At 32.9% G+C, this 70007-nt stretch overlaps 7 protein-coding genes across 13 annotated transcripts; 5 read left to right on the top strand and 2 right to left on the bottom strand.

Moving 5' to 3' along the window:
• Window positions 1-5788: 5788 nt before the first annotated feature.
• On the top strand, window positions 5789-10477 carry LOC11422671 (protein DETOXIFICATION 42). Of its 2 annotated transcripts, XM_039830866.1 has the most exons (14): window positions 5793-5956; window positions 6400-6494; window positions 6746-6867; window positions 7209-7418; window positions 7523-7689; window positions 7829-7964; window positions 8042-8138; window positions 8289-8389; window positions 8618-8781; window positions 8862-8933; window positions 9055-9171; window positions 9273-9368; window positions 9769-9890; window positions 10011-10477. In XM_039830866.1, exons 2-14 carry the CDS (start codon window positions 6418-6420, stop codon window positions 10051-10053), a joined length of 1524 nt encoding a protein of 507 aa, XP_039686800.1. In that variant the 5' UTR covers window positions 5793-5956; window positions 6400-6417; the 3' UTR covers window positions 10054-10477. The 2 variants fall into 2 exon arrangements, with proteins under 2 accessions (XP_024632552.1, XP_039686800.1); XM_024776784.2 differs by lacking the exons at window positions 9273-9368; window positions 9769-9890; window positions 10011-10477 and having other exon boundaries at window positions 5789-5956; window positions 9044-9171.
• A 616-nt stretch (window positions 10478-11093) lies between these two features.
• LOC11414999 (uncharacterized) lies at window positions 11094-14666 on the top strand. Its single transcript, XM_003597371.4, has 3 exons — window positions 11094-11437; window positions 11516-11558; window positions 14278-14666. Exons 1-3 carry the CDS (start codon window positions 11168-11170, stop codon window positions 14427-14429), a joined length of 465 nt encoding a protein of 154 aa, XP_003597419.1. The 5' UTR covers window positions 11094-11167; the 3' UTR covers window positions 14430-14666.
• Window positions 14667-16321: 1655 nt separating this feature from the next.
• On the top strand, window positions 16322-18515 carry LOC11418085 (mitochondrial import inner membrane translocase subunit TIM10). 2 transcript variants are annotated; one of them, XM_003597368.4, is made up of 5 exons: window positions 16322-16487; window positions 16657-16709; window positions 17479-17517; window positions 17610-17679; window positions 18201-18515. In XM_003597368.4, exons 1-5 carry the CDS (start codon window positions 16443-16445, stop codon window positions 18246-18248), a joined length of 255 nt encoding a protein of 84 aa, XP_003597416.1. In that variant the 5' UTR covers window positions 16322-16442; the 3' UTR covers window positions 18249-18515. The 2 variants fall into 2 exon arrangements, with proteins under 2 accessions (XP_003597416.1, XP_003597417.1); XM_003597369.4 differs by having other exon boundaries at window positions 16322-16491.
• A 4776-nt stretch (window positions 18516-23291) lies between these two features.
• On the bottom strand, window positions 23292-28744 carry LOC11427774 (uncharacterized). 4 transcript variants are annotated; one of them, XM_003597366.4, is made up of 3 exons: window positions 28508-28744; window positions 24837-27453; window positions 23292-24715 (listed from the first exon to the last, which is right to left on the bottom strand). In XM_003597366.4, the coding sequence occupies exons 2-3, from the start codon at window positions 27309-27311 to the stop codon at window positions 24443-24445; spliced, it is 2748 nt and encodes a 915-aa protein (XP_003597414.1). In that variant the 5' UTR covers window positions 27312-27453; window positions 28508-28744; the 3' UTR covers window positions 23292-24442. The 4 variants fall into 4 exon arrangements, with proteins under 4 accessions (XP_003597414.1, XP_024632550.1, XP_024632548.1 ...); XM_024776782.2 differs by having other exon boundaries at window positions 24837-27445; XM_024776780.2 differs by lacking the exon at window positions 28508-28744 and adding an exon at window positions 27945-28105.
• Window positions 28745-41016: 12272 nt separating this feature from the next.
• On the bottom strand, window positions 41017-45884 carry LOC11422670 (uncharacterized). Its single transcript, XM_003597362.4, has 4 exons — window positions 45242-45884; window positions 44550-45105; window positions 43179-43283; window positions 41017-41672 (listed from the first exon to the last, which is right to left on the bottom strand). The coding sequence occupies exons 1-4, from the start codon at window positions 45431-45433 to the stop codon at window positions 41560-41562; spliced, it is 966 nt and encodes a 321-aa protein (XP_003597410.1). The 5' UTR covers window positions 45434-45884; the 3' UTR covers window positions 41017-41559.
• A 458-nt stretch (window positions 45885-46342) lies between these two features.
• LOC11408921 (calcium-binding and coiled-coil domain-containing protein 2) lies at window positions 46343-55468 on the top strand. 2 transcript variants are annotated; one of them, XM_024776776.2, is made up of 16 exons: window positions 46343-46821; window positions 48916-49032; window positions 49126-49213; window positions 49305-49354; window positions 50542-50631; window positions 50723-50776; window positions 50951-51028; window positions 51109-51177; window positions 51263-51418; window positions 51506-51632; window positions 52110-52147; window positions 53278-53367; window positions 53456-53560; window positions 54267-54416; window positions 54802-54911; window positions 55023-55468. In XM_024776776.2, exons 2-16 carry the CDS (start codon window positions 48997-48999, stop codon window positions 55096-55098), a joined length of 1317 nt encoding a protein of 438 aa, XP_024632544.1. In that variant the 5' UTR covers window positions 46343-46821; window positions 48916-48996; the 3' UTR covers window positions 55099-55468. The 2 variants fall into 2 exon arrangements, with proteins under 2 accessions (XP_024632544.1, XP_003597408.1); XM_003597360.4 differs by lacking the exon at window positions 46343-46821 and having other exon boundaries at window positions 48870-49032.
• A 7433-nt stretch (window positions 55469-62901) lies between these two features.
• LOC11416101 (transcription initiation factor IIA large subunit) lies at window positions 62902-68381 on the top strand. Its single transcript, XM_003597356.4, has 11 exons — window positions 62902-63245; window positions 63437-63610; window positions 63705-63851; window positions 64159-64216; window positions 64294-64352; window positions 64646-64771; window positions 66556-66699; window positions 67441-67504; window positions 67600-67760; window positions 67862-67945; window positions 68045-68381. The coding sequence occupies exons 1-11, from the start codon at window positions 63120-63122 to the stop codon at window positions 68066-68068; spliced, it is 1167 nt and encodes a 388-aa protein (XP_003597404.1). The 5' UTR covers window positions 62902-63119; the 3' UTR covers window positions 68069-68381.
• The last annotated feature ends 1626 nt before the right edge of the window (window positions 68382-70007 follow it).

The following is a 70007-nucleotide window of genomic DNA, read 5'->3' as shown; positions in this document are numbered from 1 at the left end:
TTTATTCTCATGCATCTTTATTAGGTCAAGGGTCCTTGTGGTGGTCCAACGCCACCATAATGTACATACGTTTTTATTTCTGCTCCCTTAGATTAGTTTTAATTTTAAAATAAACATGCAAATAACAAAAATCACAAAAACATTATTTTTTAATAAACCTTGGTTCCAAAAATCAAGTGATCCTCTTTTATTTTATTTTCTTAATCAAACATAATCAATTTAATCTTACTTTGAGTAATTTTCTTTTAATATAAAAAACACTAATCAATCCTATTTTGCCACTTGACTTTTACTTTAAAACCTTTTTTAAAACTAATAAAAAACACAACATATCAAACGTCAATTTCTACCATGAACTATGTGATTTTGATCCCTCACGATAGGTAATCAATTTTCTTTTCTTTTTAACTCATCATTCAATCCTATTTTTCTTTTCTTAAAGTAAGCAAGTATATATTGAATCATACACACACACATATCTCAGTTTGATAGATTGAATCCTGCGATGCATAAACAAGTATATATGCACCTACTTTGAATCTTCTATATATAGTGGTTTCAAAGTCACTTGATTCAAATTTAGACATATTATTTGGATATGCGCATATTTAAAAAAAGGTGGAAAGAGAAAAAAATTAAATAATATATATTTATAAAATATTTAAATAGTATATATTTTTTTTTGCGTCCAAATGATGTGTCCAAATGATTATAACCACCCAAGCATTTTTAAAAATATTAAATGTATGAGTAGTTCGATATCATGGTTTAGATCCAACAACACAATTGTGAGCTGCTACGAATGATTGCATATAAAGACTCCTTTTAGATTACTTGATCACAAACACAAATATTTTGTATTTAGACACACATTAACAATCTAAGAGAAAGTCTTCGTTGGACACAAACCTAACACTTCAATCTAAGAGAAAGTCTTCGTTGGACACAAACCTAACACTTCAATTTTGGACACACACAAAAGCAAGAAAAAGTTAATAGAAAATAAAATTATAATATATCAATTGATTTGACTAAATACTTTTTATTTAATTTTGTTAATTTTATGTGAATATATACCCAAAATTGAGGTGTTGGGTATGTGCCCAAGTAAGACTTTCTCAACAATCAATTCATGGTTGTGTGGCTAATGAGTGTGTGCCTAAATATAAAAGATTTATGGTTGTGTCCAACCAGCTCCTTCTTTTGATAGAATCATTCGCTATAGTAACAAAAATACATTCCGTACGAAGGTCATAGAATAACAGTCACAAGAATTGATTCAGTCAAAATAAAGTTTGTTATGCTCTTTGGAAGCAAAGCATATTTACTTTCATGACTAATTTAATCTTCTATGTATACTTCTCTCAAAAAAATCTATCTATGTATACTTGGAAAGATGACGTCTAATTTAATCATTCATGTTAATTAGTCCACTCTGTACTCAACAGTCGGATTAGTTAGTGTTAATTTTGTGGAGGTTTCATCATATTATTGGAAAGTTATTTAAGTTAAATGGCTGAATTTCAAAGATTAATAATTATAACTTCAACTCTCATTCCAAGCCGTGAAAGAGAACTGGGTATTAAGACAAACGAAAAATATGCAATAATTAATGCAGGATAATTATCAAGAAGTGAATATAAAGCAACAAGTAATTGATTTGAAATGGACAAGTAATAAGTAACAATAAGTAAGTAACTAAATAATTTGATTCAAATGGTTAATGAACTTTAGCAAACAACAAAATTGTTAAGAAAATCTAAATTTGAATTCTGTGTGAAGTTTTTTTAAACCAAACTTTAATTACTTTTTCGGTTAAACTTTGAATTATCAAAGTCTATTTTTGAAGATAGTGCTTTCTTTGATAACATTTCCCTAGCGATAGTACTTTGCATCCACACCATAATATGTTTTCTTCTTCATTTCATAATTTAACTTTAGTCTTTATACATATTCTCGTATCATATGTTGTCTCACTTTTGAGGCCAACATATATATAATGGAATTCAGCTATCTAGTCTAGTGTAATGTGATAAAACACAATCATGACCAAAAAAAGTTCAAAACGAATCTCAAATTATTACTACTTGTTTCGTTGTACTTAAAATAGTGAGAAGTAAAGAGGCTACACAAAGAATGGCAAGGCTTCTTTTATTTATTACAATAAGCAAACATTTAGTAGTAAGTTAGACATGATAAAAGTTTAAAATTTTCAGCCATAGATCAATATTCAATAGATACAAGTTATAGCATATCAGTAACATGGAATAAGGAATTGTATACTTTTAAATTAGATTGATGAAGAATAACTATCAGAAGGATGAGAGGGATGACTACCCTCATTCCGTTTAGCACGAATGTTCAGAGTAGTTTAACCGTCTGATGGGATGACGTTTAAATAGCTAAACGGGCAGGGACCTCTCATTGGGCTTAGCTAAATGGTCCAACCCATCACGGTCCATTTAAAAAGAATAGCTCAATCAAACATATTCATCAACTAATTAGTGCTTAACACAATAGACCATAATTTATACTATAACATTAACTCCAACATATGAAGCATTGGGTGGAATTTTTTGTCACTGCACCATATGTATTGACATTTATCCAATTGACAAGAGGGGGTCCAGAGAAATTCTTTGATCAGGGCCGGCCCTAGGGCATAGGCCACGAGTACGACGGCCTAGGGCCCTTGCCGGTAGGGGCCCAATTTTTTTTTTAAGGTAGGGGTATATATAGAAATATTTGGATTTTAGGGGGTATATATAGTAAAATTCTCTGAAAAGGCCCAATCTTTGACATGTTATAGAAATGGGCTGAAATCTATTAATGTTTTTGCCCTTTTAGTGAGATTCGCTATATATATCCCATGCAGCACAAAAATTTCTATATACACCCTCCTATAAAAAAAATTGGTTGTTCTTAATAATATGCTTGAAAATTTATTATCGAAGAAATTAGTGATATTTTTTTGGGCCCTTTGTTCTTAATAATGTGCTTCACTAATATTAAAAATATCGACGATATTTATTATCCAAGAAATTGAGATAATTTTCATTACAAAACAAATTCTATTTTATTTGAAAATGGGGTGCTAAAATTTCGGTCTACTTCACATGTGCTATTTTTCTCTACTTGTAGGATATTTCATTTTGTTTTGGTGTATATAGAATATTTAATTTATTTTCAGATGTTGTCTAAAAAACATTTATTTGGTAGTGAAAAGTGAAATAAAAAAAAACAAAATGAAGAGCTAAAAAAACACAACAATGAGCTAAAAAAATTATAATGTATTATGTAAGGGGTCCTTTTTTCATATTATGCCTAAGGTCCGTAAAACGCTAGGAACGGCCCTGTCTTTGATCAAGGGGTTTCTAGGAGGATGAATGTTGATTTTTAAAGCTTTTGGGATTACAAATTCCCTCATATTGCTGGAAGCAATAAGTTTAATTTGTTACCTGATAAAGTGACTTTTGAAATGATCATACTAATGGTTGTCTTCCATAGAATTTGTTTGTCCTGAAACTTGGAATATTGGTTTCTTGCGCACCAAATCATGTTTTAAGATGTTGATGATACAAGCTTTAATCAGAAGCTTACATTGAGGAGTCCACTGCCTCTCACAAACTGACCAAATGTCTTCAACAGAGGTGAATTGAATGGTAACATGCACAACATTAGAAATGTGGCAGTAAGAATCAACAATGAAATCACAAACTATGGTGAGATGATAGACTACATAGGGAGGAAATTGAAGGACTGATGCAATAAAGATTAAAGGCCCAATTCCAACTTGAAATTGATTAACTTTTCATTGCCTATGTTCCATATAGTTTTCAAGAAGGACTGAAGCTTCAGCTTTGATAACGTTCCATAAAGGAGAAAAAAAAATTGAGATGATTTTGCTTTGCTATTATTGAAAGCTCTACTTTCAGGGTGTTTGTTTCAAGGAAAGAAATTACATTCCTTGAAATGACATTCTTAGGAATAATATTTCAAGGAATAACCTTCATACCTATGTGAGAGTTATTTTACAAAATTATTTTTCTTTAGTGATATGAAAAATTGAACAGAATTGTAAAAAAATAGAGTAATAATTAGTAGAAAAACTTATGATAAGAAAAAGAAACTATTGGTCATTTAAAACATGTAGGATGAAATTTTACCTCCTTCCCTTGGTAAGTGAAGCGATTAGTGGATTTAATATGTTTATTTTGTATGTTGATCTTGTAAAATTACTTTTTATATGTTAATATGTGTAACTTTATTTTTTTTATTAAATAGTCTAATAGTTAGAGAAATTCACCTTAAAGGTGAATAAATGAAGTGTTTGAAGTTTGAATTCAAACCCTGCTCACGGAGACACTTTAAGAAGAAACACTCTCAAATTTTAAGCTAATACCACTAGACCAATTTAAATAGGTTGTTTAGTATTGAAGTTATCGTGCTTTGACTTTTATTTCCAAATAACATGAGATCAGAAATTATTTTATTATGGTGATCTCATGAGTTACTTCAATGAATGAAGCATTCGTGGAGTTAGAGTTCCAATCATTTTATTTATTTTTTTAGTATAATTTTTTCTCAATATTTTATTTAAAATTTTATATTTATTTATCAATCAAATTATAATTGATTTTTTAAAAAGGATAACAAATTTTAACTCCCTCCGGTCACTACTATAAGTAAAAATTGACTTTTTAGGTTCATTCAATAAATGATGTATGTGGTCTATATATAAACTACATACATAATTTATTGAATGAATCTAAAAAATGAATTTTTGCTTATAATAGTGATTGGATGAAGTAATTCTAATAAGGGTCATGCTGACATAAGTCATGTTTGTTAAATACTCCTTTTGATCCTTTTTTAAGAGATAAATTGGTCAACTAAAATTGATGTATTTAGTTCATAATGATGATCAAATATATTAATTTTTGTTAACTCGTTCGTGTCTTATAAAAAGGACCGGAGAAAGTAATCAAGAAGAGAACCTTTTATATTGAAAAGTGAAAAAGGAACTATATTAAAAACCTTTAAAAGCACAATATGTTTCTAAAGGAATCAAAGTCAAATATATAGAAAAAGTGAAAGTTAAACCAAAGACTCTCACAACATATAACCAATATAAAAAGAGGGATTATAATGCATAATTTTCAATAAAATTCCAAGTATTCTTTGGTTTCTTTTTAAGTGTTACAAGCAAATATAATTTTTTAGGTTCATTTAATTAATGATGTATGTGGTCTATAATATAAATCAAATACATCATTAATTAAATGAATTTAAAAAGACAAATATACTTATAATTAAGAACGGTGGAAGTGTATGCAAGTAAAATCAAGTAATAATTGAAAGAGTAGCAGTTTCCTTCCAATAATAATACTAGGTGAAAAACGACCCTACATGGAACACTCTACCAAAGATTTTTTCTATTTTCTTTTTCTTCATCTGCTGATGAACCTTCCACGAAAGAATTGTCATACACGTGTCAATCTCTCATAACCATGCAATGACACTTCTAAACTTTTGACGTCAAAAAATATTCAAATATACCGTCACCACATACATTTTGAACTAGTAGCAATTCATGGCACAGAAGAAGTAAATGAAGATACGATAATATTAAATTAAAATATTAATATAATAACCATAATAATTACACTGTGATTGGGTGAAGGCCAAACATCTTCACGAAATTTTAGGTACTAGTCGTAGCAGTCTAAGACTATAGTGGAAATTAGGCCCCACATTAACATATTTGTGGACACCTTTTTCGTCTCAAACAAGTCCAATGTTGTTTTGTTTTGTTGCAACCTTAAAGACGTTTCTGATTATGTTCTAGACTAAACTGTTTTCTATTTATTCACTCTAGCATCACACCTTTCTCATGTTATTCCTTTCTTCTCTCAGATTATTGCAGATTTTACATGCTTTTCACCTGTTAATTTCAGTTGAGTCCTTCCATTGATTTCATAGCTAGAGTTTGGAGTTTCAAAACCTTGAGTTACTGTTATTTTTCACATGCTTTTCACCTTTCCTTTTCATTCTGATGGTTTATATCGTTTGTGTTTTTTGTTTGAGTGAGAGGGTCTATTCATTTTGATTCTGTTAAAGCATTTTATTATCTTTCCATCACTGTTATTAATTTGATGCTTATTCCTTGATACATATTCAATTATTTTGTTGGTCAGTATTTGACCACATAATTAATATGGAGAATATATATATGTGCTTTCTTGCCTTTAATTTATGATATACTATTAATATCACATTGCTAAACATTGGACCAACTTTTTGTTTCTTCTAATTTTTTTTTTTTTTATCACTAACTTTATAACTCTTCAACAACTTCTTGTTCTATTGTAACTCTCTTCTGTTTTTCACCTAAAACAGTGAATTGGCACTTCAGAGATGGCAGAGAAAGAGAGTTTGTTTTCTATAGGTGATTGGATGAGAATACCAATTTGCACTTTCTTCAAGGATGCTAGGTATACCATTTTTTGTCCTATTTCCTCTACATATTTTCAATTATTGTGTTTAATGATTTTGAAATTTAAGTTCTAATTCCTCTAGTTAGCAATTGTATTTTTAGGTGATGCAGAGTGATGAGCTGTTATGTATGATGAACTTTACCTCGTATTTTTAGTTCATTTTTTTTGTTCTTTCAGTAGTTGTTTGTGATGTTCTTTTCATAATTCCATGTACCTAGGTTTAACTCTTGATTTCCTTTTTACTGCAGACTAGTGTTTAAATTAGACGATCTTGGTCGCGAAATATTGTCAATTGCATTGCCTGCTGCAATGGCTTTGACAGCTGATCCTATAGCATCACTGGTCGATACGGCCTTCATTGGCCAATTAGGTATGTTATTAGTTTGTTTGCTTTGAGCTTGTTACATAAATCTTTCTGCAATTAAATTATCATCCAAAAAAGTCGATTGGACATAGCCGTTCAAATTAGTAGAACAAGAACTCTTTTGAAGCACCAACACATGCACAAGATTTGAGTGAGGCCTGTCTCACAAGTGAATTGACAAAAGAGAGTTTCACTAGAAAATATGAATAGAACTATAGGGAAACTAAATGTTGATACGACTCGAAAAATGGATAGAAGAAATCCAAATAATCAATGTAATTAAGCTATACTATGTAATTTGAATTTGTTATAATGTATCAAGTGTTGGATATTATTGGTCTTTACAGGTCCAGTGGAGCTTGCTGCAGTAGGAGTTTCCATAGCTCTATTCAATCAAGCATCAAGGATCTTTATATTCCCACTAGTCAGTGTCACAACTTCTTTTGTGGCTGAGGAAGATGCCCTAAGCGACGCAAGCTCACAGGTAGAGGAGAATGGATGCTTGGAAGCTGCGACACCTCCGGATGCTGAAACCAAAGAGTTCTTACCGCAGAAAAGTACGATTCTTCTACTTTCCTGATAGTCTGCCAAGCCTTGTTTCTCAACAGGAAAACCAAGAAAAAATCCTGATTACTAACATATGAATGTGTTGACAACTCAGATTCGGTTGTTGAAAGCTTTAATGTAGTTAAGGATGATCAACATAAGAGAAGGCAAATTCCTTCAGCTTCGTCAGCGTTATATTTTGGAGGTGTCCTTGGCCTCGTCCAGGCAACAATACTTATTTCTGCAGCAAAACCTTTATTGAACTTCATGGGAGTGACTTCTGTAAGTACTTTTGTATAAACATTACGAGACTTGCTTATAGGCTAATATCACTTCAGTCTTTATTTTAACCTATATCTTTAATGATTTGACCTCGTATCACCACACGATGATTTAAAAGTAATATGGATCATTTGTACAGGATTCTCCTATGCTACATCATGCACAGCAGTACTTGAAATTGAGATCTCTCGGTGCTCCTGCGGTTCTTCTTTCATTGGCGATGCAGGGAGTTTTTCGAGGATTTAAAGACACTAAAACTCCTTTATATGCCACTGGTATGTATGCCTTGACAAACTTCAATTGTTATTTGCTATAGTCTGATTCTTATTACTATATGTTTGTTGTAATCCAGTGGCAGGAGATTTGACGAACATAGCACTAGACCCGCTATTCATTTTCGTATTCCGCATGGGTGTCAATGGTGCAGCCATTGCACATGTTATATCTCAGTATGTTTTACTTGGTTGTGATTCAATTCTCTGATTATAGTTCAATAGAGATTTAAGGAATACTTTATGCAGAGCTATCTTGTCTCTTAATTTCCTTTTGCTTCTTTTTAATTTTGTCATCTCTCATTTTCAAACTAACTGTAAATGTAGGTATCTGCTTTCAGCTATACTCCTGTGGAGTTTGAACAAACAAGTTGATCTTATACCTCCAAGCATCAAACATATGCAATTCGACCGATTTGCCAAAAATGGTAAAGGTTTATTATGCTTGTATATACGAAATGGCTTTGTCATTCATTTTTTTAGCAGAGATATTTTCCCTAGGGATATTATAGAAACAAATTGTTCAATGTTATTTAAAGTTTATACACAAATATGGTGCGTCAAATTTGTCTTAGAAATTTCCTCCATGCTACTCCTTTTTCGTTCAAATCCGTAGTTCTATTGATTGTCCTTCCCGTTTCATTATTTTCATGCAGGTTTTCTATTATTCATGAGGGTCATTGCGGTAACATTCTGCGTGACACTGTCTGCATCATTAGCTGCACACCACGGATCAACATCCATGGCTGCATTTCAAGTCTGTCTGCAGGTTTGGTTGGCAGTGTCTCTTCTTGCTGATGGTCTGGCTGTTGCCGGGCAGGTGAGATATGATTCATTGCTCTCTTGGCTTCTATTAGTTCATAAATAATAACTTCCGAAAAAACATCATCTTGGTTTCAGGCGATTCTTGCAGGTGCATTTGCTAACAAGGACTATGAAAAGGCCTCAACAACTGCTACCCGAGTATTGCAGGTGTTCTACATTATTTTTAAAAAATCGCTGGTCCTTTTTAACAAGGACTATAAACGCCGCTCGCTAATTGCTTTTTGAATAATACATTGAGTTGTAAATGAGGTAGATAGTTATAATGCAGATGGGCATGGTTCTTGGATTGGCACTTGCATTCATTCTTGGAACAGGATTGCACTTTGGAGCTAAATTATTTACAAAAGATATTGATGTCCTCCACCTCATTAGAGTTGGGGTCCCGGTAATTTATTCGTGTTCAAATTTGGAAAGGTTATATTGATAATTTAAATTTTCAAACCCCTTAAAAAGTGGAACTTACATTCATATTAACTCTCTTTCCAGTTTGTAGCACTCACTCAACCCCTGAACTGTTTGGCCTTTGTATTTGATGGTGTCAACTTTGGGGCATCTGATTTTGCATATTCAGCCTTCTCCATGGTATGTAAATTCATCCATGTGTTTAATCTGCTATATTTTAATCTACATCAATCTTAAAGAATCATTGAAAATGATGCAGTTTCAATATACGCAGCACCGATACTTCACATCAAAAACATGTTTGGTGTCTGACATGTCTCCGTGTTCAACACCGACACATGGTCTGACATGTCTCCGTGTTCAACACTGACACATGGTTACGTTTAATTTTCTTCAATTTTTTACTGGTTCCAACATGTCAATGTCGTTTCCGGTGTCCATGTTTGTGTTGGTGTGTTATAGGCTTCAATATCCAAACTTTTGCTACAATGTTTTGTTTCCTTGAGTAACAAGTAATAAGTATGAAGTTAACAACATACAATTAGTTGCATTATTTAATTACGGCATTCTTAATCATCAGGTTATAGTGGCAATTATTAGCATAATTTGTCTACTTATTTTGTCATCTGCTGGTGGATTCATTGGAATTTGGGTTGCATTGACAATCTATATGAGTTTAAGAGCCTTTGCTGGCTTCTTGAGGTAATTATCCTCAAAAATATTTTTGTCCTAATGTTTTATTTCATGTTCTGCTACTTTACTTCCAAGACACTTGCAACATCTGGATGAATTTCATTCAATCAATCAACTACATTAATGCAGGATTGGAACTGGATCAGGACCATGGGAATTCCTTAGGAGCTAACTGCACTAGGCTGGCAACATCAATACATAATCATAGCTAATATTTGGCCACAATTTGAATGTGGTTCACATTATTAAAGGGATCAAATTTTTCCTTTGTTTTTTAGGTCTCTTGGATGATAAATCATTTGAGAAGAATAGGCACTGGCACATGCATGATTGTGCTATCTTGTTGAGGCATCGGTTCAAGATCTACTCAGCTTTAGAAGATGTACAGAATAAACCTCCACAACACAAGTGTATCTCATACTCATAAGAAAATGACATGAAATATGGGATCAAATTGGTGTTTGTAATCATGCAACAAATAAGGCAACACAAGTAACCTATACTGAAAACAATTTTACATGTACGGATTTCTTTTCTTTTTTTGGGTAACAAGAGAATCTTAGCCCAAAAGACAAAATTACATAAACATTAAACAACAACTGGTCATTTTCATGTACCAATTTATTTTTATAATATAAACTTTTGGATATTAACGGCAGAATTTTACTCTTTTAAAGCTGAGAGGACAATTTCCTCAATTTCTCTTCTCTATCGCGCAATATTGACTCCAAATTATTTAACCATATTCTCAAACGGTCAAGAGGGAGACACATGAGATTGAAAATTGTGCATTACACAAACCAATAAATTTGATAATGTGAGACTCCAATACAACTTTAATATCCACCTTCATGTCGAGAATAGATTTAGTCTAATCTCCACATGTCCTACAAAATCAAGCACATAAACTATGTTAAACAAGCTTGTATCCCACATTAAAATGCTAGTTGGTAAAACTAGAACACACAAATATACATTGTAGAACTAAGAAATTTTAACGATGTGAAACTCCAATATAATTTCAATACTTTTCACATCAATTAACATAACAAAAACATAATTAAACAACTTAAATTGATACTAGTAATTCATAAAATAATAGTATCTCAATGTTTACAAGTTATTTATACAAATTACTCGACAAAAAAATATTTGTTTTAAATCATTTCAATTGTATTTGATGTAATGTATAAAAATATAATAACGTGTAAAATTATTCATACATCACTTGGTTCTCTTTACTCATTTTGGGCAAAAGCCGCAACTGAGAAAGAAGGTCGAAATCAATGGCGAATGCAATGTGCAGCAAAATCAACACTCTTCAAAACTCTTCCATACTCAAATCCACCTTCACTTTCATCAGAACCCTTTCCACTTCTTCTCCTTCACCTTCTTCCGATGCCGCTTCCGAAACTACTAAGAAATCAAAGCGAAGAAAGAAGAAAAACTTTTTCGAAGTAGCTCAGTTTTTACCTAACTGGGGAATTGGTTATCACATGGCCAAAACTCATTGGAAGGAAGTTTCTTACGAAATCACCAAACTCAATCTCTACAAGGTTGCTTCTCTTCACATTTCATTTTTTTCTCTTTTAAATTTCACATTTTTACTTTTTTTTTAATTTTTTTTTTCGCAGGATGGAAAACATGGAAAAGCATGGGGTATTGCTCATAAAAATGGTTAGTTGTTTTAATTTTTTTTTTTTTTTTATGGGTTTAATTTTTCTGGTATTCTAGTTATGCTCATAAACTGTTTGATATATGTTCTAAGTCAATTTTTTTTATTTATTTATTTGGTTGATTAGTTATATTGTATGTTATATCATATTCAGTTCATAAGAGCCTTAATTTTCATACTTTGGAATAACATTCAGTAGTAAGTCACCGATTGATGATTTAGGGCATAAGGATTTGCTACACTGTTTAGGAGAATTTATGAAAACATCTTATGACATGTTGATAATTTGTTTTCAGCTTATTTCCATAAGCTCTCCAGGATAGTTTATGAAAATAGCTTACACATTATACAAAAATAGTTTGCTTTTAATTTCTCTTGTGTTATAGAAATAGCTTATTCATAAGCATTTATGTTATAAGTGGCAAAATAAGTTGTTTATCCTAATAGGACCTTGTGAGATAAACCTAAACTTGCCTTTCATGCTACCAATTTCTGGTTGGATTCTGAAGTTAATATCTTTATGTTTTTGGAGGAGAAAGTTTGATACTTGTTGCTCTGTTAGAAACTGCCATTGTGTGATAAAATAACTGCGGCCTTCTGTTTTAAAGCAAAGCAGATCATGGCTGATTGCTCTTTTTTCATAGTCTTATCTTATTTGGTTTGCTTAATCTTGGTTTTTCATGTAAAAGTATTACCTTTGTTGTGTTTTCTTTATCGTTGAGCATAGCGAATACATTTTCTATCCACGTGCTTCGTTGCTTGTAATTTGTTTTTTATATTCTTGTTATGGGGAATTTATTTAGAGTTGTGAATAACTTAAATCAAGATACTGTTTGGGGTGCACATTGTTGATTCTTCAAGTCCTCAAATTATCTTATGATTTTATGAGTTGTGTTTTTTAAGTTTTAAACCATGAATAAGTTAATGTAAGAAAAAAGCTGGATGTATTTTTGTGTGCTGGAACTGTGGATCTTGCTTATTGGAAACTTACCAAAAAGTTTTGTTGATTCTCAAAGAATCCATCTTACTTTTATGTTTAAGGTGGTGTCCTGATAATTCCAATATGATTGTTGATAAATAGTAGACTAACATTTGATTGATGAAAAACTTCTTTAAGCTGGATGTAGTTTTGTTGATAAATAGTTATTTTCAATATGATTGTTGTAGAGTCCTTATAATTCCAGTGACGAGTAACTAACAACTAAAGTAGACTAACATTTGATTGATGAAAAACATGTTTTTAAAACAACCCAGGGTATCCTAGAACATGTTATTTTGTGCTGATGACAAAAACTCCAAAACTTTGACGTGCATTAGTTTTATGGACTTTATGGCGTCAAATGTCAATTGATCCATGTAGCCAACCACACATGGTAAAAAAAGGCTTAGTTGTTGTAAGGTCTCTGAATATTGGGTTTGGGTTGAATAAAGGATCATAAAGTCAGAGTATATTGGGATGAAACTCTGCATGAATCTTCTTGTGCACTATTTAGAATTTTCTCCATGGGACTAAAGTTGATATTATGAATTTTGTTTAATTATGTGGTACTTGGTACATAGTTCAATACTAAGAGAGTGATTTATTCACTATAAAATCTACTGCATCATCAAAAGTCAAAACCTAGAAATTTGTAAAAAATAAAATAAAAAAATTGTTGCAAGTCACAGAACTAAAGTTTTTAGCTAAGTTTTTTGTTTGGAGAGCATATCCGGAACCCCTTTAATTTTTTTATTTATGGTTGTAATCTTGAAGAATGGTATATTAGGTATTACTAGCAAGGATTGTAATTTGGTTGTTCTGCATGTTTATGTTATCTTGGAATTTTATTGGAGTGCAAAAGCTTATTTTTGTTGAACCTACTCAAGCTTAATGGATGGCTGACGTTAAACCAAGACGAAGTCCCTGTCTAACAAACTTTTGTATTGTGACTTGACTGGAGACATAAAGTTGAACTCCATTTTCATGAATAAAGCTATTGATAGTTGAAAAACAAAGTGAATGACACTTCCATTTTATTGATAATTTGTTCTATTCTACTTATAGATAAAATTATTTTATTATAAAAGCCCCTTGTAAATGGTATAGTTAGTAGCACAGCTGAAATTGTCATATTTCAGCTTGACTTGAGATTGGGTTCCTTCTGAGTTGCCAAACTCACTCACTCCTGACAAATAGTTTTAGATTTCAAAGTACAGGGTCTACTCCACAGCAGTTATGATTGAATGTATCTTTGGTTGGGTTTTCATTCTAGGTTAAGATTTTATCCATGTGATCAAAGCAGTAGACTTAACCTAGAAAATGAAGATGTGGTTTGTTTCATCAATTCTAAGTGCGTGGTGTATAAATGTAAGGTATTGCATATCAGCAGGGGTTTTCCATGCAAGTGTTATTATGGTAGCTGCTTGTACATGCTCATGACTTTGAATGCTTTCAATCTTTATACGAGGTCAACACTATCTTTTTCATTGGTGTAATTGTGTTCCAAGTAAAACTATATGGTCTGTTATAAATCTCATAAAATTTGCTTGTACTACAATTGTATGCGTTGCTTGTGTGGAAGCTTAGAGGCTTAACTGTTGAATAAATTCTGAGATGAATTTGTTCTTGCAATAATTTGGTATGAAACATTATGTATAAAAAAATAAAGTGTGCATTGTATGAGTTGTTCTTTTTCAGCACTTATTCTCTGCCATGCTTTGATATCATGTAAACTATTGCAGGTTTGCCTATAGTAGATGCTCCTAAAAAAATTAGTGGAGTTCACAAGCGTTGTTGGAGGTACCTCCCAAGTGTAGTAAAAGCATCAGAAAGTTCACCAACCTTGACAAGTTCCACAGACAGTGACTTAAAAGTTGAAACCCAAGCAAGTTAATGCTTCATAGTGACTTCGGATTTGGACTTGTGTTATCGACATTATGGATTAATGTTATCAACATTATACCTTGTGTCTTAGATTAGATTTTCAATTGCCATAGTTCTTTTTTACTATGTTAACATTTTGAGTCAATTGTGAAATAAACCTTTGGCATTCATGTAAGGTTCTTGTGCTTCTTTCTTTTAAATATCTGATTAAATGACCTCCAGACCATGAAATTTGCTTTCGGAGTAAGCTGAATGGATTTAATTCTTCTTTCTTGATGGGTATTTGTCTTTGGCCTTCTACTTTATATCTATGTATTATTTAAAAAAAAAAAAAAAAGCTTCTTATTGCAAAGCCATTTACCTACGAAACTCACGAACAAAAATTTCAAATAAAACTCACTTTAGATTATGAAATAAATACTGAGGCAATAATTAACAAATCATAGAAGGAATGTGGAAGATGTATGTCTTTGCAAGGGTGCAGTTCTGTATATGGCAGATTTGTCACAACTTGCTTCCTACAATAGAAATTCTTGCTCATAGAGGGGTTGATGTCTCTCCTACTTCTCTGCTATGTGAGAATGAGGAAGAGTACATTTAACATTGTTTGTTCTTGGTGCTCATCAATTTAGTCACGATAACATTTTGCGTTGGATTGTCAAATGTATGTGATGTTAGTATTATTGATCCTGTGATCATGGATTCATGTGGAACATTTTTGCCTCTTGGAATGAAATCATTTTTGAAGAATTACATTCGATTCGACATTCAATTATATCAGCTTCCGTAGAGTGGTCTCATTCTCCTATTTGCGAGGTCCGATGGCAGAAGGTTGATCAGGATACACTAGAGCTTAATGTAGATGACATTGCTATGACTAATCCACTGAGAGCAGAATTGAAGGACTTGTATAGAATTATGATTGAGCTTCTAATTTGGATTTCATAGGAGTATAGGATGGTCAAATATTCTTCACGAAGAGATTGAGATTCTCCTTGTTAGTCTCAAATTGTTGGCTAGCTAGCTAACTTTCAGAAGATTATACTCTATTTTGATTCTCTCACATGGTACCATTTGGATCTATGGACACTCATCGCTTTTATTATTTATTATTATGTCAATATATTAAAAATCATCACAAAGTACGTGAAGAAAGATTGCAATTTTTCTCTCTTCATCACACTCTTCATGAGGACAATAGTTGTACAAATATTCTAACGAAATTGTAAGCTAATTGTTTGGGCACCTTAATTAATTATTGTCTGAATTCTGAAGCGTTGTCATGTCTCTTCTCATCTTTATTAGTTTATATTGTTGGAGTGTCTTCTTAAAACTTAAATATATTTTATTGTTGGAGTATCTTTCACTAGAACTTTTTTTTTTAATGAGAGAATTACCTAGTTCTTCTCCTTTTGTTTTTGTTTTCCCCCTTATTTTTTTTGATGAAGAGGAAATTAAAAGATAAGATAATCAAATTAGTTAATCCGTTGCCTAAATATCCCAGAGGTTGTTTTCCCCCTTATGTAACCCAAAACAAAGCCCTATATCAACATTAAATAAACTAAAAAAATCCATTAAAAAAACAATTGTTTTCCTAGACCTTGCATATATTATACATTGTCCTTACTAATTGAACTAAACTCGCAAGTACTGTAAAAGAAATTGTTATAATATTATAAACATCTCTATAAAAATTTATTCAAAAATATGAAATATATACATGATTTGATTTAAAAACGGAACCATAAGTGAGCGTAGAAAATTGTTGAGAGACCAAAATTTGATGAAAAATTATATACTTAAAATTAAAAAAAAAATTAAAAATTATAGGCACCATAAACATATTTAATTCTAAATGAATTATATTTTTTTTTTCAAAAGAAAAAAAAAAGTTACTTTAAAACGTGTCCACTCCTTTGACGTTAAAGAGTGCCGTCAAGTTGAGTTTCGTCCCAAAACCCTAAATCATATATTGAAGCGAATCGAAAGTTTTAGGGTTTAGTTTTGCAGCTTACAATCAACAATGGCCGCAAATGGAATGCCCCCTTCTGGTCTCGATAAAGATCAGGCAGGTATTCTTTTCATTTTTCTGTTTCTCTATGCTTTCTTCCAAAAATTTATCCCCGTTTTCATTTCAACTTTCAGTTTTTAATTTTCGGTGTTGCTCTTTGTGATTTTTCTATGTTTGATTAATTTTTTTTGGATGTGTTTGAATAATTAATTGGGTAATTATGCAGATATTTGGAATGGCTGAAAAAGAGATGGAGTATAGGGTTGAATTGTTCAACAAGTAGGTTTCCTTTTCATTATTGCATTAGCCATTTTTACTTTTTAATCAGTTGGATTTTTTAATAAACCATCGATTTAGGGCCTGTTTGGATAAACAACTTATTTGCAGTTTATAGCACAAGTGATTATGTATAAGCTTACATAAGCTATTTTTATGGCAAATGGTAAAATGAAGTTAAATTGTTTTTGTATATGCTACAAGATGTTTCAAAAGCTATCTTGGAAAACTTAGGAAATAAGTTGAAAAAAGCTTATGAAAAATGTCATAAGCTGTTTTCAAAAGTTCTCCCAAACAGCCTCACTAAACTTTTGACTGCAGATAAGCTCAAATAAGCCAATCCAAACAAGCCCTGGTCTCTAAACTATAGGCCGTAAAGTATATAAAATCCATCAATTTAGACTCTGCTATCAAGATGTTAGAGATTAAATTAAATTGATGGATTTTCATCTATTTCGACAGGTTTCATATGATTTATAGACTAAATTGACAGATTTCATATACTTTAGGGACTAATTATATTTATGCAGTTTAGGGACTAAGTTAGATAAAGGCTGATAGTTTAGAGATTGAATTGATGGTTTATTCTAGATTTTTTTATTGAACATACATAGATTTCTCTGTCACTGTCATGTTCTCTTGCTTTCGGTATTAACTAGAATATTTATCTTGTTGTGCATTTCTTGTGTGATTTTTACAACTAGTTATATTGAAGGTTTGTTGTTGGCATAGTTATTAATTTGGTTTACCCCTTTTTGTGTATACCATTCAGGATGACCCAGTCCTGCTTCAATAAGTGTGTTGACAATAAGTAAGAAAAAGCTCTTTTTCTGTTGCGTTAGTTGTTCGACTCCTGTTATGACTTATGAGTGATATAATTTGTTTGTCACTTTATCTTCTCAGGTACAAGGAGTCCGAGCTAAATATGGGTGAAAACACCTGCATTGACCGCTGTGTTTCCAAATACTGGCATGTAAGATGTTCCTTATGTTTCTTTTAGGATTGGATGGGTCAAAGTTTTTTTTTTTTTTTGCAAATCCAATATTTGCCTGTTTGTTTCTCGTGCTAAAATAGTTTCTCAAATGTTTAAAGGTACAATTTTAGTTGGTTTACTATCTGTTAAAATGTGCTCTTTTTGAAGTCTACCGTTTTTTGCCTTGATAGTTTGATGCAATGCAAAACAATTTAAGCGCTTTGATCATAGAAGTTATGATCTAAATATGGTTTTTACTTTGGAAAATGCTGATTTCTACAATGGTTAGCAGTGATGAAACACGAGTGATTTTTGGCTGTTGATTTACACCATGGCTATTAAATACAGATATAACCGTTTTTGCATATTTTTTTTAACGAAACATGTACAATTCTTACCTTTTGTGTTCAATACCTTCGTAATATTTAGCAATCCTCTTTTACTTTTGGAATCATGGAAACTGCACTTGTTAACTATAATCACTGCCTTGTTGTCTAACTGGTGTTTTTTGTTGTTGTTAGGTGACTAATCTAATTGGTCAGCTTCTTGGTACTGGCGGGAAGCAATGATTCAAGTATATTATATTTGTGTTCTATTTTGCGGTTTGATCTACCTGAGCTAGGACTGCAGTATTAGTAGTTGCAACCTGAGGAAGCTTAAATTTAATATTTTGCAATGTCTTTATTATTTCCCATGACTATGTTGAGGTCAAGCTATTTTATCAAGAGTTAATACCTGTTGTGAGCTTGAGATAGCTCACAGAAAACTCTAGAATAATTTACTCAGTTAATTTAGTTCATTTTTCCTTTCTAATTTGATTCTTTAGTTTTACCTTCCGTTTATGGCATTTTGTCAAAAAATATTAGATTAAATTATTTGGTTGCGAGCTAAATAAATCAATGATTCTTTAAGGACACACTGAAAATAATGAGGATGGACAGAGACAAATAATTACGTAATTAATTTGAACTTTGAATCTTGTTGAAGATAATAATACAGCTATTGTTTAAGATAATAATAATAATAATAATAAGACTATGTTCATGTTTCCAATGTCGTGCCTTCTTGAAGACTTTGTTGTGCATCAATGTCCATCCCAAGGTTGAAGAAGGCCACTGCTTGAAGATAGAATGCAGTAGGCCAGGTGTTTTTGAACTGTCCGCATTTGGAATGAAAGCTGTGTTGCAAGGAAAGGGCACAAGGCAAAAAATGTAAAGCAAGGTTAATAAATGTCAAGTTTTTTTTTTTTTTTTTTAACTCTCCAGTTCCTAGATCAAGCTTTGACAAGAACCGTAGTATACAAAAACATTGCTAATCGTTGAACTACATAATTAAACTTTTTCTAAAGAAATGTCATATTTTTAAGCAATCAAACTTATTTTAATACGTAGAAAAAAAAAATCTGACAGTTTATCAAACCTTGATCACCAAAGTAATTGATAAAAACATATTCTTTTTGACCAAAAAGTTGAAGTTAAAACACGAGAGAAACATACAAATATACCCAAAAGCAAGTTAGTAAATTTATAGCATTGAACACTATATATTATGAATTCTAGGAAAAGACCAAGGTTAGCAGCTGGTAAATTTGTCATCAAGAAGCTTTGAAAAATTTGTTTGGACCAAAAATAATAAGTAAAGCCTATCCCTATCAAAGAAATATTCTCTTAACAAAATCAGCAGCACTGAGAAATAATGTGGAGCAGCTTTGATTTACCTCATTTGCAACGTCTTCATCCTTGTATTCCACTCTTTCCAAAATTTTGTGTATAGTAATGAGATCTTTTCTAGAGCAAGCTTGACCAAACGGTGTCAATGAAACTGTTTCAATTGATGGTTCACTCTCATCTAGTATACCCAATAAAACAAGTGATGAAACCTGCCAAATAACACTAGCTCTAAACCAAATAAATTGTGCTTCTATCAAGCTTCAATAATATGACACAATACTTGATTGACTTGGGCCATGTTTAGATAAAAAGTTTAAGTAAGTGTTTATCGTTCAATTGCTTATGTATAAACTATTTCTATAACAAAAGAAAAAATAATGTTCACTGGTGTTCATGTAACAAATACTTGTTTTACAAGCTATCTTAGAAAGCTTATGGAAATAAGCTAAAAACAACTTATGAACATGTCATAAGTTGTTTCCACAAGCTCTTACAATCAGTCTCACAAGTGTTTATGCCAACAAATAAGCTTTAAAAAACCAATCCAAACAGCCTTTGTTACAGAGAACAGAAACAAAAAGTAACAAAAGGGGAAAATAAGAAGCTCGCTCATACTGAAGTTTCTTTCTAAAGATGAGTTAAAGCATTCACAAGTGACTTGGCATTTGGTCTTTCACGAGGTACGTACTGCAAATAATGTAAAGCTAATCTAACTAACTCGGTTCCATCATCGTTTGAAAAACGACCTTCCAAACATGAGTCCATTAGCAGTGGAAAATTTCTAGCTCGGATTAGGTTGAGGGCCTGCATGTAAAAGGATTATGACGCCAACATGTGGGGACTAGTAATAATTTGAAGTAATTAAATGTAACTACATGTGTTAGTGTCATACACACGAGCCAGACACAAACGTTCTTCAATTTGAAGTATCCGTGCTATATGGATTATGGTCTCCATTTTATTCACAAACAAACTATAATTACTGTGAGCATTGTAAACCCAACCGTCCAAGGACGCTACTGTCAGTCCAAGTCCAATAAATTTCAAGCACAAGTTGTCAAAACTTCTATGAATCAAAGCAAAGATTCACTAAACAAAATAAACACAGTGCAATGAAATAAAGAGAAGTGTGAAGCGGGTAACGAGAGATTATACATGGCTGGGTGGGATATGCTTTCCCCTCAGAAGAACAAGCAAAAGTGTTCCAAAACTGTAAATTACACTTTCTGGAGTGACTTTTCCTGCAAATTTCAATTAACAGTGCTGGTTTAGAAAAGAAATTGATCAAGTAAGAATGCATGAAAAATGTTGACTATTTCTGCATCATTTTTGGATGGATAGATGCCACCAGAGGCTAAAAATGAAGGAATCTAAAATTGCAGGGATAAGATCTATAAAAACAATTCAGGGACTAAAACCAAATTTGACCTATATTACAAGGATCAAAAGTGTTATTAACCCTCATTTTTTTCTTTAACTTTTACCTGTCCTCGAATATTCTGGATGGATAAAAGCTAAATTTTTACCGTATCAAGTAAGCCTTTATGAAATTATGATTAGGTTTTAGTCTCTTTTGAATCATCATGTTTTTATTAACTATTTCCATATCTGTTGCTTTTCATTAGTCCAAAAAAAAACAATCTAGGGTTGCCATTCTGTCCACCATTGATACCATATTTAAACAATAATTAATAAAAACATGATGATTTAAAAGAGACTAAAACCTAATCATAAAAGCTTACTTGATCAAACAAAATTATGCAGTATTCCAAAGCTTGTGCTAAATACAAGACCACTCTCAACCTCACTGCCCATTTCATAGGCTGAGGCTCCCCTACCAGCATATAGCTCACACAATCACAAACTAGTATTCTACATGAAGTTTAAGTATTCAAAAACTATACATTAACAAAATATGGATAGAGCAGATTCTTAAATTAAGCCCTTTATTTAGCTTCTTTACTTGTGTATCATGGATCATGGTCATGAATATCTCGAAAAACCTCCTCTTATTTTTTATTATCTAGTTTGCTATGTCGTGGGAGACTAAGATTAACTCTTTCTACTAATTTCAATCACAGTTGGTTCCTTTATTTTTGTTAATCAATAACTAGTAATAACTGAATTAATTAGTGTGCTCTTGTTGATTGATGATGAAATTGCACGGAAGAAACAGAAAAAATAATGAAATGAAAACTCACAGTGAAAGAGATGCTTATAGAGAGTTTCATTAGGCATAAACTCTGCAACTAGCAATCTCTCTTCTCCTTCCCAGCAACAACCAACCAACCAAGTAAACTAAACTCTCATTTTGCAGTTTCCCCACTTCTCGTGCTTCCTCCTAAAATACTCAACCAAACAAAACACATCAAACATCAATTTCCATCATATGTAGCACCGACATTTTAAATTGTAGGTGAGTTAGAGTGTCCGACACATGTCAATGTCTGACACCAACACAACACTCGCACTTGTGATTACATACCATAACTTTTATTTTCTCAACTATTATCAGTGTCTATATGTGGTTCACTCACACGCATGCAAAATGCAAAATTAAAATCAATAGAGAAGCAAAAATGAACTAGGAATTGGTGTGAATCAGGCCAAGCAGACTTGTTAAAACGCTTTACAGCAACCAACATTTGATCTTCAATCATTCCTTTGTAGACAACATTGGGAGCCTTCTCACCATGTTCTGATACAATGTTGTCGGGTGAAAATCCTGACGTGGAAGTTCTTAGTTGGTTTGGTCCAAGCTAAACTCAGTGAAACCACCCCAAGCATCTTTCTCATCACCCTTGTTCCCATCATCTATGTCCATAATGAATCAAATCAACGTTAAAAAACAAAATTTGAATTTGAAAAGGACGCTGATAAAAAATGCTTTTGTTCTTGTCTTTTCGTTGGCCCAGATAGTGTGACTAGTAAGATACGTTCACCATGATCAGTTAAGTGATGAAGAGTGGATTTGTGTTGGAGGGCAAACAGCATAGACAGAATTTAGAGCAATGAGCTCTCATTACTGAAAATGCAGTAGAATACTACAGCACCACTTCTGTCTTCTTCTTGCCCTTGTTGTCTGTATCCTCTATGTGTATATAACTAGATGAAAAGAAAAAGTGGTGACAGAGGATGAAGAGAAGAGAGAAAGTTCAAAGGATTTGTGTTTGGTGGTATCAGTCCCTCACCACCATTCTCCATCATTTGCTCTTGCTGTCTCTGCTTTATCATTATTCTTCTATTTTCTTCTTTTCCAAAATTCTTACGTTGGGCAATTTGTTATGGTCTGTTCTAAAAAACAAACCATTTTTATTTTCAACACACACACACACAGCTAGCTAGTGGTGAGGTTTGGTATTTTGGTCCAATAGTAAGATGGTAAAACTAATATTTCACATCTATATTTATACAAATTGAAATATAACTTTCTCTTGTACAGAGGAGTGAAACTTTGACATGAGAAGAGATGATTATTTTTTATTTTTTTTAAAGAATGAGAAGAGATGATTATGTAATTTAAGTTTCTAGGAGAATAAGAATGTAAGCTTTTCTTTGAAATACAAATAAATATCTGTCATTAGGCAACATAATATGAATGTTATGAAATCAGATACATCATATTGAAAGACTGTTATTTTATTTGGTCAGACTGAGACAATTTCCCATCATACACAGATAATATTATAGCAGTAATTATATTATTTACCCTTTTAATTGTCTTTGCTTATCATATATATTATAATTAAGATATAGAGGAATGCTAGCAACACTCTATTTTGGACACTTTCTTTAACACTCACTCTTTTATTGGATAAAATCAATGTATGTCCCACCACTTTTATAGCGTAGTTACTTTTTTATTCACCTTATTATAGTCATGTGTGATTTTAATCTGTAAACACTTAACGATTGTGGTTCAATTGGTAGAACATGATAATCTTGTGGGAAATATGTGATTTCAGTATCAGAGATTAATCAAAAAGCAAGCGGATCATATCAAAACTGCAACAAATAATGGTGGCCTTTTGGCTTACACCCTATTTGAAACCTTGAACTCCAATCAACAAAGGGTCTTTTCTTGATCAACCTTTCCAGCTTTGTGCTCACTAGTCAGTAGTCACTGCTGACCTAAACCCAAATTCTGTTGCGACTTGCGATTTTTTTCCTTCCTGGATATGGTTAACATGTGACTTGAGCTGTGATTCCTAAGATTTGTGCTAAGAACTACAGTTAGTACAAATAACATTTCTGGTCTAACATTATATTTAGTTATTTACAATGAAACTATGAGATACACCCTCTGGTCATTATTATAAGCAAAACTTTGCATTTTAGATTCACTCATTAAATGATGTATATGGTCTATAATAAAGACTATATACATCATTAATTGAATGAATTTAAAATGCAAAATTTTGCTTATAATAGTGACCGGAGGGTGTATTTGCAACTGATTTCCAAGATTAATACGCCTTGGTATAATCATCCTTGCTAATGAGATATCTATAGACTGGGGAGGACTAGCGGCATATATGTTCCTACTTCTTCAACCTTTGCAACTTCGTATGTTCCAAATGTACTTTCCGTAAATCATTCATGTACGAATCTCTCGAGTTTGTAAGTTGAAACACCAATCATAAACTGAAAGTACGTACGTATTGAACTCAGCTCTAAGATTCTGACACCAATGATTTACCAAAATTTACATATGGAACTCAATTGTCAACTCCCTTTTGGAAATCAGGCTTAGTAGTACACTTGTTCATCACATAACTTCAAGATGCCATTTTGAATGTGGTCACTTACCCATTCGGTAAAACGACTCTAATTACATGATTTATTGGTCAACCAGGTGAGTGAGACAAAAATGAAATACCAAAAGATAAAATGCAATTTACTGCTATTCACACTTCAACTAGTTGTTAGTTGACAATGATTATTTATGATCGAGTTATGAGCTTGCAAGGCTTTCACCTATGCAGCACATAAGAATAACATACTGCTCTAGTCAAAAAACAAATATTTGCTTGTTACCCACGTTATGCACTTAATGGCAATGAGACATAAGATTTGACTTTACTCCATAAAAATTATACCCTTCCAACTGGAGAGACAGGAGGATAAGCAGCGTAACTTGCAGGAATGTCGTCAGATTTACCATGACCCTTTAGTTCCCCTGTTTGAACCAGTAAAGATTCCGCCCGATTCTTTCCCTCGTAAGGGAGTTTGCCATCCACCATTGCAATGCAAATGGAGAATGCTTGCAAGGGTGAAAGAGATGAACCAAAAGCTACTGAATATACTCCAGGTTCAAAATGGGAAAAATTGAAAACAGGACGGTTATCTTGACATTGTTCAGTCCCCTGTATTTAGCATTCATGGTTTAAATAAATTAGTAATCAATTATCTACAGGCTAACCAACTAAGTTAATCTGCAATATGCTAGGAAGGATAACCAACTTAAATTAATGGAAGAGAAAATACCTGGAAGAATAGCTCATACTGATCTGCAAAATAAGCTTCTGATGTTCTTGATTTTCTGCACGTTTGATTATTGTTGGCAAGAATTTTTAGCTTACAAGCCAAATCCCAACCTCCGCAATCACAGGATCCACCAGTTTTCCAGCGCTCAATCAGCGACGAAGGTCCACCATCACTTGGAAGACTATGAACCCCACTTGGAAGCACCACTGTTACCTGTAATAGGTCTTCGCATTCATGCTGATGTGTATAATTGATAGCTTTGGGTGATTTGACAGCTATAGCAGCAAGCTCGTCATCTGGCTGATAGTCAGCCACCTGAGCATCTCCTTGCTTTAGCTTTACAGAAAACAAAACAAACTCTTTTGTGATAGATTCCACACGGTTCTGGCTATTTGAATCATCATAGTGCAAATCAGAAAGCTTCATTTGAGCAATGACATGGCGAACGTAATCAGGACCTTTGCTTTTTCCTGTGTTATTTGTCCGACTTCCATTCTTCTTTTTAACCTCCCTAAATGTGAAAAAGGTATAGATACAACTGCATTCACCTTGTCTTGGGAAGGTTGAGTACTTCACTGTGGCAGCGAGAATGTTGCTATTGTTGCCAACAGCAAATGTAAAAAGGGGCTGACCATTCTTCATGGATATTCTCAGTAGAGCTTGAGACGTAGAAGGTATAAACCTCTCTTCACTTGACGATTCCGCAGTGTTAACTGTGGAACAACCAAACCTCTGGTCCTTGTCCATTTCTTTCTCAGGTAGTATAGTGGAATATTTCCCATTACCTGACCTACCACTCTTATTTGTTACCACAGACTCTTTCTGAAATAAATTTATGGAGTGATGGCAGTTTGCTGCCTTAGGTTTCAGCAGTGGATCAAGTAACCTCCGTAAAGGGCTTGACCTGCTTTTACCAGCAGCACCTGATTTGTTGCCTGAAATGTTTGAACCAGCATAACCTCTCGCATTTTCTGAATCTTTTTGAGATAACTCCATGGATTTATGGCAGTTTGCTGCCTTTGGTTTCACCAATGGATCAAGGAATCTCCTCAAAGGGCTGGACCTGTTTTTGCCAGCATTTCCAGGTTTATCACTGCCTGTGATGTTTGAGCTAGCATGACCTCTCACATTTTCTGAACTAGGTTTATTTGTGGCTACGGAGCTCTGGTGTGGAACATATGCAACCTCTTTACAGCCAGAAACTTTATTTGTGAAGCCCATGCTGAAGCTAAGTCGACGGAAAGGTGAAGAGCTTCTTGGTTTCTCAGTAGTAACTTTCTGGTCTACTTCTGTAGGAGGTGCATTTGCAGAGGAAGATACAGCAACAGGGCGCTTCCTTTCCTCGGCCTTTCTAGATCTGCATGGACTCATTCCCATTCTGACGGGTACAGGTGCCAAAGGTTCTGAAAAGGTAGAAACAGGAATTTTGAAACTTTCGGCATCAATGGAACTAGGTTGTGACTCTTTAGGCTGGGAATGGCTTTCTCTAAATTCATCTGGCAGAGAACAGGAGTGTGAAACATTGCAATTCAGATATGTACAGGAGGGTTCCTTCGGATTTACAAATAATCTTGTTTGACTATGGCTTCCTAACTTCTGATCCAAGGTTGTTCGCATATCAGGAGCTCTACAATGATTGTTTTTATGAGGGTTGTCTCTAGGTAAAATAAGAACAATTGGTTTCTTTTTCCCAAGGATATCATGTGCATTAACACCACTACTTTGTTCTCTTAAATTCTCCTTTTTCTTTTCCATTTGATCATCTTGCGTGCTCATTTCCAACTTAGCATGTGATGCTGCCTCGTAAGTCTGGTCATGTGACAAGATGCCACTTTCCTTAATAATATGTGGATGTAAATGTTTCCTGTCAGATCCTTTCAGTATACTTGTAGGATGGTTTCGGGAAAGATGATCAATAGTCCGGACATTTTTTCGCTGTATGTCAATACTACTGTTGCCATCTCTTAGATTCGGACGATTTCCAGCATTCTCTCCAGAGGATCTGACAGCTATATAATGGTCTTGCTTTGCAGAAGCCATAGAGTGAGATTGCACTGATTGTGGGATTATCCTTTGACGAGAAGGAGACCAATTTAGACCCCTTCTAGAATTACCACATAACTCCTCAGTACGAATAGAAGTTGATGTATTACTAGAAGATGTTGAGTTCCGGCTACTTCTAGGGGGTACAAGTTTATTGCTATACTGCCAACGCTCCAGACTGGTCCAATCAAGGACCCCAACATTCAAAGCTTTCTCCGGGATTTTTTCTCCCCTCTCCAAATAACCTGGTAAAGTTTTCATGTGCTTAACAAGCTCATCTTCATCATTTTCCCTTTTACAAGTTTGCTTTTGTTGATTCGAAAAACCTTTTAAAGATTTGTCTGCCTCGTCTTTGGTAGCTTCACGATGAAAATCAGCATACGACAAAGAAGAGTTCTCAGGTTTGAACCCATCAATAGGTTTTCTACTCATGCTGGTGGATAACTTTCAGGATTCAATTCTAACCTGATATCAAGTGGATAAACATCCAACACACTGGCTTTGAAAATACCCTTTTGCCTTCCAAAGAAATTTCAGTTTGGAAAATATCAATGCTCGCTATCCAGCTGCAAAACTGAATTACAATTACGAATCAAACTTCCAAAAACAAAGATTTCATAAACTGAATTATCACATACGAAACTAAACATACAAACAAACAAATATATTAATATCAAATCAAGGGTATCCTCTACAACTAATCCTACATTATTATTTCCTTTTTGATAAGATTCTTAACTACTCCCATATTAGATTTGTTTCCTCATTTGAATAATTACATGAAACAAATGCAAAACTAATAACAAGTAATATTATTATAATAGCAAGCAGTTAGAAGTACACCAAATACAAAATGAAATTAATCAAATGATTGAGTGGTTAATGTGCTCCGCCAATAGACAGATCATTCAATAAAAACGGGTTCAATTCTTGGGTGGAACAGTTATTTACGAGGCTTTACTTACCTCTCAACTGAACTCTAGATTATCAGGACCATTCCACAGGAACCGAAGGGTTAACAAAACAAAAACAAACACCCAAAAACATATGGAAGAGAAAATAAACCTGTTATGAGATTAATTTGATCAGCGGCCGCGAAAAATGAGAAAATCCAACTGGGTAGTTAATCACAATTGAGCTAACAGGTAAAGGTTGTAGCTCAAAACTCAAGTGGAGCGTTTTGGTTTGAAATGTTGTTCCTAAAAAATCTGATACTAATAGTAACAAGTTTGAATTGTTCACATAACTTAACCTCTCAAGAATAGCACAAATTAAAAATAAAAAAAAATAAAAAAAATAAAAAAAATAAAAAGTATACGTTAATTAATGAATTAATGCAACAAAAAAAAAAAATCAAAAACGAATAATGCAGGGACAAAACCGAAAATCACATAAGCTAAAATTGCGGAAGCGCTTATAAAACAAACGATAGAGGTACACGCAAGCAAACACATTTTCTGATTTTCATCATGCAATTGCAAAAACAAACAAAAAAGGAAAAAAAAAAAACGAAACAACGGAAAAATAGGGACACCTTTGGATATTGCTAAAAAAAGCAGTTTCTGCGATTGATTGATTGATGAATCGAAATGCGAAAAGTAAAAGCTAAGATGTGATTTGAAGGTTACCGGAGAAGCGAGAAATGAAAGGAAGGAGTGTCGGTGGCGTTAGAAAACGACGTCGTAACAGAGTGAAGTGCAAGAAGAGCAACACTTCCAAAACGACGTCGTGGAGTGTTGTTACTATTGATTCAATCCAATGTGTGAGAGTTGTTGAGACAGAGAGATTGATTTTTGTGCAGTGAGTATTGTGATGTCACTGTGCCTGCCTGCCTGCCTGCAATGAAGTGTGTGAAAACTGAAGAGTGATGATGTTATGATTAGTCAATGGAGATTGGTTTTGTGGGGCCTATTGATTTCATCAAACGGTTCAAAAGTGGGGTTTGAAATATGATCGTACGGTTATGAGTGCTTAAAGTAGTTGCATGTTTTGTTTTGGGTTATATGATTGATTATTGCACCCTCGTGTGGTTGACCGTACAATACAACATAAAGCAACGTTTTATTTGATATAATTCAATTTTATAGGGATATTTAATTTGCGTGTAATTATAAATAGTCAATTTCTCCTCTGAAATTATAAGTTTCATCAATTATCTCTCTCAAATTAACAAAACTTCAATTATCCCTGAAATTTCACAACGTTAGTCAATTTACCCCATCCGTCAAATTTTTCTATTAATGAACATGACGTTTTGCAAATATCCCCCTGAAGTTTTGCACTTATGTGCAAAATGCCCCCCAAACTTAAAAATTTATATTATTTTTTTCTTAAAAACAAACAATTAATAGTTAAATATTAAAGCTAACTATTAATTTTGGATTTTGGAAAAACTATATACATATATACATCAAAATAAGGAAAAATGTGTATTTTTAAAGTGACAATAATGGTTATTTCTAATAGACAAATTATTATTTTTAGAGGTTTATAAACAAATTAATAATCAGATTTAAATTTATATTTTTTCCTTCACCATCTTAGTCTTTTAACTCCTCCAACTCCTTCAACAATTTGCTCAAACCATTTAAATTACACAACCCCCAATATTAATCCACAAATCATCCAATTATTGTCACTTTAAAAAATACATATTTTTCCCCATTTTGGAGCCTATTTTGATGTATATATGCATGTAGTTTTCCCAAATTCCAAAATTAATAGTTAGTTTTAATATTTAACTATTAATTGTTTGTTTTTAAGAAAAAAATAATATAAATTTTTAAGTTTGGGGGGCATTTTGCACATAAGTGCAAAACTTCAGGGGGGGTATTTGCAAAACGTCATGTTCACTAACAGAAAAATTTGACGGAGGGGGTAAATTGACTAACGTTGTGAAATTTCAGGGGGGGTAATTGAAGTTTTGTTAATTTCAGGAGGGTAATTGATGAAACTTACAATTTCAGGAGGGAAATAGACTATTTACTCTTTAATTTGCAGAAGAATTTTATTTTGTTTTCTCCCCGCGCTAAAAAAAGAAGAGTTTTATTTTTATTAAGGTAAGTCTATTTATGTTAGAGTAAGTCAAAATTTACTTATTATGAAATAAATTTTATTCCCTCAAAAAAAAATGAAATGAATTTTACATTCCTTCAAAAAAAATGAAATGAATTTTACAATCTATTTATGTTAGACTGAATATATTTTTATTTAAAAACTTTTCTTTGAAATATTTATTTTTTCCCTAAAAAAATAAATATTTTAAATGAAAGTTTTTAAAAAAAGTGAAGGGGAATTCTTTTTTTACAAGAGGGGAAATTATTATTTATAAAACTAGATAGTGATTAGGATTCACAAATTTTAAACGTAGAAAAGTAAAAAGCCGAAATTCGAACTCCGACCCTCTATATAAAATTGTCTTAGCATCTACCAATTGAGTTGTGTTTACATGACTAATATAGTCATATTTTAAAAAATTTATTGAGTAATTTTTTTTCAGGGCATCGGTTATCGGCATTTGGCATTTAATTTGCAGAAGAGTTTTATTTTGTTTTCTCCTCGCGCTAAAAAATGAGGAGTTTCATTTTTATTAAGGTAAGTCTATTTATGACGAGGAATCTATTTGTGTTAGAGTAAGTCAAAGTTTACTTATCATGAAATGAATTTTACAATCCATTTATGTTAGAGTAAATATTTTTTTAAAAAAACTTTTCTTTCAAATATTTATTTTTTTCCTAAAAACATAAATAATTTAAATAATTTTTTTTTTTCAAAAAAGTGGAGGGGATTTCTTTTTTTGACAAGAGGGGATATTATTATTTATAAAACTAATTTAGTTGTTAGGGTTTACAAATTTAAATGTAGAAAAATGAGAAACCGATGTTCGAACTTTGATACCTATATAAAATTGTTTTTTCAAACTACCAACTAAGTTGTGTTACATGATTAATTACACCCCTATATAAAAAAATAAAAAAAAATAAAAAGCAAATTAGAGGTGAAAACAACACGTGGAGTGAATTTCATCCCAACTATTTTGACATCATGTCCCTTTCACATGTCATATGCAGCACTTTATGAATATTATTAAAAACCTTTAAGAAATTTATTTTATTTTTGACGAAAATAAACGATGTTCGTTCATTCAAATTATAGAGTTCATTGATACAATACAAATTTAAATTTGCTAAAAACAAAAAGGATGAATCTGTGAACAAACTCACATCATCCATGTTAATAGCATAAAACGGCAAAGTATATATGCCTACAAATATAACTAATATGACTATATATATTCAAGTCTCTGGAATACTCATGTCTTCGGATCTGCAACGTTGACGATGCCAAAGTCATTGTCATTGAACGGATCTGCACTTGCTCAAAGCTAATCTTACCTGAATCAAATAAACACCACACTAAGACGGGAAATCAAAAACACACCGCACAAAGACGGGAAATCAAAACAAACAGAGTCGTTCTAAGACGACGAAATCACAAAAACAAACGAAAGAAAACATATAATATGTGAAATCACAAAAACAACTCTGAGGGGTGATTTTTAGGTCAAAATTAACCCTAAATCACCCCTCTGACAAGAAAAAAGGGGTAACGGCTAGGGTTTGAGAATGAGAGAAGAGAGGGAGAAAAAAATACAAATTTGTATATGTTATTTGTATTCTTTAAAAAAATTAATATTATTGAAAATATAAAAAATATGACAACATATACAGGGTGTCTAGATGAAAACCCACGGGAGTACAAAGAGATCTACATCATTAAAAATCTTACTTAAAAAACTCATTGAGATAAAGCCAAGTGAAGAAAAAAGAGTGCAGTGATGGACAAGAAACAAATCAACAATACTATATCCGGCTCATTAAATATAAGTATTTAAAACACTAGAAGAAATTTTTTATTTTTTAAGGAAAAAAAATAAATTCCTCCCAAGTGGTCACGTCAATTGAAGACCAAAATTACTCAACTAGTATAAAAAAAACCATAAAAATAAATTGGTTGAAATAAAGTAATGAGCTTTAACTAAGGTCGAATAGTGTGAGAGAAACCTTGTATTAAGTAGAGAAGTAAGTGTATTTTTAAATGAAAATAAATTAATTCACTTACAAGAAAGAAACTCGATGCTAGCAAAGTTGTCTTTTTAGTTGTAATAGATTGTAAGTGTCACCATAAGACAAAATATTAAAAAAAACTCAAATCTTATATAGAATATATATAAGAGACTTGAAGGAGTTTGTAAAAAGGTTAAGGGTCTGTTTGGTAAACCAATAAAAAGAGCTTTTAGCTCTTAGCTTATAGTTTATAAGCTCGTTTTATAAAAAAAGCTCTGTTTCGTAACACTTTTTGACCATGAGCTTATAGCTTATTTCACGAGCTTATAAGCTATTTTTCAGAAGCTATTCCAAGTAGCGTTTGAGCTTATAGCTTCTCATTTTTTGTCTCATTTTTACCCTTATCAATTTAACAAAAATTCATATCTACCCTTTGTAATAAATAACTACGTTGAAGAAAAACATAGCACTTTTAATCCCAGATTTCACTTTAACTAAATATATATGCTCACGCTTTTATTTATTTTTACAAAATATATGCTCATGTTTACAAAAATAAAAACTACATTTTTTCTTAAAAAAATATATGTTACGTTTGCCTAAATAAATCATATTACGTTATGTTTAATTTTGTTTTTAAGTCTAAAAACAAAATTTTGTTTGATTTTGGGTCAATACGTTTAATTTTGTTTTAGTGGGTAACAATTAATTTTTTTGAAAGGTTTTGTTTAATTTTTTTATAAAGTCTAAAAACTGAAATAAAATCAATTTTAAATAAAACATTAGCCAATTTATGAATTTAAAAATAACATATGAAAGACATATTAGATTAATATATTTAAACTATGAAATTTTAAATATTTTAAATATCAATTGATACAAATTTTATAATGAATTAAAAATACCCTTTTATGTCATTTTACGTTTATAAGCTAGTTGAACATCTAATTTTACCAAACACTTCAGTTAGCTTATCAGCTATCAGCTATCAGCTAAAAGCTATCAGCTAACTTATCAGCTATCTGCTATTTTTACCAAACAGAGCCTTAATACATCATTTAGTCCCTTAACTTATTTTTGATTTTCATTTTGATCCCCTAACTATAAAGTGTCTCAATTTGGTCCCATCATTTTTAGTCTCAATTTGGTCTCATAAATTAAAAAGAGAATATATGAGAGTGATCTACATGAACTTGGTTACTTAAAGTCAGTGATCAAAGAAACAATGAGAGGTTACATCCACCTTTTACTTTGCTTCCAAGAGAATGCAGGGAAGCGTGCAACATAGGTGGATATGAAATACCTATAAAGACTAGTGTGATAGTAAATGCATGGGCAATCGGAAGAGATCCCAAATATTGATATGATGCAGATAATTTTATACATAAGAGGTTTCAGGACAGTAAAGATTTTGAATTTAATAAAGTGAATAGTAATAATAACTTTGAATACATCCCTTCTAGGGAAGGAAGAAGAATGTGTCCGGGAATTTCGCTTGGCTTAGCTAACATTGAGCTTCCTCTAGCTGCATTGTTGCATCACTTCAATTGGGAACTTCCTAATGGAATGAAACCAGACGACTTAGATAAGACTGAATCCTTGGGAGCTGCAACGGCTAGGAGAAATGGCCTGTATTTGATTCCTACTCCACATTGATTCAGCGACGCTATTTATCGTGAGGGAAAAATTTGTGAAACCATCATGAAGCATGTGTTATGGTTAAAATGACTATGGCAAAAGTCCGGAATCAGCGAAGAGTAGGTAGACAGTGGTGCTAGGTAACTAAAATACACATATCCTGATGGACTCGTGCATTTTTTTATCGGTATACTATCATTTCGCTTTTTTTATTTTTATTTTTTATAGAATTTCCCTTTTGATATCATTTCCCTTTTTTTTTTTTATATAATCATGTAATTTTCCTATTTTCCAATTCGTATCCGTGCTTCATCCAAACATAGCCTTAGTGTAACAAAGAGCACAAGAGACATCCATTTTTTGTTTACTTGTTATATAGCCTATTAAATAATTAAATAGGCTATATAAACACTTACCAAAAAAACCTATTAAAACCATATTAAGTTATATATATATATATATATATATATATATATATATATATATATATATATATAATATCTTCCATTATTTATATTGTTGAATTTTTTTCAAGTCTTCCTATGATTTGGTTTTTTATTAGCAAATATATTAGTGTGATTAAACTTTCCTAAGATTTTGTTATTTAATAGCAGACTTATTTGTGTGCTTTAGTCCTTTATAAGTTTTGGGCTATTTAATAGTAGTAGACTTTTAGGCGTTGTTTAAAATTAATGTAAAATATGTTTTTAAATAGATTTTCAGGTTTCATCGACCTTTAAAAGGTCTGATCGAAAAAATGTATCTTTGTGACGAATAATAGATTAGACTCGGATCTATAATTTTTTAAGTAGGTCAGACTTGAGCCTTATAAAGTCCGACCTGACCTAACCCATTTCCACCCTTAATTGTCTTCAAAATGATGAGCTTCCCATTGTGAGTGGTCTAATGGACTAAATTTTAGTCCTATTAATTATCATGGGATATGATCCTCCCTATATCTACAGTTTCCTTTCTTCTCGACTCCGCCAATATTTTATGTTTCATAAATACAATTAATCATTTAATTATTGACAGAAAAACAATCCACAATCTTTTCTACAAAGCACCTTAGCAACTATTTCACCGACTTCACAATGCTAAATTAATGTTGTTGTCGATCTTACCCCAAAATCCATATATTTTCTCTGATCCATTAGTCTGTGCTTTTTAGAATGTGATAATGCTTCCGTAGATTCTTTGTAGAAGTAATTGGTACTGATTGATTTATTGGGGTTAACAGATAATTTTACCATACCTTTGAATTTGACAATAGTTGCGTTCTTCTAAATGTAGAATTCTTGGGCAATGGAATTTATAACTTCTCTTTGGATAAACGTAGAATTCTTAGGCAATGGAATTCATAATTTGAAAAGAGTCATGCGATATACTACTTTACATATGTGCCCTTTGTGAGAATTCGGAGGAGTCTTCAACACATTTGTTTCTTCACTGTCAAGTTGCTACCATAGTGTGGGACCGTCTAATGAGGCGGTTGAATGGGTTCTTTATAACACCTCCAAACCATTTTTTTCCATTGGGAGTGTTGGAGTGAATTGGCGGTGAACAAGAGGGTCCGCAAGGGTTATTATCTTATTTGGCATGCCTCAGTGTGATGCGGATTGTATAGTGGAGGAAGTGAAGGTTTTATCTTGGAGATGGAGCTTATCGCGGATGAATATTCCCTCGTGTTTGTTTTACGAGTGGTGTTGGGATCCGGTAGATTGTCTTCTCCGACGAAGGGCCTAGTGGCGGGAGTTGGGTGGCTGTTCCTGTGCTCTTCCTCTTTCTATTTTCTGCCGTGCTTTGGCGGTTGTTGGAATGGGGTGCTGCTGTTTTAGTTGGGGATTGCTGTCTGTTGTTTGCTGTGGGTTTTGGGGCCTGCTGTGTCCTTTCTTGCTGCTGCAGCAGCTGTTTTGCCTTGGTTTTCCTGGGGGGCAGGTGTGTTTAGGTTCTGCAGTGGTTGGGTTTTCGCTTTGGGTTTGGTCCCTGGGGTGCTCGTTGGGGACGCAGAGGTATGCTGCTGCTGGCTTTTAGCCTGTAGTATATCCCGGCATCATGTTCGAGTGGTTTGGGAGTTTTGGTGTGCCGCCTAAATTCGGCCACTGTTGTATTTCTGTCGGTTGTTTCCGCGAGTTTTGGGAGTGTCTTACACCCTCTCGTCGATGAATAATATTTGCCGTTTCAAAAAAAAAAAAAACTTTACATATAAAAGAAAAATCTGGAAAGTCAATTTTTGCTGGAAAGTAGAAATAATGGGTGATTTGCTTTTTATTTGCGGCAATGTTACACATATTTTTTAGAACATGTTTAGAGGAAGGAAGCCTAAAACGGTTCACATGAAGAGAAAATTAAACAAACGTTAAATCTATAAACTTGGTCTTATATGTATAAAAGGAGATGCTTCTGAATTTAGGATTCAACATTGCTATCGCAACTCATTCATTCAAGATGAATAGCTCCACAAGCGATGCTTTGTTTGATGATGCATGTGCGTATGACAATGCAGTAAAATCTACATGTCAAGAAAAGTATTCTGAATTTGCAGAAGTCACGAGTGATTACAGGGATGGGCGAATTGATCCAGGAGGTGTCAAAGCAAGAGTGCACGAGTTATTTAAAGGCCATAGACATTTAATTTTGGGAATCAACAACATCATGCCAAAGAATTATGAAATCATACTTCCTCCATCGGATGATAAACTGAATCGACAAGATGCAACAACTTTTCTGAAACAAGTAAAAGTTGTGTTTCAAGATAAGATGGAAAAATATTATTAGTTTCTACAAGTCATACACGGTTACATGAATCTAACGATTGATATATTAGATGTCATCAAAATATGGATGAAGCTATTTAAAGGGCATGTCGATTTACTTTCGGGATTCAACTACTTCTTGCCAGAAAGATACCAAATCACATTTCCATTGTTGCATGATCGTAAACAAGGTCATCAATTAGTGATAAAAGATGCATTTCTCAATGAAGTCAAAGCCATGTTTCATGATAAGTTGGAAAAATATTTAAGTTAGAGGATCAAAATAACAAAGCCTAACTTAAAAAAGAAATGAAAAAAGTAATCACAGAAACCTACAAAGCTACAATGGATTAAGGTATAGGAGATGAATTCAGATAAATGGAGTAAGGTCAATGCAAGAAAAACACATAAATTAAAACCAAAAAGTCATGTTTATAAAATGACAATCCATCATGATTAAATGACTCTTTATTTATATAACCAATTCCATCAACCTCTCTTGTACGGTCACAAAGATGAATTTGGCAAAAAAGTGAGTCAATCATTAACCATATGATTAGTAGAAAAAGCTATCAAGTAAAAGGGATACTAAACAAATTTTTATGTATACATGGGACTATATATAATCACAACCTTTTACTTCATTCAACACTTCGGTTTCCATAAGGACCTCAAATCCCTTAACCATATGTTTGTTCATCATAAACATAAAGATGAAAAGAAACTCAAAATAGTACAAAGAAAACATAACTGAAGAAAGGAAGAGAATGAACTAAACAAAAGATGAAGAACACTACATATATCACATAGAATAATTAGTACATAGAGCTTGAAGTGGAACTCTGAAAATAAATAGTTGCAGTAGAAAATTAAATGGCTAATACACTTCAACTCAACTAACAGTATCACACTTATTATGTTATCATTAGCATAGAAAACATTGAATGGCTACAAAGCATTCATTGATTCTTCACATACAAAAAAAAATTGTATGTTTTTTATACCAAACTATATATAAGTTTAGCATAGTGAAACTCTCATTTGCTATGTAAATATTCTAAAAAAGCTTCAAGCAGGAGAGGATAGTTTTTTTTTTTGTTTTGAAATAACAATGCAGGGGATAGTTAATTAGTACTACTTTCTCATCAATTAAAAGCATTTGAAGACTACTTATTATTGGACTTTGGTATTCTCCTTATTGATATTCCATTGAATGAGGGAATGTATTGGTTTTCCTTGAGATGAACCATGCATAGGGGATCATTAAGGGATAGATTGTTTACACAGTCACACACAACTTGAGTGTATTGCAAATCCAAAAACGCCCCAAACGATCTATGGTATCAAATAAGGTACACATTTATTGTATTATTATAATATAATATGTCATAGTTTTTTTTTTTTTTTTGGCTAAAATATGGTTTTAGTCCCTGCAAATATGCTTCGTTTTGGTTTAAGTCTCTGTAAAAAAAAACAAAAAATTTTGCAGGGACCTTTTTTAAAAACAAAATATTTTACAGGGACCAAAAACTACAAAATTAATTCAGTTATAATGTGTCACGTATGCAAATCATCACAAAAGTGGGGTCAGGGACTATTTTCAAAAACAAAAAATTTTGCAGAGACCAAAAACAATTTTTTTTTTTACAGGGACTAAAACCAAAATGAGGCATATTTACAGGGACTAAAACCATATTTTAGTTTTTTTTTTCTTCTGAAGAATATAATATGTCATAGTTGTATCAATGATTTTAGGCTTAATTGCACTTTTCCCCCCTATATTTTGCCAATTGTGCGATTTTGCCCCCCATTGTTTAAAACGAGCGATTTTGCCCCCTATAGTTTTCCCTCTTTCTGATTTTATGGTTCCCATGATATTTAGTGTTGATGTGTCTGTTATTTATCAATTAATGCGTGCCACGAGTGTAATTCCATTTTTTTAAAAATAAAAAAAGATATTTTTTCAGATTTTGAGATAAGGAGGCACGTGAAAATGATAGTATTTTTATTAATTAATCTGAAAAATACCATTTTTTTTATTTTTTAAAAAATAAAATTACACACGTGGCACACATTAATTGATAAATAACAGACACATCAGCATTAAATGTCATGAGAACCATAAAATCAGAAAGGAGGAAAACTATAGGGGGCAAAATCGCTCGTTTTAAACAATGGGGTGCAAAATCGCACAATTGACAAACTATAGGGGGAAAAATGCAATTAAACCATGATTTTATTATCATCAGAGTCAAACAAATACATGTAATGGCTTTTTAATATTTGGCTTTTGTATTTGTGGTTTTGGTCATCTCTAATAAAATATTCCAACAAAATATACTATATTGTAATCAAGTGACTAACTAAAATGCAAAACGATGTCTTCAAAAAATAGATTTTCTAACACTAATCATTCTTTATTTTTTCGGTGACTCAATCTATTTCAACTTATTGTACGCGTATTTTCTTATTACACTCTATGTTGATCGGAGAGTTGGAAAGAATGATCAATTTTTTGATGGAGATCGAACTGAGGATCGGGGAGAGGCATTAGTTGCTTAAATTTAGAGTTATCTCGTGTATTGAATCTTAGAAGTACATAGCACATTCTCCCTCTCGGTAGTTCTACAAACGGGTAGTCTCAGACGTATATTTTACCAAGGTGCGAGGAGAATGAAGTTACTGAGCTGAGTTAAGTCATGAAGTCACATGTTTCATTAATTACTAACTAGTTACTTCCTGATTTTGTGCACCAATATTAGGTATGTCACCTTCCTAAGTGCCTAGTTATCAGGGTTATGCTCCATAGGAGACAAATCTTACGCAATAGCAATCAAGAAATAACTGAATCAAGACTTTAAATTAAATAAATATCCAACAAACAAAATTGAGGTTCATCTTAGAACCCTAGCCTAAAAAAATTTAGTTACTAATGATGACTAAAGACAAATTACAAAAGAAATAAAACATACTCTAGAGACTTTGAGTGAGGAGAGAGAAACTTCTCCCTTAAAGCTCATAGTGCTTGTCTTCCTCTTTAACCGCTTCGTTCTGGATGAAAAATTATGAATGAAAGACTTTGTATTTATAGGGAGAGTTTTCACCTGAAGATGGGCTAAAAACCCGGGATTTTCCACTTAAAAGTAGCAAAAATCACTTCTGGCCCGCAATTAACAATGCTTGGGGCGCCTGTGAGTGTGTTTCGGTGCATAAATCTTCGTTTCTTCGTCATTTTGAATGTTTGCTTCCATTATAAACTGCATAATTTTGTTTCCATTCCCCAATTTACAATATACACACTTTTGGAGGTACATTTGGTGATATTCCATTCAAAATAAGGTACAGGAACTTGTTTCTGCTTTCAAGTGACAAAGGAAAAATAGGAAACATGGGAACTTGGATTAATAATAGATGGCAAAAGAGACTGCAGAAACATATATGTATGCTGATCTTCTTTCCTGCATTTCACATGCAGAGGTAATTGAAGGCGAGAATGCTCGTTTAAAATGGCTACCAGACCCGCAACAGTGTTTTTCAGTTCAGTCAGCAGTTGCTATTGTGAGTTATGTAGTATGCAGACTGCAGTATCTCTTGATAGCAGACTTGTTTCAGCAATCAATAGGCTATGGCAAACATCTATTTCGTCGAAAGTTAGCATGTTTGGGTGGAGATTGTTTCATGGAAGGCTTCCAACAAGAATTGAATTATGGTAAAGAGGAGTTTTGAGGAATATTCACCAACAATGTTGTGTTTTGTTTCAATGATTTCAAAACACAAAATCATTTATTTTTCTCCTGCCGAATTGTGAAAAATATTAGGAGTTCTATCTTTAATTGGCTTGGCTGGAATCCGACGGATTAGTGGGATGAGGAGGTGGAAAATTTCTCATTGTTCAACTCCATTGGGAAAGGGAGCAAAATGAATAAGGTATCACATTTATTTTCGTTATCAACATGTTGGTGTATTTGGTTGGAACGGAACAATATTTTTTATTCAGAATTATGTTGAAATCATCAAAACGAGCTTCTCTGTCGGTGATGTCACATATTCAGAACGCATGGTTAGATGGAATAGCAGCAACAATCATCATTGTGATATTCTTAACGTAGACGGGAGTTGCTTAGGCACTCCAACCCGAGCCGGTTTTGGGGGTTTAATTCGCAACAATGCAGGCTTTTTCCTCTCCAGCTTTTCCGGTTTTCTCTCGGACTTGACGTGTATTCTTCTCGCTGAGCTCACGGCTATTCACAAAGGCTTACAGTTAGCAATGGATATCGGTTTTGAAGAATTGGTTTGCTACTAATTAGATTATCAGCTCTCCGTTAATCTTATCAACTATGATTTTTCAAAGTACCACGCCTATGCGGTGCTAGTTCAGGATATTAAGGATATAATAACTTCCCATGATTTCACTATTCACTACACTCTCACATAAGGAAATCATTGTGCCGATTACATGGCCAAACTAGGAGCTTCGTCAAATGGTGACTTCTTAATCCATTCATCCCCCCTCAAGATCTCCTCGACCTGCTTAGGAACGGCGCTATGGAAACCTTCTTTCCAAGAGCTTAGTTTTTTGTCTTTGCTTTCCGTTTTCTTTTTTGCTTGTTTAGCTTTGTAAAAAAAAAATATTCTAATATTCTATTCAACGGAAATTAGTTATATCAAATTTATGAGTTTGTCAATCATAACACACAAAGATTATTTCATTGCTCAAGCTAAATCATTACAAAGGATTTAAAAATACATCCTTGTTCTAAAGTCACTACTCTAGTTTGCTTAGCAATTAATACAAGAAACTGCTAGACTTCACTCCTTATTTTTTTTAATTATGTATCCCTCTGTCACGACTTGGGACAGGAGTACCGTGCTACGCAAACTCATAATATATGTCCATATAAAAAAACAACTTAAGGGAGAAGCAAATTACAAAATAAGATACATATTTGTCACACTGATTGTGACATGAAAAAGATTCTCTAATGCATATTCATGGATCTAATTTGTTGGCGTGGAGTTCCTTTTATGGTTTCTTATTCATTTTCCTTATTTGTTTACTTTATTTCATTAGTTTGGTAAAAAGCTTAGCCAAAACAAAATTATCATCATCATCACCATCATTATTATTATAATTAATAATGATGATTAAGATTATTACCGATGTCACATGTGTGTGTAAACATAGGACTAGTTGCAAATGCATGTGGCTCTACAGTAACTTCAATATGTCCATTCTTGAGGAAGAATCATATCATTCTGGACTTCTGTTGCTGCTTTTGTTGACTGGTGATTCTCAAGTGAAAACATACCTTCCCTATGGTTCAAAACAAGATCTGCAAATCATAAATATTAACAATATTATAGAGCAAATTGATTCACAAAAAATAGATGAAAATCAAATTAGATAGTTTTATATTCATAATCAATAACTGTCAGTTCAATACTATAGAACTAGTTGGCGACAAATTGCTAGTTGATAGTACCAAGTATTTGGACCGTTGGAATAAATTGCAGCAGTATCGAAAAGCAAAATTGGAATAAATTAATCATAGAGATTAGTACTAACTACTCCCTCCGTCGCTTTAGAGAAAAAAATTTGTCCCAAATTATATGTCGCTTTACAATACCAATGCAACATTAATGTTACTTTTCCTATTATAACCTTAACTATTTATTACTCTCTCTTCTTTCAATTCTTTCATTTATCTTTCCTATATTATTTATTAAGGACAATTTTGTAAAACAAATCATAATATCTTTTTTCCACACAATATTAATTACATTTCTTAATATGAGTGAAATGTCCAAAACGTCATATAATTTGGGACGGAGGGAGTAGAAGTCTTTCATGGAATATACTAGTTTCAATTTATTCACAAATTTTATTTTTTTTAAAACATGACGTATGCCAATTTATGAAAGTATAAACAACTAGATGATGTGTGTGTGAGTATGACATTTGATACAATCAACATATATATTATAATTAATCTAACATTGCGCAAGACTTAAGTATAAGCAAACAGAGGAGAAATTGATAGGAAATTATAGAGTGAATAAATTAAACAAATGTAGAAATTGTTTATATATTTATGATTGATAAGAAGATGAAATAGGAAGGCCAGTACTCAGTAGCAAACTTGGAGTATTTTTGTTTGGTTACAAAACTTAAAAGTATTTTAACTTTGGTGTTACAAGACTTAGAGTATAAAACATAGGAATTGCCCAAATAACTTAAAAAAAAAAAAAAAAAAAAAAAACATAATCACTCAAATTGATTGATTACATTGAATACGACCAAACTTAGAGCATAAAGCAAATAAATTTGATATACTTGTAAGGCATAAAAACTTATAATTAAATGGGAATTTATATACTTTTTTAGAGTGGGGAGTTTTATTTATTATATCAGGGAACTTTTTATTTAAATTATTAAACAATCTAAAACATCTAAAAGTTTGTTGAATGTCATGTTGCTAAGGATGAAGCAACAAATTCATGGTCATGAGTTTATTTTATTTTTAAAAAATTTAAATCGGGTATTCTATATGAATAACTGCACAAACTAACATCTCGAATAGAGTAGGATTACAACGGTAAAAAATTTCTTCCTAAAAAGATTTAACATTGATGTATTTTTAGAGTTGGATTCCAACCTAAGATTTTCAGGTAACTTGAAAAAGATTCTTATTATTATCTAATCCAAATATTTTTTTGGGTAAGATTTTCCTTTTATTTATTAGGAGAGTAGTAGTAACTAAATGGCATGAAGAATAGCAATAAATAAACAACAAATCAAAGTTGTTGCTTAATTAACAATAATAAATTAAGAATAGTACCACGGAGTGGAGGGACGCCAACAACTTTGGGAGCCGTTTTGTCAAAGTGTAGTTGCAAAGCCTGCACAACTCTTGCTGGTATAAGGACAGTGGAGCAACCTTTCCCTAACAATATAACGTGCATAAAACAAATCAATTTTGATGTAAGATGTGAACGAATTTGATATTGTTTTGGCAGTTAATTATGGTTAATTTAAGATTCACTCAAACATTAACGAATCTTCAATTCTGCTCACCAAACTCTCTAACTGCTTAATTTTTTTTATGTTTCTTGCTAAATGAAAAATAAAACAGAACCGAAAGGAACAAATCATCAACTCAAATGTCATTAGCATGTTACTATAGATTAGGGAAAAATCAAGTTCAACCACCATGCATAAAGAATATATTTGGTCACCACTCACCATCCGATCACATGCAAACCAGTACAAAGGCAAGCTAAATAGGTTTTTTTTAAGGAAGAAGCTAGCTAGATAGGTTAAATGTGGATGATTGATTAGTGAACCTTAATGAAGCATAATACTATTAAGAATATTTCTAAAAAAAATCTACTTAAACACTTTTTTAGTCTTGTATATTTTTCGATTCACAATTTTGATCTTCATATCTCTAAATTTAATATATTGGTCCTCCAATTTGAATGTTTATTTTACTCTTGTGTATTTTGAGGTTATATTTTGATAATATAACAATTGAGATGTTTATGTGACAACTTAGTCGATCACATGACATATTTAGATGAATTTTTACTTAACTTAGCTTTCATTTTCTCGAACATACATTTAACTTATATCATAAAAGTTACTACATTTAATGCACCCTCAGTAGCATCAATCTAGTTGGATAACTCATTTTCATCTCATCAATCTAGTTGCCACTTTAGGATTTCACCTATCACATTATAGAAAAAGCACCCTCAATAGCAAATAGGTGGATAAAATATTTGTTGTTTTTAAAATTGGAGGACTAAACTCGTAAAATTGCAAACATATTTCTAGTGTTTCATTTGTTAGTAATTTTATGAACTAACTTGATCAACAAAAAAAACACATTTAAGGATTAAATTAATTATGTAAGAAACATATTCAGCTATGAGCTATCACAAAAACTAACACATGAGGCACTTACGGACGTGTTTACAATTTTGATGAACTATTATAATAACAGCCCATCACACACATTAAAAAAATCATGCTAATATCCTTAAAAGACAAACAGGAAGAAATCCTAGAAAGTAGAAACAGAGTGGAATTTTAGAGACAAAAAATCATAAAAAGATTTGAATATTAAAAGTGGAAAACTAGACATTCCATTTGATTCAGCAACCAACCATTACCAACTAGTGAAAAACATGAACAGAATCCACGTTACCTTTCTTTTTGGTTGATTCTGATGGAGCAACAACGGTTCCAGCACGAGGCAAGAAAACACCGGTCCCATTTCTTGAACCGGACCCACCAAGAAAAACCGCCTGCATCATTCCTCCACCACCGGTCTGCACTGAAGCAAGCCTTGGTAGACGAGTACAGTTCCCACCATTACCTTGCTTCTGAATCTCTTTTTCTTTGGCCTCATTTTGCTTCGGAGACAGAGCATGTTGCTTGATGTCACTGATGTAATGTTTTTTCCTTAATTCAATGGCTTTAATTTGTTCCTCAATCAATGCTTTGTGTGATGAAAATCTATCAACGTTGCAGGACTTGAAACTTTGAATATCAGAACCATGAATATTCTGTTTAGAAGTCCCTGTTTCTTTACGCTTCATAGTATTATTCTGAATCCCTTTAACCACATTAGCGTAGGTTTTTGTCTTCCAACAAGGTGTAGCTGGTGGAGATGAATCCAGAGATGACCCTTCTGAGCTCCCTTGGTTACAACTCATCGGTGACCACAGAGTTGAATCTGGTGAACTAATTAAATCCCATGACTACACGAAAAGGAAGAAAGAAACCACATAACGGTTAATAATATAGGTCAGATACATCAGTTATTCAATAAACCTGAAGAAGAAGAAGAAGAAGAAGAAGAAGAAGAGCTTAGATGGTAAGGAAAACATATGGTACCAGTTCGGAATTGTGACTCTGGGAGGCAATAGATGAGAAATCGAATGAGTCGTCAATATCTTCTTCTTGAAGCATGAATTGAGACATTTGATGAGTTAACTCGGTGATGAAATCTTCGTCTGTTGGAACCATGGTGTGATTGTTGTTGCTAAGTGAGAGAACATCATGGTTCATATTATTATCATCAGCCATGATAAAAGGAACAAACAAAGTAACTATAGATAGTTTTGCAATTATAGCAGAACAATCTACTACTATACTATAATAAACAATTAATTTAATTGGATCATGAAAACAAAGTGATAATTATGTTATGGGTGCCAATAATGATTTGCAACACACAATATGTATCAGTTTAGGGTTGGAATTGGAAAAGAGACTTAAGAAAGAAAGACACGCCAAGGACAGATGAAGAAATTAAGCATAGGATTAAAACAAGAGACTTAAATTGAAGTCAGAGTAATTAATTTCTTAAGGGGATTAAGGAGGAAAATGACAGAGAGAGTAGTATTTAAGAAGATATAAGGTGGGTCCAAATGCGAGTTTTTTTTTATGCTTAGAGTTCGGTTTAGTAGTTGGACGGAACGACTATACAAATAGTACAAATACAACTCACCTGCTATTTGTTGGACTTGGTACAGCTTGCACCCTCAAACATGCAGACAACTTAACAGTCACCACCCCTAACAATTTATTTTATTTCATTTCTTTAAGCAATTCATTTCATTTCGTGGGTGCATGGTGTGAATTATATTATTTCTAAGAATTATTTATAACCTTACATTATATAATGGAAAATTCAAATTTAAATATCAATAATTAATAATTTTGGATTATTTTTTTTAGTGAAAAAATATTAAAGTTGGTCAAACTTTTTTTTGACAAATTTATCGATAACATTTTTTTTTTATTCGTACACGAAGTGACAAACCACATGAATCACACACACAATTGTGGGATCCGGATCCTCTCCCGTTTTATCTCTCCTGCCTTTGTCCTGCGCTAATATCAGTTGTTGGATTAATCAATCCTTGAGATCCCAAAAGTGAAATATTAATAAATAAATAAAAAGGACAGATCAACTTATTGATCAGCCAGTCACGCACCATCTTTGCAAGCCTTTACACCGCTCCACCATCACCGCCAATTCTCTGCCTCCCAAATATCAAATTCAAAATAAACAACCCATTGAAAGCAAATAACACACCATCTTCAAACTTGTTGCTGACATAAGGTTAACGTTCACGAAGAGGCAGCAAGAGGCTGAGGGAAGGGATTTCTTTCTCTCTCAAATCGAATAAAAAATGGGATTTCTTGTAAAAGGGGTTTATGAGTTTATTTCAACCACTGTTATGTAATAATATCAAATTGAATCAGTGAAAAAATGTTTTATTGTTGCTGCAAACGGGTGGTGTTTACTATCAGTTTCCTCATTTTTACCCATGTTTTGTTTTCTCTCTCTTCAATAGTGACATTTTTTTTATTAATTTTTTCTTTGTAATTATCAGCGGTTGGATTGTAAGCTGGAGAGATGGCAGGATATATAATGCAGGAGGGGATCCGCATGCCACAATTGTGAGGTTTGTTCAAACATGATTGAATTTATTCAATCTAACAATAAAGACGTTGTCGTTTAGTTAGATAGATCTTATAGACAAATTAATTATTGTTAAGTTGACTTGAATTTTTGAATAATTTTTCAAGCATATTTAGAACATTGTAAAATACAAGAAAAAAAATCAAAATTGGATTTATAAATCAAATTTCCGTTACTTTTATCTTGAATTTTTGCATTTTAAAAACTTAATATTTAATTTATTTCATGTTAAAAAATTTCAAATTTTCATGGACGGAATTTTTATAATGTTTTAAATAAGGATGAGAATAGTCGTTCATAAATTTAAAAGTTGAAGTATAATTAAACATGTTTAGTTTCACCAAGAACTAAAATTGTTTACCGTTGATTAATATGGCATTTAAAATATGTTACTTTGTAAAGTTAGACTTCAACAAATGGTTAGGGATTTAATATCTTACTCTTGCGATGAAAAAACTAATTTAAGCATAGAATCCATCTTGCGTCTCTAAGACGATCAACATATCATTAAGTTTCAATTTGAAAAGAAAAAAAAAACAAATTTGAATATTAGATAAGTCATAAAAACTTTATTTTTCCTTCAATTTCATGTATGCAATATGTTTCTTGAAGACCTGTATGTCAATCAAAAATATCACCAACTGCATACCGTGGCGGAGCCAGGAATTTTATAGAATCTGGACAAAAATTATAGAGTCAAGAATTATTGTGCACGCACGTGCGAAAATATTGAGTTTGCCCAATTTTTATTTATTTTTGAGTGGGTTAATGGACTATTGGGTTGGGCGAAATATGAAAAAAAGTATCGCCCGGGCTCGCCGGGTGGTGGCTCCGCCCCTGACTGCATACATGACACCACCAATATATCTTTTGTAAAACAATTCATTATCCCTAACTTCCTGTGGGTTATATATAACTAATAGAGTCATAGATGTTATGTGATAATGAATCGTTTATTTTATGCATGTTAATCACCGAAAATAGTTTTTATGTGAGAATGAATCTTTTGATTCATATGTGCCACTAACGCGATGAAAATAGTATTTATTTTCAAGACAAACAATAGAGAGTACACAGAGTATCGATCCCACGAAGATTAATGTAGATAAGTTCTAAGTATTTGCAAATCATGACTCTATTTATTCAAAATTCAAAGTGACAAATAACAGATAAGATTTCGAGATTTTAACATGTAAAAGTAAAAGACGGAAGTAAATAAAAGCAAGTAAAAAAGATTTAAAGATTCAAATGGAAAAAAGTGGTCAAGGAATTGATTTGGTAAAATTAGCTTATGAGAATCACCAATCAAACTTATCTAGCCTACTTACTGCTCATAGAAAACTCAAGATGATATTCTATAAAATGATATGTTTTTTCTTTTGTTAAGTTTATGCTTTGCTCTTTGTTCAAAAATGTTTTATGTTCTTTTATTTGATCCTACATGCATTAATTTTCCATATATGTTTGTTAGATGAGAACATTTATGGATAAAAATGAAATTATAATGTTCGATGAAATTTGAAACATTACGGAAAATAAGTTGTATTAACTTTTTAATTTGAAACATTGCAGAAAACAAAAAAATTGTCTCATCAAAAACAACAACCACTAAATCAACCCAAACTCCATTAATTTTGTTTGATTATATTTTTATTTTAAATTAAAAGTCATTCGAACTAAACCAAACTAACTTATAACGACTTTTAACCTTAAAATTAAACCAAACTGCTCGCAAACATCCCAAGTTTTTTTTTTTGTCTTAGATGAAGCGGTAATCCCACTGAAATTAAACCCACACACAACTATGAAATCCAAATTTAAACCCAGATCACGACGACCGACCTTACAATTTCGATATTTATCGGTTGAGATAAGATTTCTAGATCATTCCCAAGTTTTATTTACTTAAGAAAATTTGCATAGAAAAAATAATCTGAACTCTACCGTGTTTTAATTTTAATTAAGATAAGATATTTTAACAAAATACATGCAACTAAACTCTTTGCTTTTCTTGTAAAAAAAAAACTCTTTGATTTGTAAACCAAAAAAAAAAAAAAAAAAAACTTTGCTCCATCAGATTTCTTCATCGGTAGAAAAACCCAAAGGGGCGGCGAAGGGAATTTGCAGACAAACATCACCGCCCCCGTCGTGGGTAACAATGGAGGCTCGCCATGCATCTCTAGGTCGACGAACGGTACGTTCCTCTTTCTTCATCTCTCTTCCATTTCTCACCTTTCATCTTCAATTTTTGATTTCAATTGAATTGTATGATTCAATGCGTTTATAGCTTGATGAAATTCGTCAAAAGAGAGCACAGGATAGATTGGTTAAAGCCTCTTCTAGATCAGATCTAAGCCAGGTTCCGAGCATCCCCGGTCAGTATTATCGCTGCGAATCGAATAAATCTATGCTTCCTTTTCCGCTTTTTCGTTTCCTAAATCAATTTTGTTTTTCATTTTCATTCAGAGACTGCTGGAATAAACAAGTCCGAGAGCGGAAATAGACTCTCTTCTCAGGTAACGTCTACTCTCCTTTTTAATTGTTGCTTGCTAGCAGAGATGAGAATGTTGCATTAAATGTGTGTTAAGACTAGGCGGGATAGGATTAGAAATGACAGAGTCGAGTCGAGTCGTGGTAGCTCTTGTTGTAGAAAAAATGGTGGAAACTCGACTTAGGTGGTTTGATCATGTAGAGAGAAGACCTTTAGGGTATGTTTGCATGGAGCATTTTGGAGGGGAGGGGCTACATTTCTCTTGTAAGTTACGGACGCTATACATTAAGTGTGAATGAAGTATTATATCATCAATTATTTCAATTTTTTTAAATATTAAATTTATTTTACAATACAGACTTAGCACTCCATAGCCAACCCTCCAAAAAAAACCCCTCCCAAACAAACCCTTGGATCCTCTAGGAAGGAGAATAGATCAGATGAGATAGTCAAATCACTTGACGCAGGGGAAGACTTAGAAAAAATTATAAGAGAAATTATTAAAAAAGATCTAGAGATTAATGAGTTGAATAGAGATATGATATATGATAGCACAAGTTTGAGAGCGGAAATAGACTCTCCTCTCAGGTAATGTCTACTCTCCTCTTTAATTGTCGCTTGAAGTCTAAGCGTAGCAAAGATGAGAATGTTGCGTTGGATGTGGGGTAAGACTAGTCGGGATAGGGCTAGAAATGACAGAGTTTATAGATGCTATAGATTGAGCGTGAGCATAGCTCAGTTGATTTGGACAATGCATAATATATGCAAGGTCCGAGGTTCGAATCCCGGCCACCACCAAAAAAAAAAATTGAAACAACGAAACGATAAATGATCATATAATACTTCAATCACACTTAATTTATTTTAAAAAAACATTTTATACTGTCCATAATTTAAAGTACAAAAGTAAACCCTCCCCTCCCTTTCCCTTCTAAACCCTCAATCCAAACACACCCTTAGATTCTCCAGTAAGGAGAATAGATTAGAAGAAGATAGTCAAATCACCTGACGCAGAGGAAGACTTAATGAGCTGGATAGTTATATGATAGAACATTATGACATCATTTGATTCATGTTGCTGACCTCACTTAGTGGGATAAAACTTGTTTTTGTTGTTGGAATTGTTGCTTAAAGTTTGTGTTGAACAATTTTGTTTAGAGAGACGCGATATTATGAAGTTTGAACTTATTTGCCTGTATACTCTTAATACAGGCAGATGTTAGTTCCCTATTATCTCAAATAAAAGTTCTGCAAAGGAAGAACAATGAGTTGGATGAAGAAAACAGGAAAATAACTTCGAAGGTGAAGGTTCAGATTGTTATCTATTCATTTATATTTATTGACATACATAAAACAAATGCGTTGGCTGATTGTAGTTTGTGTATTGTTGCAGCTTCAAACAATGGAAATTGATAATGGTGCAATGCACAAGCAGTTGAATGAACTGGTAAGCAAAAAGGGTTGACAGTGAATTTTGGTTTTATAGTTTTAAGTTACAAATTTGATGCACCATAGTTAGTAATTACTAATCATTCCTAATTACTTCTCACTCCACAATATGGAGATTGTAATTGTTTAAAGTTTAAACACTTAGTTAGTAAGCCCAATTTGATTCGTGCAGGAGCAAAATACGGTGCCATCTCTTAGGAAAGCTCTCAGGGATGTTGCAATGGAGAAAGATGCTGCAGTTGTTGCACGAGTAATTATTATACTCTAAATTTTATCCTCTCTTGTTTTTAATCTTTCGCAATACCTATTGTGACTTACACATTGGTGCAGGAGGACCTTTCAGCGCAGCTTCGTACCCTGAAAAAACGTCTTAAGGAGGCTGAAGAGGAGCAATATCGTGTATGGGAACTTCTATTTCACTAAAAAACTATAAAATGAAAGATCATTTTTTGTTCTCAAAATCTTATTGGCTATCTTGTTCTAGGCGGAGGAAGATGCAGCAGCATTGCGAGCAGAATTGAACTCAATTCAGCAACAATCAATGACTAACACAGTTAGTACAATACCATCTATTGGTCCACCCGACCACCATCTTCAAATATTAGAAAATGAGTTAGCTGGTTTAAAATTGGAACTACAGGTAAGTTATGATTTTGTTATCGAAATTTTGCCCCTTTAATTTAATTTCCTTTTTTGTTCCTTGTCTAATGGCAATTTAAATCTACAGCGTGAGTCACTAATGAGGCACCAGGGGCAAGAACAATTAGCTAAAGAGCAAAGCCGCATTGCATCACTAATGTCTGAAAAGCAAGAGTTGGAAGAAAAATTAAACTCCATGTCAAGAGAGGCTGCAGGTTCTGCTCATAAATCCTTCTGGACATTCTATTAAATTTCTAATAGCTTTTCGAAACAAAGCATGCTAGCAATCAGTTATGTAAGTTGTGGCTCTTTTTGGATGCTTTATGCCATCCTTTGATCTTAAATGACATGGCCACAAATTCCAGTTCTTCTTTAGTGGAAGCATTCTGCTTTTTAAACTAGTAAATGGTTATAACTACTACTACTACTACCACCGTGTTCTCCTTAAAAATACATGTCTTATACTTACTAGCAGTGGTCCCCGGTAACTGGTGGTTTCAACTAATGTAGATTCATATCTACTTATAGATTTGTGCCATGAAATCTTCTTGATACCTAGAGTCCCTTTCTCTAGCAAGGGTGTTTATGAACTCAATATCTGGTTCCATTTCTCATTGCATTTGACTTCATATTCCTTCTTGTTGTATTGGCACACTATAACATGGAATTGACCCTGGGTTTTGTTCATGCAGAAGTCTCAGATAAAGCAACTCAGAAGACATTCACTATGGTGAGGAAAACTTCTTTCATTTAGTGAATTTTCAATATTTGGCTCTGTTGGCTGATCAATTATACCAAGAAATTTACATTACTGTTTCATTTAAATCATTGGTTAGGTATTAGCAAATCAATCTCTCTGAGTCCTCACTCTTAAAAGTGAAGATTTTTCTTAATCTGCTCCTTTTCAATGCGCCACATGGCTTATTCTACATCGTACATCTCACCCTTTTTTTTTTTTTTAAGAATACATCTCACCTTTTATTATTTTTATTTTTGATCATCCTCTGAAGTACTAAATACTTAAATGATAATCACGTAAATTTTTGGTTGTCGATATCAACTTTCAATAACCATTTTCTTAAAATATTTTGTGGAAGGGGGAAATTATTATTAAAGTGGCACCAATGATCATTTTACAACTGTCTCCTAAGGTGATTTGTTCTCTGTCCGTTGAGGTTACAAAGTCAAGCTCTAACCACTAAGCTACTAAACTCACCTCTTGGACAGCTTTCAATAACCATAAATTTGTAGCTCGTAAATTAAATTATAGTAGTCTTTTCAATTTATTTATTTTCATAAATTTCTTCGTAATTTAAAAAGTTCAATTTTTACAGTTCATTTACGAACATCCTTTATAATTTTAGATTTTATCTCTTAAATATTTTTTATAATATTTTTAAAATTTAAAAAATACCGTGCAATAATCAAGGTGCTTTTTAGTGATGGTATTTGTGTTTACTGTCATCTAGTCATAAGGTTACAACTTGTTTGAGACTTTAAGTAGGTGAAAAATAACACGGAGGGGAGTCAAAATGAAGTCAGCTTGGAAGACTAATTTTTACTGATCGTATGGTTGAGGGGGAGATCTCTTTCAATCTTCTTTAAGGATGTAGTAGTCACCAAACTTTTTTGGACTAGATTGTACATGAGCTGCACATTCTTTTATAACCGTCCCATGTGTTTTATATATCAAGCAAGTCTGAATTATTTTCATTCATAATTTTCAAGCATAATCGCAGTCTTCTTGTTATCAATCATGGGTGTTTTGGCAACTGGTGACGAATGACCTGTCGTTACCCCCAACACCATTTCCTGTCTAATATGTTTTTGTTTAATGGTCACCCTTTTCCTGAATTTCAGGAAGACAGGCAGAAACTTGATAAGCAGTTGCATGATATGGCGTTAGCTGTAGAGAGGTTGGAAAACAGTAGGCAGAAACTTCTAATGGAGGTAAATTCTTCATATTTAAAATTTTACTTTGTACTTTTATGTGTATATTCCATCTGATCGAGTGGTTGGTTTGTCATCTTGTTGGAAGATTGATTCGCAATCTACAGAAATAGAGAGGCTTTTTGAGGAAAATTCTAATCTCTCAAGTTCATATCAAGAGGCAATTGGAGCAGCAGCGAGATGGGAAAACCAGGTAACAATCAATATCTGGATTCTGACTAAATGTAATTTATGGTTTCTGGTTTAAGGTCTCATCTATGCAGCCGTGGTTTAATATTTTATTTGACTTGTCTTCTAAATTGGGAAATTCTTCCCTATTTATTATTTAGTAGAAAAATACTGGTTCCTATCATTTTTCTTTCGGGGTCAAGGCTCAAGAGTCTCTGCATTTTTTGACAAATGAAATTCAGCGAACAAATTCTGACTTAGAATTTAGTGATGTGGTAGATTTATCTGGGAATTTTAGTTCAAAGGCTCTTAAAAATGAAATCTATTCTGGGTTCACAACTGTTCTAAATGATGTATTTTGCCAGAGATGAAGATCCTGTTTGTTCAAAAAATCTTGCATCACTTGACAAATTAATACACTGGTTGATATAACACCCTCCTTTTGCTTTTATTAATATCAGTGATATATTATATTATTATGGCTTACTGGTGAAGCGATTTATGCAGAGCCTTATACTGAGAGGTGGTTTTCTCTTGCATGTGGATTTTTTCCAGCATTCTATTTTGGCTAAGACTGGCGTGATTGTTAGATAAATTTTGTGCCGACAATGTTTATATATTTATGCTGTGCTGAGATCTTTGTTAGGGTGTATACATTATGACAAACACAGTAGTTCCATACTGAATTTTTTTGTTTCTTTATATAACTGTGTTGACTGGTGATTCTGCAGGTGATGGAGTGTCTTAAGCAAAATGAAGAGCTGCGTGGGATTCTAGAAAATTTACGAGTGGAACAGGCCAATGGCTTACCAGAATCCTTTAAGAACGAGGTACATGAGGTTGGTTCCTCGACATCTACAGGAGAGGTGGCATCTCTGAAGGTTATTATGCTTTCCCCGCTCATAATGTATTTGTTCTACTTTGTTGCCAATTCATGTTTTTTTTTTTAAAAATGGCCAATGTTAGTAGTCAGTTGTTATTTTTGTTGGAGGGAGGAGTTGAACCCATGGCCTCCTTATCTCTTCAATCCCTATGTTTCTCCCCAAACCACCTTATGACTCCTGTTGTCAATTCATGATATATCCCCTTGTTGGGTCTTCTTCTTGGGTTAACTCTAAAATTGTCAAACTATAATTTTTTGATTTATCTATAAGAAACTTCAAGGAACTGTGTTTCATTGAGGTCCCTCTGTTCTCAAAACTTTGACAGCTTGTCATCTGTATCCATTTCCGTTCCTTATTCTACTCCCGTTCAATTGCTTGGCAGGGCCAACTTGTGAAGGAACTGAGCAGAGCAGAGGCACTGTCAGCAGAAGTCATGCAGCTCTCTGCACAACTTGAACAAGTCAAACAAGCATATGATGGTCTTGCACGCTTGTAAGATCCTCTCTGTTTTTTCATTGTATCAAACACACATAATTTATTTATTCTGTCTATAAGTTTATTGTATCTGACGCTCCTTTGTTAATGTAATCTACGATTTTGCAGTTATAGGCCGGTGCTGCGCAACATTGAAAGTGGTCTCGTAAAAATGAAGCAAGACAGTTCATTGGTTGTACGATAATGGCAATGAGCAGTTTCATGATGATACTCTAGTTGCGATTGTGAAGTCCTAATTTGATGACAAATGGATTTTTTCGTACCATTGTTCATATCAATTTTATAAAAATGAAGCAGGGTTTTTCAGTAACTGGCTGTGACGGGTCAGCATGAGCAACCCTATGTTATACACATGAATTTGTAAAATGTATCATTTTTATACCATGATTAATATGTAAAGAACATGCACTATCAAATGGGGAAGTATATTTAGATGATAGTTTTGTATAAACCAAACTTAGATCGAAAGTATTGTGAAACCCTTTTTTTCTGGAAGACGTGTATCCTCGTTATAGGGTGCATAACAAAGTTGTCTTTTGTAGTTTGATTTTTGAGGAATTACCCTCTAGTTTAATACCAGAAAGTGCTCAAATGAAAACAAAAAATTTAAATGACAATGACGATACATATTTCCCTTGCACCATCTTGGTTTGTATAATAAGAAACTATATAATAAAGTGAAGCTTTTGTTGTGTACTTGTGTTTAATGGGTTGTCTAAATGCTTTACATATATACAGGTATATTCGAAATATAACCAACTGTCCTCAATCAAAATATGATTTGTGATTCCAATCCTCAGTGGCATGGTGTTTATTTATTCTGGTTCACATGAATTAAGAAATTGACCAGATTTTTTTACCTACCTCTTTCTGAACAGTTGTCGAATCTCTAGAAAAATCTTAGGACGGACTAAGGAAAAGAAGAACCTCAAAAGCAATAGTTAGGTTATTAAACAAATGTGTAGGTGTTTAGAAGAGCTAGTGAAAATAGATTACACTACTTTAGCTTATTTTTTAAGCTCTTCACAATAGTTTGTCAGAATTACTTATATAAAAAATTCTTTCATAAGCTTATTTCCATTCTTTATGTTCATTCTCGATTGCAAGGACAACGTATACAAAAACACTTATACAATAGTGGCTTAAATTAAGTCGATTACCCAAATGCACTTTTATAATTGGTAGGAAATGGATAAAGGCCTAATCAATCAATGCCGGTTAGTCAGATGATTATTCCATTATGAAAAGCAAAACCATAAAACAATTATAGGACCTAATCAATCATGCTTATTACCCATGGTTTTGTTATAAAAGAGAGAGAAGATGTAAGCTGGCAACATGTCCTATTTTCTCTTCTTTTCCTCTAACCTTCAGCCACTTTTCTCCAACCATGAAATTCAAAACCATCTGTTTCTGCCTTAGAAGGAAAAACCACAAGAGTAAGGAAAACGAAGTGGAAGATTTAGAGAAACTCTCCAATGGCAAGCCTAGTCACAAGGAAAAAAATAAAGGGCATGTTTCAACAACTCATGCTAATGATGGTGCCGGCAACAATGTTCATGGAGCCAATACGATTGCTAGCAATGACGCAGGAGTGGTGGCTGCTGCCACGGTGACTGCAGCTCATGTGTCTTTAATGAGTCAAGATGGTAGTGGTCATGGTGGTGAATCTGGTGGGGGGTAGCACTGGTACATCATACATGTTTAAGTTATTTTTTTTCCTAGCTACTACTACCACTTGGTTTACAATGAAATATTTCTCATCAACCTTGTTGTGAAAGCTTATAAATAAAGCATGATTACTTCTAAATTATAATGGTCCTATCCTATGGAGTTATTATTTATGTTGAAACTATATATTATATAGAATAATTTATGCATTTCAATTGCCTGCCAGTTTCTCATATATGTTAGATGCCTACAATTGTATGAGATCCCAATTGGAGAAGAAGAAATTCCTAACTAATCTGTAAAAAAAAAATCCCGAACAATTTTTATAATAACGAACAGACATGATTCTGCTTGTCTGCGAATAAAAACTATCTTGTTGTTTGGATGAGGGTGCAAAATATCAATGGATCCTAACTCAGAGTGCAAAATTTTGAACAAGAAATATTGTGTTATTGTGATTTGGGAGGCACTATATATAAGAGCTATAAAACCTGAGTTACATTTGATGAAACTAAAATCTGATTTCTTCCATGCTTCAGCCGCGGCCAGGGGCTGGTGTTTGATGCAAATGATCATATTTGTGGATCCATTGATATAAGCTTGATGAACAACTGTAGTAGCTGGCTGAAGCGTTCCTTTTTACATATAGTATTTCTATATTACCAAATGTAAAATAGTTATTTTGATATTTAAATGTATGATATGTTTATTTTTTAGAAAAAAATGTATGATATGTTGTCACAATAATATTTGATCTTCTCAAATTTACAAATATCTTCAAATGTCTCTTTCATTATTGTACTTGTATAAACCAAATTAACTAGAAAAAAAATACATTAACTAATTTAACTAACTACAAATATATTTAAACACCAAAATGATCGAAAAAAACACATGAAGATCGTCGTATGTATGCTCGACTTCGGTCATTCAAGTTAGTTTTTGTAATTATAATATTTCACATAAAAAATAAAATCTAAACATAGTGGAGGCACGATCTATAACACAGGTATAGAAAGAAACTTTGAATCCAAGACCTTGTGCTTGCTTGAATCTGATACTACAATTTTAATATAAAATGACATGTATTTATAAAGGCCCTAAATATATATTTTTCAAACACTTTTGCATTACACAAACACTTATACTATAAGATAAATAAATTCAAATAATTTAATCCAACATGCTAAAGCAATAGATACGCCTTGAAAAAAAAAAGTTATAGATACATATATTTATTTTTTAAAGTTTTATATTATGGACAAATTTACACATGTTATGAAATTTAAAATAAAATTTTGTATTAGAACTTGTACATTTAATATTAAATATAATTTTTTTGAAGAGATAATTGTTGTTTTTAATTTTATTTTTTTATTAATATTAGTTATTTTAACATGTGCAACACAAATTTTTTTTTAATACAAATTTACATGTTTTAATTCTTTAAGCAAGGCCTAAAAGCACTTAATTCGCCAAATTTAAGTTTCCATATACATATTTTTTTGTTGATAAAGTTCCCATAGACATGTTTGTCAAAAAAGGCGCCCCTATACATTAAAGTACCGGCAACAAAATGTCTTAGGAACATGACTTTATTTTTTTTAGCAAAGAAAAAGAAAGTAATTACTACATTTTTTAAGCCACAACAATGACTGCATTAGTTATCTTAAGCTTTAATTGTTAAAATTGACTTTGTAATATATATGAAGTCTAAAAAATGACTATGTAAAAAAATTACTACATACATTTTATTATTTACTTTGACAATTTTTTTTTTCTTTCTATGCAGACATAAACTTCAGAAAAATTACCTAGATGTTGAATTTTTATGATTTTTTTTTACATTAAGTATGAGTTGTTAAAGGTGAAAAGCTCAAAAAACAAAACAAAATCAAATTTTGAGTTTTTTTTGTGTGTATAGAACATCTATGAATAACACTTTTTAAATGAGAGGACTCATTAATAACCATCAGATCAAATTGTATGGATCAGATTAAAAGCTTCATATAAAATTAACAGCAGTGATAATTAAACACATATTCTTAGACACAAATACGACACCAATGGCAAACTCGTAATTTCCACTAAAGTGCAAGGGCATAATTGATTTTTCAACAGCAATTAAGAGGGTATTTTTGTAGTTTGCTTCCAATTCTTTCTCTCTGAACTTTCTCATCATTCCACCACTCCGCCGCTCATCGTTCCACCACCATGCTGTCTTGTCCCATCCTCCCTCCGCCCTAACCTCCACACCTCTTCTTGTTCTATAGATCAGGCTGCAGAGAAAAAAATAATTGAAAGGAGAGAAATCGGCAGGAAATAGAGAGAGAGAAGCAGAGAAGAGTGAGAACAGGGGGAGAGAGAGATTTGAAAAGGATGGTGACCGAGTACTTTGAATCTGCAAAGAAGAGAGAAAAGAGATCTGATTTGCCGACGAGGACAGGTTATTGTCGACAGATTCGCAGAGATGGAAAAAGTCGAGGACATGGTGGTCGGAAGGGGTGTGCGAGAGTTGCAGAGACGGTAGCGCAAGGGGTGGTGGCTAGAAAAGACGGCGGCAGGATGGTGGTGCGTGCAATTGAGAAGAAGAGAGCGCCTGAGTTGCTGGGAAAGGAATAAAAAAAAAAAAATGAAGTATAAGTGAACAGTAGTGTATGGTGTCGTATTTTTGTCACAAATATTGTGTTCGGTTATCATTATTGTAAAATTAATTGCACATAATTATTTTCCCTTCTTTTTATCTTCTCCCCGTTACTCTTTCTCTTTCTTCTTCCTCTTTCTATGGTTTTCACCTTTCTTCTCTCTCTTGCTTCATCACTCAGACCCAATTTATTGTACCACTCATACACAGTAATAATTAACTTCTCAACTTTGTACAAGGATGCATCCATGGACCATGGTAATGTGAGGAATCTTGTTTCTTCTGAGCTATCAAGCCGCGATGAACTTTGTTTCTACTAATTTCATATCGATACAAATTATTAATTTAGAAAAATCTTTAGTTTCTATGATAAAAAACCATAGATTTTTGACTTTGTTATATGACCTTTTAATTAATCTCGAGAAACATGACCAACCAAATTAGGGATAACAAGACATAGATATAAATGGGAGTGTTAAGAGTCCTCTAATTCCAGGCTTAATCCCAGAAGGATAGCTGACGGTGACGGAAATGCCAGCGATGGTGGTGAAACGGAGGTAATCGAGAGTGTTGAAGTTTCCAACGACGGTTGTGAATGGTGGGTTGCGATCAATGACTGTGTATTTTGGTTTTGTTGATGCTGTTATATTTGTGTTCATCTTTTCAATTTTCTCTGTGGATCGATTCTGCTACAACAAGAGGAAGAAGAAACAATGTGTTTTGTTTTTTACTCTTAACATGGAGAAGAGCTTAAAAAATGCAGAAAGGGAACAAGTGGAATTGATTTAAGTATAGAAAAATTCATCCAGCTTTAAATTTTTAATTGCATCTGAACCGTTTCCGATAAAGGAGGAAGGAAAAGGGGTAACTCATAATAATGATTAAGAAGAAGAGAATAAAAAGAAGGAAAATAATAATGTGCAATTAATTTTATACGAAGCTTTTAATCCGATCCATACAATTTGATCTAATGGTTATTAACGAGTTCTCTCATCCTCTCATTTAAAAAGTGCTCTCACTTGAAATGCCCTGTGTATGGTGGCATTTAGCATGGGTCAGTGAAGTTGTTTCCCACCATGGGAAAGTCAATTTTGACCATTAGATTAGGTAAAGAACACATAGTTATCATAGTCTCTCAACACCATATCTAACCAACCACCCTCCACAACCCATCTCCCTACTTGCCCCCACCACCTCAATGCACTTTCTCTCTCCATTTCTATCAGAATTTCTTCATCAAATATTGAATGAAAATTTTTAACATGGGAAATCCAAATTCCAGCTATAGAGATTTGTGTGATTTTGTATTCTAATTTTTTTCAAATTTGTACTCAGATTTGTCAAATTTGTATATCAATGATTTACTCTACTCTCGTTTGTTGCAATGTATTCATCTTCAATTTTTATCATGGTAGACCTTCACATCTTCAACACAAACTCCAAATCCATCCGACCTGATTCATATTCATACTGACCCGGTTGAACAACCAAGCAACCACACAGTAATTAAAAATCCTTGAATAAAAAACTAGAGAGAACTCATGAGTGAAGGGAATAATTTGTGTAGATCTTAGCTGAAACTGAACTTATTCCTTTTTCTGTAAATTGCAGTCTATGATTTTCATTCAGGAACACAAAGAAATCGATGTTCAATTTAGAGAAAAATAGAGACTCATTTGTCACCAAAACTTGAAATTAAAAAAATATATATATATTGGGAGAAGAAAAATATTGAGAGCAAATTGTGTGATTCAAGCTGTTGTAATGGTAGTCATGGTTGGTTTGATCTTGCAATATACACAGCTGCTGGTGGGGGAATGAGTCATGAAGGAGAGAGAAAAAAAATCTGATGTTGAGATTCCATGATAAAACAATATTTCTTATTTGATTCAATGGACAAAAAAAACTTTCCTATGGTGGGAAACAGTTCTCATTTCCCATACTAAACCCCATCCCTGATATATATATATATATATATATATATATATAAAACCTTTCCTAGCATTCTAAGGATGCCTGAATATATTTTTATTTTTTGATTAAAAATTGCAACATTGTAATTTTATTCCAAGTAATCATATAGTCAGGTGTTAAATTCTACTTCCTAATTTTGTTAGCTTGATTATAGCATTATAAGAGCTTCCAACAAGAGTTTTTTGAGTTTTTAAACAATGAATGAATTAATTATGAATTTTTGTTCTTCATAATTAAGAATTTATTAGACAAATTCAATCAAATAAATCCTGAAAATTCCAAAGATCAATCTTTTTTTGTTCGTCTCTACCTAAAAAACTTCTTTGTCTGTAGTATAATCCTCGACAATGGTCACTAACTAAATAATTGTGAGAAATCTAATTGTGTGTCTTGTTATATGGTCTAAAACTGCCTTTTCTTTCATATCATGCGTGCGTAAGACTATCTTTTCTATCATAATGTTTGCATGCGTGAGAAATGTTAGACATTGACGTACATTTCTCAGACGAACAACTTAACTTTTTTGTCTCTGTATTCTATAAACGAGTCACATATACAATTTGCCATATTAAAAACAGGATTAAATATATTTTTATCCCTATAAATATACCAACTTTTTGATTTAGTCCTTCTAAAATTTTCCTTCAATTTTTAGTTCCTAAAAAAAAAATTTCATTTTCACTTTTGGTCCCTCTTTTAAAGTAAAATCACATGTAGAATTCATATTTTTGAATAAAAATTTGCAGAAAAATTCATAATATTATAAGAATCTCTCCCAAAAAACTTAGAATTTTTTAACATAACATGAATTTAATATGAATTTTTACATTTTTTACGGTTAAAAATTCATATTTTGTTAAAAAATTCTATTTTTTTCTGAGAATTTTTTTTACAATATTCTACACATTTCTGCATAAATTCATTAAAAAAATACAAAAATTAACTTAAAAATAGGGACCAAAAGTAGCGATTGGAAATTTTATAGGGACTAAAAGTTGAAGGAAAATTTTAAAAGGACTAAAACGAAAAGTTGATATATTTGTAGGGACCAAAAACATATTTAATCCTAAAAACAATAGCCATTCTTTTAAATCCGGTCTAATTTTCATGTTTGATCAACCAAACAAACAAATCATCCTATTTTTATCGTTACTTCTCCCGCATTTTTCATAAGTTTAATATCCAGTACAAACATTTACCATTTGTAAATCAAACATAAACTCCTACGAAAAGATCGCTTAGATTTAAGAAAGAGTTGCTTAGATTTATTTATCAACTATTATTTAAATATAATAATATACTTGACCAAAAAATAATAATAATATAAATATCAACTAAAAAACACTACTAATATCATAATTTAATTTTGAAATATTATATATTTGGATCATGTTAACTTGTGCCCTCATGACACATGTTAAACATTAATTTCATTTAATTAATGGTAAAAATTAGTTGAAAAAAATTAATATTAAACATTTTGAGCAATAAAATAACACAATTTTCAATACATAATTTATATTAGTAGAATTTTTAAGTTAACATTTTCCTATATATTTATATGTGGGTTTTTTTTTTTTTACAAGAGAAACGGGCTTTTAGTTAAATTTATTGAAGACAAAAAAAGAAATATAGTGTTAGTGTGATTTTGTAGGCACTATATATACAAGAGAGATAGTAAAGACACGTGGGAGTTGGTGATAATAATCGGATGCAAACCTATTTATATTCCTCTCTTTATTCTTCCTTTCTCGTCCGCCTCTTCTTTCTTCTCTTCTCTCTCTATCCTCTTTCTTCTTCTTCTTCATTCATCTTCCTTCATCGCAAACCCTAAAAACCAGAATCAAACCCTAATCGGTGTTGATTCTTTTCTAAATTCACTCACACTTTCATCAATTTCGCTGAAATTCTTCTTCATGGCTGCTTCTACCACAAGCCAGGTTTATATCGATGTCATCGAAGATGTCATGGTCAAAGTTCGCGATGAGTTTGTCAATACCGGTGCTAGTCCCGGTGATGAAGTTCTCCGAGAGCTTCAAGCCGTAAATTTCACAATTTCTTCATTTTCCCTTTTTCTCCTTAATTTTCAATTAATTAATTAATAATTAAAGAAATCTTGTTAATTGATATGATTTGATTTAGCTTTGAAGAAATTTTTTATTTAGGGTTTTGGATCTGATTAATTTTGTTTAGTGATTTAAGATTTGTTTAATGTTTTTGATGATTTCTTTAGATTTGGGAATCGAAGTGTATTCAAGCTGGTGCAGTGCTAGGTCCAATTGAGAGGAATACTGGAGTTAACAGGCCAATGCCGGGCGGTCCTATTACTCCTGTTCATGATCTTAATGTTCCGTATGAGGGAACTGAGGAGTATGAAACTCCTACTGCTGAAATACTTTTTCCTCCTGTGAGTTTTTGCAATTAGGGTTGTTATTGAATGTGTTTATTGTGATTTGTTAATGGATGTTTTGAATTGTTGTTACGGGCTTTTGAATTTACAGACGCCGTTGCAAACTCCGATTCAAACACCTTTACCTGGACCTGGGGAGACTCCAAATTATAACATTCCTACTGGACCAAGTGACTACTCTTCTGGAAATGATGCTGGTGGAAATGCTGATGTCAAAGGTGGAAGACAAGCATTCATGGTAAAGTTCTTTTTTTTTTTTTTTTTACAGTTGATGTTTTGAGAATTTTTCATATGCCAGGTTGGATCCTCTTGTGTATTATGAATCACAAAAATGACGGTGGCATGAGAAAAAATATGGAGAAATTAGTGTTATAATAGAGGGATTTTGTGTGAGGCAATCCAAATATGTTTCTCAATTGATATTCTCAATTTGTGCAATTGATTTAAGCTTTGGCTATTGTACAGTTGTTGAACTCTTCTGTTTAGAACATGTTCTTATTTTTAACGTGTTCATTGATATTGTTTGTACTTTTAATTCTTCGCAGCCACCTCCTTCTCCTTGGATGAATATGAATCAGAGGCCTCCACTTGATGTCAATGTTGGTAAGTCCCGTTCAAGTCCAGGATCATGTTTAATAAAATGGATTTACAGTAACGATGGATTGCATTGCACACTGCAGCTTATGTGGAAGGACGGGATGAGGCAGATAGAGGAGCTTCTAATCAGCCTATGACACAGGTAAACAAGTTGTCGAGGGCTTATTCTACCTATTGTTTGCTGCTTTTAAGATTTCATGAGACCTTTCTGTTGGGCTGTTTTATGAAGCTAGCAAATATTGCTCCTTTCTTGTTCCAACACATTTAATGTGTATTTAAATGCTGTTTTAATCATTCATGATTTTCAGTAAAACAATATTGCATGATTTGGTCTATCATGGCTAACATCACCTTGTTAAGGAAAACTTGTTGCTTTCGAGTCTGAACTCGAAGTCATGACATTTAGATATTAATAGATGTTTGAAAAAATTCCAGGACTTCTTCACAATGACTGGTGGAAAGCGGAAGCGCAATGATTTGCCTCCACCATATGATGCTGGAGGATATATACCTCAGCAAGATGGAGCTGGTGATGCTGTGTCTGGCGATTTTGAAATTGAGGTGTGTCTTTATCCCCCTATTGGTCAGCACCAAACTTTTATAATAATTTAGATTTATGTAAGCTAGGTACTTGCATATCAATTGCAGGTAGTTCCGTAATAGTGGTAATGTCAATTCTATTATTTATACCATCAATGTTAGTTTTCTGCTGTAAGCGGTGAGTGTTGATTTATAAAACAAGGGGTTTCAATCACTTTGTTGGGTTTAGCACATCCCCTGTCCTTTTGCGGGGTTAGGACAAGGTGGGGGCACCAGGGCTGATGGAATGTGCAGGGACATGCCATCTCTACCTAATTTGTATCTTGTAATTTTAAAAAATTGTTGTGGTTAATACTTGTCCTCGTGAACTTAGCTCAGTTGGTATGGACAATGCATAGTATATGCACGGTCCGGGGTTCAAACCCCGGCCATCACTTGCACCGAGATGTATGCTTTTTGCAGATGATGTAGTCTTGCTTGGTGAGTCGAGGGAGGAGTTAAATGGGAGGCTAGAGACCTGGAGGCAAGCCTTAGTAGCGTATGGTTTCCGCCTGAGTAGAAGCAAGACGGAGTATATGGAATGTAACTTCAGCAAAAGGAGAAGTGGGTCTACCTTGGAGGTGAAAGTTGGAGATTATATCATACCCCAAGTTGCACGATTTAAATATCTTGGGTCCATAGTACAAAATGTCGGAGAAATAGAAGCAGATGTAAATCATCGTATTCAAGCTGGGTGGTTGAAAACTTGAAATGGAGAAGAGCCTCAGGTGTTTTGTGCGATAAGAAAGTACCACTTAAGCTAAAAGGAAAGTTCTATCGAAGAACAATCAGACCGGCAATGTTGTATGGTACAGAGTGTTGGGCGGTTAAGAACCAACACGAGAGTAAAGTAAGTGTAGCGGAGATGAGGATGTTGCGATGGATGAGTGGTAAGACTAGACAAGATAGGATTAGGAATGACACCATTAGAGAGAGAGTGGGGTAACACCTATAGTAGAAAAGTTGGTAGAAAATAGGCTTAGGTGGTTTGGACATGCAGAGAGAAGACCTGTAGATGCCGTTGTAAGAAAAGTAGATCAAATGGAGGAGAGTCAGGTTAAAAAAGGTAGAGGAAGACCTAAGAAAACCATTCGAGAAACCATTAGAAAAAATTTAAGGTCAATTAGTTGGATCCAAATATGTTTTTTGATAGAACACCCGGGCGTCATTTGATCCATGTAGCCGACCCCACTTAGTGGGATAAGGCTTGGTTGTTGTTGTGGTTAATGCACAAATTCTTTCATATGTGATGTTGTGCAGCAACAGTTTTCCAAATAAACTATTAATGACTTGTTCAACCACTTCAAAACTGTAAGGCTCACTTCCCAATGACGCACACTCACACCATAATGAAAGGGAGATCCTTTTCTAAAACCAAATGAGCTCTTGGACAGCTTCTTTCCCAGTTCCCAATGATGCACACTCACACCATAATGAAAGGGAGATCCTTTTCTAAAACCAAATGAGCTCTTGGACAGCTTCTTTCCCAGTCCGCTTCTGTGCATTGTTGTTTTGGCATTTTGCACTACAAGAGGGGGCTGGGAAAGAAAGAAACTAGCAATGTTGGTTCTAGGGGGCCGGGAAAGAAACTAGCAACATTGCCATTGGTGTTAGCTTCTTTTCTAGATCACTGTTGTACATCATTGTGTCGACTTTTTGTAGTACATGCATTGTTTTATTCTGTCTGTTTGTTACTTAATTCATTGACTTTCTCAATTGGTGGATACATTTTTTCAGTTACTAAACTGTTGAACATAATCTTTTAGGTATGTGGAGGGAGCATCTCCTTCAATTCACAACACACTAATTCAAAAGGGAAAATGCCTGCAGATTTGGAGAGACTGGCTTCTAGGATTCCTCAACTTGATGGTCCGATTCCTTATGAGGATGATGTGCTTTCTACTCCAAATGTGAGTAATATTTTTATCTGCTCCTGCCTGTGCTCGTGTGAGCTTTGATAATGTAACAGTTTGCTATTTGTTATTTCCGTACTCAGAAATCAAAATTATTTTGGGAAAGAATGCATGCACCCGACCTTTAGTTATTTGTAAATAGATACATCAGCTTTGACTTTTGACAATTAATAATCTCAGTTTAAAGGGGCTCTCAATATCAATAGCAACTTAATTTGTATTTAATGTGAATTTGATTATCATTTGTTGCAAAATAAATAAGAAATCGACCGTTCCACCAAAAAAAAAAAAAGAAATCGACCGTATCTCTTCAGATGTTTATTATTCTAGGAAGTACTAAACAGTGGAAAAAGTCATGGTTATACTCCCATATGAATGAGTGTCTGTTCAGTTTGGTGTAAACACCGCCTCTTCTTCCTTGGTTCATCATTGTTGAAAACAGAACGACACAACTACAGTTCAGATATAATACGTAACTTCGTCATCGATTTAATGGATTAAAATAGGTATTTCCAGTTGTCTAAGTTGTTGCTTTTTGAATCCAAGATGGACACAGGAATATTTGTATAATTTGAAACCTGAATTAGTTGCATATTTTATTGAAGACTTACTCGCTTTGATATCTCAAAAACTGAATGCTCCTTTGATCCTTGAATTGATTGAATGGGCATAACTTCTTTACATATGTCTTGCATTCCAACACCTTACAGGGTTTTGTTTTATTCCATCTTGTTGCAGATATACAATTATGGTGGAGTGTTCAATGAAGACTACAACATTGCAAATACACCAGCTCCTCCTGGTAGCTTGAAAACTTGATGTTAATTATATTTTGAAGATTTGTGGCATATCATATATTTTCTTGACGTTTGGCGCTGTTTTCTTTTGCATTCTTAGAAGTACCAGCTAGCACTCCTGCTCTTGTTGCTCAAAATGAGGCGGTAAATGAGGATGAGGATGATGAGCCATTAAATGAAGATGATGATGATGATTTGGATGACTTGGACCAAGAAGATGATCAAGATACAAATCATCTAGTTTTGGCCCAGTTTGACAAGGTAACAACCTCCTTCCACTTTCAGTTAACTACATGTCAACTTGCCAAGTGCTACGGCAATGTAATATATATATCTAATAGAGTTGGCTTGTTAAACTTTAGGTGACACGCACTAAGAGCAGGTGGAAGTGCACATTAAAGGATGGCATCATGCATATAAACAAGAAGGATATTCTCTTCAACAAGGTTTGTTGATCTTGAAGGAAAAGAAATTCTGATATTTTCTCATCTTTTCAGTTCAGTTTATTTAATTGTCACGGTTAATGATACAATACACTTCTGCAGGCGACAGGAGAGTTTGACTTCTGATTTTGTTGTGGCAAGTGCTATGGTGAAAGCATAATTCTGAGGTGTCAGTGTTTCGTGATATTTCTTTGATTGTAGTTATTATTGAGAGAGAGAGATTCAGGAAGAGAGAAATCCTTACACTTTCGAGACTGTTTTGATGTTGGCCTCTTGTGCATAATGGATGGGCAATTTTTGGCCTTAACATAATGTTTAGATACTGAGCATTTCATCAAGTCCATTTGTCAAGTATGTAGTTCGTTGTATACTTGGACATTTTGGTTAATTTAAGAGCTGCGCTGTATGATAATGATAGTTTTACTTAGCATTGGTTCGAGCTGTCTTGTCTTTCTTGCTTAGCTTTTTTGAACACAAAAATCAGGGAAACATCAACTAGCGTATAGGACTCTTTTATAAAGTTCCGATATATTGATTGTGATATCTTAAACCCATGACAAGTATAGGGCTCTTAGATTTTCCTAAAAATTCATCCATCCTATCCAACCAAAAGCTGAAGTAGACACAAATTAAAGTAGATCAACATTCTATTGAGAAAAATGTGGAATAACAGAGGATGGGTGAAGAGAAAATGTAAGCAATACACCATTCAAGAAGAAGAAAACTATAGTGTGGGTTTGAACATCCAATACTAAGATGTCATAGACATGTAACACACTAGACTTGAGTTTTAATTTTTTTTATCGAAAGTAATTTTTTTTTTGAAAGAGATCGAGCGAAACTTAATTTTGCCTCAATCAATTACCTCTTAGTATTTTTTTTTTTTGTTGAAAATTTCAATTCTTAGGGTCCGTTTGGTTCGAGAATTAGGAGCAAGGGGAGGGGAGGGATTTTAACGGACGGGAGGGGAGTGGAGATATTTTAATCAAAAACGTGTTTGGTTCACAAGAGGAGGGGAGAAGAGGGGGAGAGATTTTAAAATTATTTTACCGTTTTATCCTTAAACTTAATTAAATAAAAGAAACTACTTGATTTTACGATTTCAGAGACTGACGAATGACAATCACATATCTAAGCTGCTTATTCTATCTCAAAATGACTCATATTTTGCACAACAAGACATGAATTGGTGAATTAACATTGAAAAAAAAAGTGGAACAACAAGCAATAATAAGTTGAATTAAAATAAGATAATAATAATAAGGCCGTTGACATCAACAAAGTAGTAGCAGGAGTGGTTTTTAGATGTGGCAAATAAGGGTGATAGATAATATAATAATAGAAGTTGTTACAAGGAAAAATATAACAAAATAATAATAACAATTGTTACAATAATAAGATAACCTAATAATATTTAAGATTGTTACAAAGATAATATTAATCTAATAATAATAAAAGTCGTTACAAGGTTAATATTGAGATTTGAAATTAATTTAAGGTTAATTATGGCAATGCAATAAAATTTTAAAGAGATTTGCTTCCCTCCCCTCCCCTCTCCTTCTAAAAATTGAACCAAACACTTCAAATTAAAAATCTTCCCTCCCCTCCAAAACTCTCGAACTAAACAGACCCTTAATATAATATAGCGAATGTTTTGTAGTATGTTTTTTTTTTTCAACTCTTAATATAATATATTTTTTAGTTGTAATTTTTGTAGAGGAGGAATATTTTGTAATTTTAAAAAGCCGATAATGTATTTTTCTCTCTGCATATTTTTTTCTCTGTTCTCTCTCTTATACCCTCCCGTTCTCTCTACAAATATTTCATCAGTAATTCATTTTTACATGTAAAATACGTTGATTTTCATTTGGTTTCCAAAAATTGTGTATGGTATGTCATTTGATTTGATCAGTTGGCTTGTGCATGTGACGCAGCGAGAAGCCATTGAGCTGTGTCAAAGCTAGACTTTTGCAAGCTGTATTGCAAGCCATTGAGCTGTTGTTACAAATACAAATAAAAAAGATTTAGACATATATTCATAAATGAAAAAATTTAAAAGAGAAAA

The sequence above is a fragment of the Medicago truncatula genome, chromosome 2 (assembly GCF_003473485.1).
Source record: "Medicago truncatula cultivar Jemalong A17 chromosome 2, MtrunA17r5.0-ANR, whole genome shotgun sequence".
NCBI classification, from domain to species: domain Eukaryota; kingdom Viridiplantae; phylum Streptophyta; class Magnoliopsida; order Fabales; family Fabaceae; genus Medicago; species Medicago truncatula.
This window is presented reverse-complemented; position numbering and strand designations above follow the sequence as displayed.

Excerpts from the sequence above, each read along its gene's own strand:
- LOC11422671 (XM_039830866.1), top strand. The coding sequence starts at position 6,418 with ATGGCAGAGAAAGAGAGTTTGTTTTCTATAGGTGATTGGATGAGAATA. Across the intron at positions 7,965-8,041 it reads AACTCCTTTATATGCCACTG|TGGCAGGAGATTTGACGAAC; the intron begins GTATGTATGCCT and ends GTTGTAATCCAG. Across the intron at positions 8,139-8,288 it reads ATTGCACATGTTATATCTCA|GTATCTGCTTTCAGCTATAC; the intron begins GTATGTTTTACT and ends CTGTAAATGTAG.
- LOC11414999 (XM_003597371.4), top strand. The coding sequence starts at position 11,168 with ATGGCGAATGCAATGTGCAGCAAAATCAACACTCTTCAAAACTCTTCC. Across the intron at positions 11,438-11,515 it reads CCAAACTCAATCTCTACAAG|GATGGAAAACATGGAAAAGC; the intron begins GTTGCTTCTCTT and ends TTTTTTTCGCAG. Across the intron at positions 11,559-14,277 it reads GGGTATTGCTCATAAAAATG|GTTTGCCTATAGTAGATGCT; the intron begins GTTAGTTGTTTT and ends AAACTATTGCAG.
- LOC11418085 (XM_003597368.4), top strand. The coding sequence starts at position 16,443 with ATGGCCGCAAATGGAATGCCCCCTTCTGGTCTCGATAAAGATCAG. Across the intron at positions 17,518-17,609 it reads AATAAGTGTGTTGACAATAA|GTACAAGGAGTCCGAGCTAA; the intron begins GTAAGAAAAAGC and ends TTATCTTCTCAG. Across the intron at positions 17,680-18,200 it reads GTGTTTCCAAATACTGGCAT|GTGACTAATCTAATTGGTCA; the intron begins GTAAGATGTTCC and ends TGTTGTTGTTAG.
- LOC11427774 (XM_003597366.4), bottom strand. The coding sequence starts at position 27,311 with ATGAGTAGAAAACCTATTGATGGGTTCAAACCTGAGAACTCTTCTTTG. Across the intron at positions 24,716-24,836 it reads AGTATGAGCTATTCTTCCAG|GGGACTGAACAATGTCAAGA; the intron begins GTATTTTCTCTT and ends TGCTAAATACAG.
- LOC11422670 (XM_003597362.4), bottom strand. The coding sequence starts at position 45,433 with ATGGCTGATGATAATAATATGAACCATGATGTTCTCTCACTTAGCAAC. Across the intron at positions 45,106-45,241 it reads AGAGTCACAATTCCGAACTG|TCATGGGATTTAATTAGTTC; the intron begins GTACCATATGTT and ends CTTTTCGTGTAG. Across the intron at positions 41,673-43,178 it reads TGGCGTCCCTCCACTCCGTG|ATCTTGTTTTGAACCATAGG; the intron begins GTACTATTCTTA and ends TATGATTTGCAG.
- LOC11408921 (XM_024776776.2), top strand. The coding sequence starts at position 48,997 with ATGGAGGCTCGCCATGCATCTCTAGGTCGACGAACG. Across the intron at positions 53,561-54,266 it reads CAGCGAGATGGGAAAACCAG|GTGATGGAGTGTCTTAAGCA; the intron begins GTAACAATCAAT and ends GTGATTCTGCAG. Across the intron at positions 54,417-54,801 it reads GAGAGGTGGCATCTCTGAAG|GGCCAACTTGTGAAGGAACT; the intron begins GTTATTATGCTT and ends ATTGCTTGGCAG.
- LOC11416101 (XM_003597356.4), top strand. The coding sequence starts at position 63,120 with ATGGCTGCTTCTACCACAAGCCAGGTTTATATCGATGTCATCGAAGAT. Across the intron at positions 63,246-63,436 it reads TTCTCCGAGAGCTTCAAGCC|ATTTGGGAATCGAAGTGTAT; the intron begins GTAAATTTCACA and ends TGATTTCTTTAG. Across the intron at positions 63,611-63,704 it reads CTGAAATACTTTTTCCTCCT|ACGCCGTTGCAAACTCCGAT; the intron begins GTGAGTTTTTGC and ends TTGAATTTACAG.